The sequence below is a fragment of the Coptis chinensis genome, chromosome 4 (genome assembly GCF_015680905.1).
Source record: "Coptis chinensis isolate HL-2020 chromosome 4, ASM1568090v1, whole genome shotgun sequence".
Classification (NCBI taxonomy): Eukaryota; Viridiplantae; Streptophyta; class Magnoliopsida; order Ranunculales; family Ranunculaceae; genus Coptis; species Coptis chinensis.
In genome coordinates this window covers 62,086,866-62,158,735 of record NC_141459.1, presented here as the reverse complement: position 1 = coordinate 62,158,735, position 71,870 = coordinate 62,086,866, and the positions used below count along the sequence as shown (strand labels likewise).

Genomic DNA, 71,870 nt, shown 5'->3' with positions numbered 1-71,870 from the left:
TTCGCTTTTATGATATGTTTTGAACAAGATTGAACGAACTGGTTTCCTGGATTGTTCTGGGCAGTTCGTTGTGTGACGAATCTTTGCTAGCCGAGTTGGTTTTCTAGGACGTCCCAGAAATTTGGCTAACAGACGAACTGGTTTCCTGAGCCTGTTCAGGCAGTTTGTTTTTTTGTCTTTGTGAAATGCATGCTTTTTCTTATTCTTTTTCTTGACGTCTTGAATGCATTTTGCCTCATATGGTTGTACTTGTACTGCACTGTATGCTCCAATAGGTGAGAAGTTCTGAGGTTATGTAGCCTGTTAGTTCAAGTGAGTGTCCTGCTCTTAGAGAGCGTTCTGCGTTGAATCGCTTCTAGTGCTATAGGTCACAACTAGTGATAAATGCTGAGGCTACGTAGCCTATGAGCTCGAGTGAGCGTCCTGGTCGTAGAGAACGTTGTCCTTCTAGAGGTTGTCGGTTAGGGAGGACCCTAGCACGTGTGTGGCCCGTGTGAGGATGTGAACCATTTGCGAGCCAGAAAAGGTAACCTCACTGTTTTTTGGAATTTTCAAAAAAAATGGCGGTTCTTTCAGCACGTCGGATAGGGCTTCGGTATATTTATGGTATGTCTGGGGAAGTGGAACGGTTTGCCTTAAATACCTTTTGTGTGAGGTTTTAGGGGTACTGCTTCATCACTTTCTTCAAGGTTTTTGCTAAAGGTCTTATCAAGGTGCTGCTTAAGTTTTTGCCCAAGTATTCTCGAAGCTCTTTCTAAAGTTCTTTAGCGCTTAAGGTTCGTTTCCGACCTCTGTTCATTGTTATGCTTTTGTGATTTGCAGGCTTTGTATGGTTCTTTCACTGACACTTGTTTTTGTAGGATTTCTCGTGCAAATGGTGATGACTTGGAATATTTGGTCCCTCCCATGGGAGGGGTGAAGGAGACTTCTCCGCTCGTCTTGGAGGAGACTGAATTCTTGCCACGCCGTTCATGCGATATGGGTAAACAGAAAGCGGTTGCTTCTGACATGAGGGCCAAGAAGCGCTCTAAAAGTGTGGGTCGCTCTGACTCTGGTTCGCACAAGCGAACTGGAGCTGTGCTGATCTGGGGACCGAGCTCTAGGCGTGGGGTCGACCTGGGCACTCGTGTCCGTGCTGTGGCTGGGAAAGGAAAAACTGTTGTTGGGGAAAGCTCTGGGGCTGATTTACTGGCGACTTAGGAAGACCGTTCGTCTATGCTGGGAAGACGGGGAAGAGGCGAGCCGTCAAACGATCTGACTGCAGCCTTGGGTTGGCATCCATAGCTAATTGTTTTTTGGAAGGTATTGTCTTGGATGGTAACAAGGAGATTCTAGAAGACCAAGATTTGGATAAGACTGTGGAGACCATGGATATGGCTTGCTGTTTGGTAAGCTTTGACTATTCTCTAGTCCTTTTTTCTTTTATTGGTGAGAATAACTACTACACCATAATAGGATATTTGCAACACATACTTTTTTTGCTTTGCAATGGTTATTTACCATTAGCAAGTTGCCAACGCTATATAAGCGTTAGCAATGCTGTTAAGTGTTGCTTTAATTCGGGTGAATTTCATAAATTAATTTCCAACGCTTAAAAATTGTTTGAGAAGTGTTACAAATAAAAAATTTGAAAATTTCGTGAAAGAGGGAAACCAAAAAAAATCACACTCTATTATTTCGTTCGAAATATAAAAGATAACCTTAACTTTAGTCTCTCTCTCTCTCTCTCACTTAGGTTAATACTACTTCAATTTTGCTTGGCTTGATACTGCTCCAAATTTTCTTGCTTCAAAAGTACTATTTTTATTTTTGCTGATGTGCTGGAGCGAGATTTGCAATATTTTTAGTTAATTCGGATCTCGGAAAGGTTATTTTTTTTGAGTTTATTGTTTTAAATTAATTCTTTGCTATTTACGACACCTTAGAGGATGTACCGGAAGATGTAAAGTTCAACTGCTTAAATACAGTATCGTAAATGATAGAGAGATGCTTCAATCAAATCCCTTTTGACCACAAATATTTGATGATGTGCAGGTTAAAGTAAATAAACGCTATGCAGGGTCCTCGAAATGGACAGTTCATGTATTACACTTGCTCCTTTTTTTATCTTGACATTGGTGTTATATAGAAAAGTTGGTAATTACACTTGATCTACTGGGTTTTGGTGACTTTCTGAAGCCTTTAAAAGATTATATTTTACAATTTAAACATCTATACTCAAAAGTATTTTGCGTACGATAGTTTCATGATTTTCGTTCAGCATTGGCACACTGTAATGTAGGAACTTTATATTTTCGTGGCAACAAAACAAGTTTTAACGCCTAAAAGATTAATCAATTTGTTCCCAATTCTGAGGCGAGTAGTCCTTTATCATCAAGTGTTCCCACAAATTCTAATCATGCATTTTCACCTATGGATTCCCCAAGTCTTAGCAGTGGTCTTAGGCAAACTTCCCAAGCTTGACCACCATTGACTGACAACTTCTACTTCTCTGGCCAGGCTCTTTTTGAAGATCTCTCCTCTAAGAATTGATCTATACTCTACCACTATGGAAAACCCACTAGCTTCGGTCAATGATTTCCCCCCCTTACCAACAACATCTCTAACTGTTGCTTGTAATGTTACTCCTCAAAATGCTAACTTGGCCTCTCTTTCAGCTCAAGTTAGTACTACTGCTGCTAATTCTTCATGGAGCTCTCTCTTTAAAGTGAGTCGCTCTGACAACTCTGCTGCACTAAAGAAGGTGAATGTCAACATAGTTGACGGTGTTGCAACAATCCCATCTGAGCTTATCAACAAGGGTATAAATGAGTGGAGCAACTATGTGGTGGGGTTCTTCTTCGAAGGAGGGTCGCCTTTACCCACTAGTGCAAGATTTCGTGCAAAAAACTGGAAACTCAAAAATGGGTACTCCACTCCATCTCTACCGACAAAGATTTATTTTACTTCAAGTTTAGTTTAGTGGAAGACATGAGGCAAATCTTAGAAGCAGACCCAATCTATATCACTAGGAAGCTTTTGTCATTCGGCAGTGGACACCGGAGGTGGAAGCTCATAAATCTTCTATCAAAAAACACCGCCGGTTTGGGTAAAACCGATGAACCTACCCAAACAACTATGGACGGATGATGGACTCGACTATGTAGCAAGTCTAATAGGAAACCCTATGTGTATGGACAGGCCACTAAGCTAAGGCAAAGGCTTAACTTTGCAAAGTTTTGTGTTGAGGTTCCAATTGATCATGAGTACAAGAAATCAGTTAGGATCAAGATGAATGAAAAGGAGATGGACATAGACCTTGAATATCCATGGATTCCCATTGCCTGCTCAACTTGCAAAAAATTTGGGCACAAAGCAGTCAGTTGTACATCAAACACTAAAACTGTATGGGTAATGAAAGAGACCAGTGACAAACATAAAGAACAAACAGTGAATGTACCAACTGAAGTAGCTGAAGTCATTAATGTGGTGGAAAATAACACTACAGCTCAGGACTCCGATGTAATTTCTATATCTCCAACTACAGAGCAACCTAGTAAGCCAATTGTGTAGAATGTAAATCCCTTCCAAATGATTGAGCAAGAAGAACAGGAGGAATTAAGTACACCTGTACAAATCAACTGTCAACATCAACATCACAGTGATGTAAGAGGTGGCACTTCTGCAAGAGGAAGTTTTAGAGGTGGCTCTGCTACTAAAGGTGGAACATCATCTAGAGGTGGCCTAACTGTTAGTATGGGTGCTTCTAACAGAGGAGACTCAACTAGTAAGGTAGTATCATATGAGAAAGACCTATAAATGTCTTGGCAGTTGGGACTCAAGAGATGAACACTTTGGAGTTAGCTAATGCGAGCGAAGGAGAATTAGAAGATGACCTCCTTGAATCCAAACACGAATTATTTGTAGATCATGTTCCTAAGAGTACATCAGGGTATACAACCCAGTCTAAGGATCAAAACGAATGGAGTGTTGCGAATCCAAAAAGAATCAAAAGAATACAAAAGCGTTCTTCGGGAGAAGTAGAGCCCACTCTTGCAATGATGAAAAAGGTAAAGTCAATAGTTAAAAACAAAAAGATGAGGAATCTTGAGGACTACACCAAAGAATTTTGGGATGACACTCTAGGACTCACTTATGTGTGTTGTGCTTGTGAGGGTTTCTTCTGTGACTATGAGAAAGCGCAGACTCATCTTAGGAAGGATCATCCAAAGATAGTGAAGCAATTAATGGCCAAAAAGTAAGAGAATGAGATAGCATTGCTTGCTAGCACTTCATTCTTGATCGAGGACCCATTGTGATATGTCTAGCTAGTGAGTAATCTCATCTTTGTCAAGTTTGTTGCGTGTTGCATTTTGATTTTGTAAGGCTTTGTGTGCTTCCCTAATGATCTAACTCTTAGGGAGGCTTTGTAAGGTTCAACGTTTAATAAACACAGGTGGGGGTCTGCCTTAACCCCATAACCATTTCAAAAAAAATAAAAATAAAATAAGAGTTAGTATTGTTTACGTGTTTTTGTACATTTCAGGACTTGAAGCTGATTAGGTGACTAAAGGTAATACTTTTGTATGGAAAATGAGTCAAGATTATTGCTGAGGAAGTTCTACAATTAAAGCCCAAGATTCATGAAGAAAAGCCTTTTTCAAACCCAGTCAAAGTCAATTCGGGTAGAAAAAGAATATAAAAGTCAATAGAACTTCAATAGGCCATATTTTTGAACTCGGGCCTTAGAATTGAGCCTACTTTATGTCAAAACGACCAGTTCAGAACTAGCTTTCCAATGGATCTAGTTTTGCCCCAATCAAAGCTTTAAAACTATACGAAAATGGCACAAAAGTAATTTCCAGTAGCTGTGACCTCTTTAGACTTAACCTAATAGACTTTGGGCTCACATTAGAGGCCCAAAGTCCCCCTTTTTGGCCCATGCACAAAAATATAACCCTAACCCTCTCCTATATGGAGAGGGTTAAGGCTAAACACTTCTCACCTCTTCTTTTCTCTTAACCATTTAGTTTATAATTAGTTTTAGTGTAGTTTAGGGTTAAAATAGTTTATAATTGCAACCTCCATTAAACCTTCTTCAATAAAAGCTTTAGTTAATTTCAATAATTGTCTTTCATTTTATGTCTTATATTAATTGTTTAGTTAATATGATTCTAATGACACAAGGCTAAACCTCCATTAGATGAGGTTAATGAAGCCACGTGAGGATGATTGGTAGTTAGGATATTAATTTATTGTTTTGCATAAAGAACGTCAAGTTCTTCGTTGTAAGTGTCTAGAGATAGAGCTCATAATGAAGAACTAGAGTTTAGAGCCACCATCAAAGAGATTTGTGGTGGAGCTAAACTCTCATGCTAGTGAAGCCTTGATCCGAGACGACTTGGTGTTCACTAGGGATCAAAACAAGCGATTTGATAACTAACTAATAGTCAATCGAATCAGGTGGCGGATTAAACCCCTTCTAATACCTTCTCTCATCATATAAAACACTGTTTAGAACATTAAATTTACTGTTTTTACTCTCACTAGTAAAACATTCGTCTAATCTAGACTTGCACTCAAGTAATGTACGACTAGAGTGGTTCGAACACGACTACTCCTCATTATTTCTATGAATTTTGAGAGTATTTAATTACTATTTTTCCATCTCCAATCTACTATTTCTTCACTAGATATACACGGCTTTAGTAGTATAAATTTTGTATCTAATCAATGGCGCCGGTTGCCATCTAGTTCGTTTACATTACTCGTGTTTAGATTAGAAAACACTATTTTTACTATTCACAAAACCAACACTGAAAACACTGTTCGCAATTTCTTCAAATTTTTCTGCTACTGTTCGAGGGCATACGAATTGCGCAACCAACTCCCTACCCTCCCATGACCTGACCCTAAAATTTTCAACCCTAGTTATGTACTTGTGAGCGCGCACGTGCCTCATATTTGCCTTTACTGAGCGCGACCCACACTCTACTTTGACTCGCGCAACGCACCCAAATTACCTTAATTCTAAGCGCGAGCGCGCCCTAAGTTAATTAGCTTAAATTAATTTTTTCAATATTATTTGCAATATTATCTCATGAGTACAGTACAATACTCGTATGCTATCAACTACAATTTTTTTTTTTTTTTTTGTTTTTTTTCATTCTAAACGGTGTCTAGAAAACTCAAAGAATTGGGGTTATCTAATTAAGGAACGTACACGCATGAAAAACCTCCCTCAATTTTTAAGTGGCATGGCCGTTGGTTTGATACAAAAATACCAAAAAATAAATAATAATAATTAATATTAGTTACTAAGCCCACCCACTACCAAAGCCCGTTTCATAGGCCTAACATCAAGGCCCAAACATGAGGCCCATAGTAAAAAGCCTTAACCTAATTCTTAAAACTCTTGAACTAATAAGTTTAATCTTTTTATAGGACTTCACTATCCACATGTGAACCTGGACCAGTACTCGTATAATTGTTCAAGTAATACTAGACATGTTTCAAGGCTATTAAAGATGCTATTTATACGCGTAGCAAGGACGCTCCAGGTAACACCTCTGTATATTCTCGAATTTACTGTTAAAGGATTCTATTTCTAGTAATAATCAGGCTATTTTTGCATGCTCGTTAGGAATTGCCTATTAAGATCTGGTACGCATAAACCTTCTATATTAGTTTATTGTAGATGCAGAAATAATCGCCTATATATCTAGAAATTCACCAATCACCACACAAACACCACCTACACCCACCACCACTACATTTGTAGCAATGGGTGAAGAAATAGTAAAGAGACCCTCTCTGATTTCTATAAGGCTTTAAACGATGGACCTGAGTCCTGCATAATTCTTGCAGATACTACGGGAGATTTTAGAATCCCCCCCCCCCAATATATTTAATCTACTACCTGTTTTCCATGGATTAGACCTTGAGAAGCCTTATCAACACTTATGTAGGATACAACAAGTTCTTACTACATTTCATCATCCTAACGTAAGACTTGGACAAATTAAGCTTGGGGTGTTTTCTTTCACCCTAGCTAACAAAGAAAAGCCGAACTCTATCGACACATGGGAAAACTAGTATAATTATTTATGGAACAATTGTACCCACCACAGAAGACTGATGAAATGCTATCATATATTCATTTATTGCACCAAAAGCCTCAAGAATCCTTTTCTGAGGCTTGGAATCGTTTCACTGATCTTCTAGTAGAATGTCCCCATCATAATCTTGGTAAAGACACACTAGTTTGTGCCTTCTTTAAAGGCTTATCCCAACACCATAAAGAGACTTTAGATATCATGAATGGAGGTAATTTCCTAGGTAAAGGAGCCACATCAGATGCATATAACTTCTTAGATAATCAATCCAAGAAAAGTAATAACTGGGGAGGTAACGATTACTCCCGCTCCATTCCTTCTTCTTCTAAAGCTAAGGCAGCCAGTATGTTTGAGGTTAAACCAGATCCTGAACTTACAACTTTAATTGAATCCCTCACTCATAAGGTAGATGCTCTTTCTGTAAATAAATAAGAAGCGAAACCCACTCCTGTCATGAATATAAACTCTCCTCGTTGTAATTTATGTTTTAGTCTTGAGCATTTTGATCATTATTGTCATCTTGCCTATGAACAACCACCACCACAGCTAGAAGATGTCTACGCTTTTAATATACCTAACGCACCTTGGAGATAAAATCCTAATTTTAGTTGGCGTAATAATCACCAGCAAGCAACACCTCCAGGTTTTAATAATCAAAATATTAGGCCCACCAACAACTACAATTAATATCAACAAAGGCAAGGATAAGGGCAAGATAATTATAATAATAATAATAGAAGTTTAGTCTCGGTTAATAACAACTATCAAAATCTACCCGTTGATAATCAACGTGAGATACTTCCTGTTACACAACATGTGGCAACTCAACCTTCCCATCCTGATAGATTTGATGTATACATGCAAACTTAACAACAGATATTACTAGCCATCCAACAATCCATCCAACAATTATCCCAACAAAAAACCCAACAAAAAGGTGTGTTTCTAGGTTAACCCGTACCTAATCCAAAATCAACAAACAGAGCTTTTGAATTAATTAGTAATCCAAGTAATGAAAATTTAATGCAAAGAGAATTAAAGGCCGAAACTACTCTCCGTTCAGGGAAAGTGGTTGACAACAAAATAATAATGCTTGAAGATTCCCCACAAACTAATAAAGATAAAAGAACCTTACTAGATACCGTAGTTGAAACTGAAGATCCTACCACTGTAGAAGTACCAGCTAAACCTCAACCTAAGGGGAAACCGATAACAGTTAAAGAAAAGGGCAATACTCATATTGACCCTTATGCTAAATATAGGGAAAAACCCTCGTTTTCCTAGAGACTAGCCATGCTAAAGAAGGACGATAATTTTGACGAGATTAAGGAAGTTTTCAAAAATTTAACTATAAACTTACCTTTCCTCAATACTATAAAACGTATTCCAAAACACGCTATGTTTCTTAAAGATTTGTGCACCACTAAGAGAAAAACAAACATACCTAAAGAAGCTTTCTTAACATAATAGTTTCCCTCTTTATCTGAGCACAATGGAATCGTTAAGTATAAAGACCCTGGTCGTCCCACTATACAATGCACCTTAGGCGATACTTTCACCACAACTGCTCTTCTAGATCTAGGGGTGAGTGTTAACTTACTCCCATTTTACCTTTATAAACAACTAGGTATACACGATCTAAAACAAACTAAAATGACTTTGCAGTTAGCCGATCTTTCGATTAAGTATCCTAAGGGCCTAGTTGAAAATATTCTTGTTAAAGTTCAAGACTTCTATTATCCAGCCGATTTTGTCATTCTAGACACAGAAATCGCTCATGACTCTGTTCCTATCATCTTAGGGCGTCCTTTCTTGGCAACTACCAATGACCTCATTAATTGCCGTGATGGTTCGATGTATATTTCCTTTGGAAACCTTACTATTGAGGTAAATATTTTTAAGATGATGCAACAGACACCAGACATGACTATAGATGGCGAAGTTAGCATGATAGAGAGCCTTACCCAATATTACTTTAACAAAACTTTTCCCGATAATCAGATGCACCAATTTCTTTCCTTTGGCAGTACTAAGGATTCTTACATCCAAGATGTACATGCCCTCTTAGAATATACTCTGGACTCCTTAATAGATCTAGCTCCTGACTTTGAAGAACTCATTCCTGAACAAATCTGCATTGTAGAAGAGGAAGACCCTCCTGAATCCCTCATTCCCACTCCTCCCGCCCCTGAGCTTAAACTTCTTCCCACTGAGTTAAAGTATATTCATTTAGATTCGGATGGCACTCATCTGATTATCATATCATCTCAGTTATCTACTACTAAATAAGCAAATTTGATTAGGGTTATTCGTGAACATCGTTCTGCGATTGGTTGGTCTTTAGATGACATTAAGGGTATTGACCCTAGCATATGCAAACATTGCATACATTTGGACAATGTAAAAACCTCATGTGAGCCACAACATCGTTTGAACCCTGCCATGAAAGAGGTAGTTATAGCGGAAGTTTTGAGATTACTCGATGCTGGCATTATATACCCCATCTCAGATAGTGAATGGGTGAGCCCAGTTCATGTAGTCCCTAAGAAATCCAGTGCTACAGTCATTCATAATGCTGATGGAAAGTTAGTTTCCACCCGAATTCGTATAACATGGTGGATTTGTATTGATTATATGAAGCTTAATACTATGACACGTAAGGACCACTTTCCTTTACCCTTTGTCGACGAAATGCTTGAACGTCTAGCCGGCCATGCTTACTATTGTTTTTTAGATGGCTACTCTGGCTATTTCCAGATTATTATTGACCCTGATGACCAAGAGAAGACTACATTCACATGTCCCTTCGGTACGTATGCATTAAAAGAATGTCCTTTGGTCGGCCTTTGTAATACACATGGTACTTTCCAGCGTTGTATGCCGCATATTTTTAGTGACATGGTGGAGAAATTCATGGAAGTGTTTATGGATGATTTTTCCATAGATGCTCATTTCTTTGAAGATTGTCCTTCAAATCTTTCTAAAGTTTTGAAACGGTGTCAGGAAAAGAACTTAGTCTTAAACTGGGAAAAATGTCATTTTATGGTCACTAAAGGCATAGCTTTAGGTCATATTATTTCTAAAAATGGAATAGAAATAGATAAAGCTAAAATAGATAAGATAGCGTCTCTGCCTATACCACAGACTGTCCATGACATTAGGGCCTTTCTAGGCCATGCAAGTTTCTACAGACGTTTCATAAAAGATTTTTCAAAAATAGCTAATTAAGCCTTTAACAAAATTGCTTTTAAAAGATTTCATTTTTTATTCTAATCATGACTGTAAACAGGCTTTTGAAACTTTAAAAGCCGCTTTAACCTCTGCACCTATCATAAAACCACCGGACTGGTCTAAACCTTTTGAACTTATGTGTGATGCTAGTGATTATGTCGTTGGTGCTGTGCTAGGATAGAAGTTAGATAATAAATCCACAGTTATTTTCTATGCTAGTAAAACCTTAAATGATGCTTAACGTAATTACACTACTACTAAAAAGGAATTTCTAGCTGTTGTCTATGCCTTAGATAAGTTATGTCCCTACTTGGTTGGTTCCACAACCATTGTCTATACAAACCATGCTGCGCTTAGGTACCTTCTCGCGAAGAAGGATGTTAAACAGAGATTGATCCGTTGGATTCTTCTCCTAAGTGAATTTAGCTTAGAAATTAAGGATAAAAATAGAGCTGAAAATGTAGTTGCAGATCACTTATCTAGGTTAACTAATGAGGATGACAATGATTCCGAATCGATATCTGACTCTTTTCCGGATGAGCATCTTTATTCTATTTTTTCTGCACCTTGGTATGTCGACATTGTTAATTTTTTATTGTTCGAGATCATTCCTGAGATATGGTCCAGGAATGAACGCAAAAGATTTTTGGCCAAAGTTAAGTTTTACTACTAGGGTGAATCCAACCTTTTTAAGTATTGTGCGGATCAGATAATTCATCGTTGCATTCCCTAGTGGGATCACAATGAAGTCTTATCCTTCTGCCATGAATAATCTTGCAGGGGTCATTTAAGTGGATAGAAAACTGCCACCAAAGTTCTTCAATGCAGTTTTATTGGCCGACCCTATTTCAAGATGCCCATGCACACTGCAAAACGTGTATTCGATGTCAACAACTTGACCATATTACTGAACGTAATATGATGCCCTTAAATTCTATTCTCATAGTGGAGATTTTTTATGTCTGGGGTATTGATTTCATGGGCCCGTTTCCCATTTTGCATGGTTTCATTTATATTCTTGTAGCTGTAGACTATGTTTCTAAATGGATTGAAGCTATGGCTTGTCGTAGTAATGACCATAAAACTATAATATTGTTTATGAAGGAGTATATCTTCTCACGTTTCGGCGTACCTAAAGCCATCATTAGTGATGGAGGAAAACATTTTTGTAATAGAGTTATTGAAGCTTTAGTCAAGAAATATGGAGTTACCCATAAGGTGGCGACTCCGTATCACCCACAAACTAGTGGTCAAGTAGAGGTGTCCAATAGAGAAATTAAAAAGATTTTAGAAACGACAGTTAATCTCGATAGGAAAGACTGGTCTAGACGCCTAACAAATGTTCTATGGGCATATAGAACGGCTTTTAAAACACTTATTGGTATGTCACTTGGTCAATCCAATGACCCAAGCCACCTTCTTCATCTAGATGTCTTTTTCAATTGGATTACAAATCTTTATCCTTATCTATTGAGTCAGTTAGTAGCAAGGGAAAGTCAAAACAAGACTAGTGTTTTTTGCACTTAAAGTACGCATACAATTGGTTGGTGCCCAGCAACAAAACTGTGCCCCGTAACTGAAGCTCATTACTATCAGGTTGTTGGTTAGAAACGACGCAATGTTACTACATCTGTACTGACCTTGCAACTTCATGTAGAGTTGTATGAGCATATGTAAAAATAAAAATAATAATAATAATAATAATAATAAAATAATAGTAGTAGTAATAATAATATTAATAAATAATTAAATAATGAAGTGTGTGTGTGTGTGTGTTGAGGACTTAAGGACCTATGGACTTAAATCTTACGGACTTAAGATTTTAGACTTTTGCATAACAAACCAATGCCTTGCACGTATCCTTAAACGCCTACTCCCACGCTTGATTATGCCAAACGCATACGGACTGTGGACTCTGATTCCATCGTCTAAGCACCACACATTTAATTTTTAGTAAAAAAAATAAAAAATAAAAAATAACCTAATTAATTGTGTTGTATAATTTTAGTTTATTATATATTTTTGTAAATATATTCGTGTAATCAAGCCCTCGAAGGCAAACTCTATAACTTATTGGCCTTGTGCCATCATTTCGGCCTAGTTTGTGGGCTTCTATATGTTTGTAAATAATTTTCTAAAATAGGTGAGTGGTATTGACCCTGACCTGTCAACAGGTCAATGACCACTCAAGTTATCTTCGACCCAAGTGCGTGTAAGCACAACTTGGGAAGGTATATTTTCTTTTATCTCTCCTTTGAATCTCCTGTCAAAGGGTTATATGCAATCTCCAAATATTTTTAGGCTATTTAAACGAAAATCAATCTTAGCCTATTTTGGAAATTATATGACAGCCTTTACAATTAACGAGCGTGATTAGAATTCATTTTTTATGAATGCGTAATAATTTTGCAAAAATTATGAACTTTGAACACATGCTTTTATATCGGGTATCTAAAACATACTTTTAGGGAATCTACTACATGCAAAATATATATATATATAAACAAATTAAAAAAAAATGTAGACCACCCTAAGAGTAACGAACATTTGCCTTGCATACAAGAGATAAATCAATCATATCATTCCTGTAGTTTAGAGAAATCCTTCGACTAAGTTTCTAAAAAATGCTAGTTTGTCCTATTCTACATCATCTGAGCTTCATGAAGGACAACTTCTGATGCATTTTCATTTTCTATGTCAACACGGGTGTGTTACCATTTTTTTTGGGGGTACTCGCTAAACCCCCAAATCTTTCAACTATTCCCTTATAGTTGATCGAGAAACATGACACCCCAGTTTCATCCTATTTGGGGGTGTGTATAGTCTAGGAGAATCTGACGTAAAAAGACCCCAAAAGCCTAGTCTTGGGAATCTGACTTAAAGGGACCCAACATAAAGTCTTGAGTATCTGACTTTAAACGACTCATTTTTCATTGCGTTCAAGTAATGCCACAGTACAATAAGGTAACCGCCCCCTTCTATTTGGAGAGATAGTTGTAAGCATCAGTTCCTTTGTCCAAATAACTCGTGTATTCCAATTTAGTACTTGATGGGTGGTAGGGTAATGTTTATCAACGACGCGAGTTTATTTATTCAACATATTAACGAATAATTTGTATTCGCTAAATCATTCCACCATATAGGTGCGAATGCCAATGGTTTATACAAACCTTTATGCTTGATGAATCTCAATAATGAGATACATCCAAAACAGTCTCGAGTATCTTACTATATATAAAAGACTCTTTTCTCCAGTGCATTCCTGTACATTCTTTTCTCATGGAAATGCACCATTACAGTAACCGGGCCCTCAATTTGGAGTGTGTGGTTGTAAGCGCCGAACCTTTAGTCCACATACCTCGCGTATTTCAATTAAAAACCTTATTGGGTGGTTGGTAAGCTTCTGTTCATTAACTATGCGAGTTTCGTTCTTCTTCTTATAGCAAATAATTTGTATTCGCTACGTCATTCCACAATCTTAGTAAAAATGATAATGGTTTCTACAAACCCTTCTGCATGATAAAAGTCTTAGGCATCTTATTATAAAATACCTAAATTATTGTGTGTGTATATATATGTCTGTATTTTGGTTGTTTTTCTTGATTGGTATGCTATTTTCAATTTTCTTGTTGCATGCATTGTAATTTTTGTTATAGAGTTTCAGCCGAATTTTTGCTCACGTTTCTCAAGTAATTTCTTTCCCTATCTCTCTTGATACTTTGAGGACAAAGCATCCATCTGTTTGGGGGTGGGAGATAAACATTTTGCAAAAATTATGCACTTTTAGGTTATTTATTCTTTCTAAAAAAATCCAAAAAAAAAAAAAATAAAAAAATAGTTAGTCGTATTTAATAATAAAGGTCTTGTTTTTTTTTTTTTTTTTTTTTTTATATGATGAAAATTGTCTAGAAATCTCACATTAGTATTATAATTAGGATTTATTCTTAGAAACTTATGTTAATACGTACGCAATAGTTTTTACATCTTTTCATGAATATTCATGCAATGAGTGTCAATGACTGTACATAGCGGTAAGTTTTTGGTACCCACGGTTAGAATACTTAATTTCCAAATCTAATGAGAATCTAGCCAAAAAGCCTCAACATAAGTGTATCTGAGTAATAACCCAAGGATGAAGCAATTCTGAGTAGAAAGAAATCACACGTCCAGTTGCTTGATCACTATACCATATCCTAGGCGAGAATTTAGGCATTCTTTGGACCGATATAGCCAAATAAAAAAATAGACAAACCCAAAAAATGTATTTCCCCTAGTTTTCCCCATTGAGCCTTTATATTAGCCATTTCATATTTCAACCATTATTTCCTTACCCATATCCATATCTGATGAGTTTGAGAAATATGATGAAGAGCATAAAAGAGAAGAAAAAGACCTATACAAATACGAAAATTTGTTCTATCAGTTGTCCTTGATTGATGAATCAAGTTAGCTGTGTCAAAACCAAGAAAAAGTAAATTCTATGAAAGAAAAAAAAATCAAAGTTATAAACTTCAAAAATAAAATCAAATGGAGTAGAAAAGCCAAAAAGAGCGAAGTATGGAACAGTTTTGAAACAGAATAACACTAGGTTTTCTCCAGTAATTATTTGAAGACCCTATTTTCTCTAACTCATTATTTTGTTATCCCTTCCATTCTTTCTAAACCATTTCCTAAGCCCCATAATACCTAATAAAAGTCATCTAGCTCAATTAGGATAGGTTAGTGTGATAGTAAATGGTAGACGTGGACGTGATTGATCAACCTCGGCTTCCTTGGACATCATTGAGAATGTGAGGAAACGTGTGCCCACTACACACTGGAGTAAGCAAAACTTGAGTGAAAAATATGAGAGAATTTGTGTTTCGACACATACCTGTGATAACCTACTTAAGGACGTTCTCCAAAGGATCCAGAAACGGCCCTACTTATACATTCCATTGTAAAATTCACTGCATGCATATTCATATGTAGATGTTTTGATTATTGTACATTTATTAACGTAGGTTTCAAAGGAATTAATCTTCATTCCCCGCTAGTAAGATGTATAAATATATGATATCTAATTTAGGGAACAAGCCTTTGTTACTGAGTCGTTGTAGTATAGGTGAAATTTGTGGGTATCTTCTCTGGAAAACTCTCATGAGGCTAAAACTCGTCCACTAGGGAATTCCTATTGGTTTAAGGCCTTGTTGTATACGGTCAATGCAATCGCACTCTACGAAACGAGAATTAGCTTAAGACTACACATTTTTAGCCACTTATCTGTTTTAGTGTCTCTTCTTTGCTTAAGGACAAGCAAAGTGTTGTTCGTGGATGGTTGATAAGTATCCAAAACTGTATTTTAAACCCCGTAGAGACATTACATTTGGGTCAATTATGTGTTTAATAAATGTAAATTAATTGTATTTTCATGTTTTCACAGGTTTCGACAGTCAACGATAAAATACACACAAAACCTGCATTTTAGCACATAATACGATTGAATAAAGCTTGGTCTTGAAATCTTCCGTCTCAGACATTTAAAGCTCACAGATACCAACAAAAAGCTCAAGGACTCAACCGGCTAGAATAGGTCAATAGTGCCAAAAAGTCAACTTCCAGGTCTCACTAGTAAAAGTTATGGGTCCCACCATAAGAATGGGCCCCACTATGGAAAAAGGCATTAAACAAGTCAAAAGAATAAATCTAAGCCCCTGAGCCAGCCAAAGGAGTCATGTTCGGGTCAAGACTTGGTCAAACTGACCTGAAACAGTTCGAAAATTAGGAGAAAGTTCAAACGACGACATCTTCTGTCTCCTAACTCTGATTGAAACATATGACTTGTCAAAATGATCGGTGCAGAAAACTCTACGCAACGGTATATTGGTTCTACAAAATGGATGTATGGTTTGAAATTAGGGATAAAGCCAAGCACTTCACTATTTATCGAAGACGATGTAGATATTTTAGATTTTTTATTATTTAACTTTTTGTAAAGTCAAAAGATGAATAGTTTCGAATAATGTTGAATAGTATCAAATAGTGATTACTATTCCCTAAAGTCAAAAAGTTGAATAGTGATCAAATCTCAGTTGTTGGATCAGATTTATGAGATTCGATCACGACCGTCCATTCAACTATAAATAGAAGGGTCTAGTTTTAGTTTTTCTCATGGAATGGTTAGCATTCCATCAGTAGAAGTAGAGTTAGATTTACTGCTTTCTAGTGTAATTTTACTACTTTCTAGATTAATTTACTGCTTTCAGTTTTCAATTTCATTTTACTACTTTCTGATTTCAAATTCTGTTTTCAATCTCTAAATCAATTAGGAAATAGAAAAATCTCAAAATGCTTTCAAAATCAAATCAAACTTTCTCTCCTCCACTTTCTCAATAAATCACGTGATCAGATTTTTTTTTTTTTTTTTTTTTTTTTTTTTTTTTTTAAAGTAACTAGGGGTTAAGGATACCCCAACCTTTTATTATGCCAAAATATGCAAGTACATTTTTCCATCCTTATCCCCTTTAATCAACTCATAGAGTTTTTGATCCATGGGGGGTATAAAGAACACAGATGTAGGAACCGTTATTCAGAATGCAAATATTTCTACAAACCGCGAACACCACGCGCAGCAGAATTAATGGGTGTCCACGATTTGTGATTGGAAAACATACCTTTGAGAATCGGTTTAGATAACTCTGAGAATCCAAGCTTTATCAAATCCGAAATCAACCCCTTGATCTTCTATTGTATTCCTTTAGAACATATTAGACGTTGTGTGGACAACGATCTACCAATCCTCTTCTTTCTCTCAAGATCAGAAACGAATTCAGATCTACTTTTCTTGCCTCTTTTTCAGAACAATGAATAGTGTATTTTGGCCAGAGAGAAAGTATTCTATTTATAGGCTACAACAGGGACCATGAGGAGAAATTAGGGTTGGGCCTCCTGACGGGCTTGGGCTTCCCATGTTCGCCCTGAACACACGGCCCAAGTCCGTCAACAAATGGCTTATTCCACTAAAGGTCATTGTTGCACTACCACCCTAATCCCAAATTACATGTCAGTGTTTATGGGCTCCATATTATATGCTCGTTGATCTCCCCGTGTTTAAGATATCAAATGTCCGTTGATTAAGTCAAGTTACTGACAACTACATTAATCAACTTCTTCTGTCCTTGAGTAGTACCACTCAACCTCATTGTCATGTCGAAATAAATCCACCTGCAGGGTTTACATAACAATCTTTTTGAGCTCCTCAAGGGGACATCATCAGCCCGACTTCTTGAGGGATACAGATTCCTTCTATAATCAACAGCACACCTTACATACAATGTCATTACCCAATCCATCGAGTTTGTTGATTCACCAATAAATCTCACTCATTAATGATTTAAAGTAATGTACAATGCACATAAGTGCCCTTTATTATATCCAGATTAGGAGGACAAGCATCCATAATAAAAGAGGCGTTTGTTCTCTTATATAGTCAGTATAAGGAGAAACAACCTCACTTGGTCCTGTTCAATACACACAAAGTGTACTAGTGTAATCCTATAGTCAAGATAGACTAATACCAGATTATACTACAACCGTACTAATGGTTTGTCCGAAACCATCTAGGTTGTGAACGATTACTTATACTTTATAAGGTACTGATGATATGATCTTCTGTGTGTTCACACCATATCATCTACAACATAAAGTATTAGACTCATGCATATAACTAATAACATATATAATATGCATATCATTTGCCCATATGATTCTCATTCAAAAAATGAAGAATTAGAGTTAATACAAAAGTAATGCTTTTAGTATATAACCCTATCAACAGAAGCATTACATAAAGACCTTGTAGCTTTTGCTAGGTAATCTGCCACTTGATTACCCTCCCGAAACACATGCTTAAACTCAATACCTTCAAACTGCATTGCCAATCTTTTGATATGAGAGACTAGGTTCCTACAATACCACGGCGGTTGCTCTCTATTGCTCAAGACCTGTCCCACTTTTAGAGAATCTGACTGAACTTGTAACTTCCTTATACTCATAGCTATGCCACCTTCTAGCCCTTTATCTATCCCTAGCAGTTCCTGTTGCAGCATCGATCGTCTTAAGGAAGTTCCGTTGTACGCTAGCATTACATCTCCTCTGTTGTCCCTTAGCACTCCTCCAAATCCAACACTGCCAGCTTGCATCGACCCATCAGCATTTAGGGTAACAATGTCAGAAGGAGCTGCCTGCCACCGAACCCATTGTTCCACCTTTTGTTTATACCTTACTCCTATTCCCAACTTCGACAATAGCAAACACAACACTGCATCTTCCTTTACAGTTTCCAACATTTTCCCCAAATAAAGTTTCATTCTATTGAGGGCTCGTTGGCTTACTACTTCAGCAGATGTATATCTTTTCTTATTTATCCTCCAGTTTCGTTCATTCTAGATGGCTTGAACTGCCACACTGATTAGGGCCCTCATTACTTCAGACGCCATTGTGTTTGCTCTACACATGTGCATGAGTCGATACCACTCAACATGGGATTCATGAATCTGTTCTGATAGGCCCATAGCCTTTTTTACACCTTGCCACACAATTTTTGAATAAGAACAGTCAAAAAATAAATGTGCCGAACTTTCCTCAGAGGAATCACATAGACAACATCGAGACTGACTGAGCACCTTTTTTGCCATTAATTGATTCTTCATAGGCCGAGCTCCAGAGAATAACTGCCACATAGTGAAGGAGTGCTTTAGAACTGAAAGCTTACCCCAAACAAGTTTGAACCATTTTGCCTTACTTCGTACATTCTTTATAGCAGCATAGGCAGATGAAATAGAGAACTCCCCTGTGCTTGTTAGGGTCCAAATAACTCTGTCTTCATCCAAATAAGAGTTTATTTCAGTACCCATAATCCACTTCTTAACATCAGACTCAGGTTATTCAAAGATGGTTCTCGACCAGCAGCCATTAGTTTTCACTTCGGCCACTTTTGCTTCCTAAGGTACAAGGTGGGCTAGCAGACTCTTGGCTTGATTATTTAAGGAGAGAGGTCCCGAGCACCAGGGATCATGCCAAAAGCTCGTTTCATTCCCAGTTGCTATACTATGCCTCACAAACTTCCATGACAGCTCCCGATGTTTCAATATCCCTCGCCAAACCTATGAACAGTCCTGTGGAATCTTCATAGTCCAAAACTTGTTATGCTTTATATTATGTTCTTATTACCACTTTGCCCACAAGCTGTCAGATCTCTATGCCAATTTGAACACTAAGCCACAGTACGCTGCTTGATTCCAACACTTTGGATCGATCAGACCAAGACCTCCTTGTTAATAAATAATGTTTTGCAATTTTATTGAAATGTGAACGAAATGACAAACCCGACCGCTGTTTTACGGACAGATCACCTAGATCATTAAATAGCATTCTTCATGCTGATCATTTTAATAACACATTCGCAAAAATCGGAAATCTTAGTTTTAAGTTTTACGACGTAGCAGGACATGATGGGTATTTCATAAAAGATTTGGGCTTGGGCCAAAATTCATTTTTCCACGCAACCCACAATATTTATACCCCACCGACCATCCCATTTAACCTCGCACCCCGGCCCATTTACTTCATCTTCCCAAAGGAAATTAGATCTGACCTAAATCGATCCTAGCGTGGCACGCGCCTATCAAAACCTAAATCCAAGCGCGCCACGCACCTTCATCGAAGTAGACCTTTTCAAGGTTTTTACAGCACCTTCCCACCATCATCCCCTACTTATACTCCTACCCGTATTCAACTTTCAACCTACCAATGGCCAAACTAGCAAAAATCATGCCAGAATTCGCATTCAACGCGGACCAATTCCAGTCATTTTTTAGTACGGAGATGCGTGCTAGAGGGTAGGATAGAATGTGGTACTCTACTGATGAGTACTACCATGAGGATTTCGTGTTGTGATTTTATCGTAATAAGAGGATAACTCCTTCAGAAAGGTTGTTTGTGAATTTGGATGGAATTCAAATGGATGTGACGCACAATTTGCTAGTATCCATCACTTGGATACCCACGGAACAAATCACTTTGACCTTACAGAGATCCCAGTTCGACAGTGTGCATCAGTTGATGCTAGAGGCACTGCTCAAGGGTCGATACAATAGTCGTTCTCACTGTGTCAGGCAACAGTTGCTGAGGATTAACCAGCTGGCTGTGATGCAGTGGCTAGGCAAGAACCTCTATAACACTTCAAAGCCGAGTGACATCAGCTTGTCATTCCTGCACGTCCTTTAGGTTTTTCAGAATAGGAGGTATGGTTTTTGCCTCATTAATTTTCTGCGTCAAGAGCTTATGGATGTAGGCCTGACCACTGCACCCCTACCTATTTTAGTTACTAAGATTATGTTATCTTGGGGTTGTGTGCCTGAGTCACCTAGGATTCATATTAAGCTTCACTCGAATGCAAAGGCGTATAGTGACTGTGTTCAAAGGCATTCACTACACCATAATAGCTTTTTTGTGACAGGGGCTTTTCCCAATTTGTGACACCAAATAGGCGTCAGAAAATTTGTGACGTCAAAGTGCCGTCAGTATTGTTGTTTGGCGTCACAATAAATCTAAAAATTCGTTTTACTTTATTTATGAAATTTGTTGAAAACTTAGTGACGGCAAGGAGGCATCACTGTAATAAAAATACAGATCACGTGTTTGGCAGGTACGAAGGAAGAGGCGTCAAAATCCAATCTTTGCGATTTCTTCTCAACACAGCGAAGAGAAACCCCATCCCACTTTTCTCAATCTTCTTCTCCACTTTTCTCAATGAATTCGAATTCCACTCCGTTTTCCGTTCATCTTCTCCAAGTTTTGATGAAAATGAACTAAAAGAGGTAGTTTGTTCATCTCAAAATCTTCATCTTATGACAAAGGTACCATCTTTCCGATCTTTTAAGGTCAGTTTCTATAAAGATTAGTTTTTTTTTCGCGATTTGGGTTTTTGGGTTTGCAATTCTTGATTTCGTTTTCTAGGGTTTATAATTTTCTTGGTGAATGAGTTAACATGCCGCTATTTTACACGATTTCCCTTCCAGCAAGGTTTGACATGATCTAATAATGGAATTCCTTGCACACACATTCTTGTTTATGCATCAAAACAGTAGTTCTACTATAGTTGGATTCCAGCACACAATTGGAGGATCTTCCACTAGAAGAGACAAGTGAGTGAGCTAAGGGGAAACAACAACAACAACAAAAGGTAATTCTTAGGGCATTAGATTAGCAACAGATTTTTTTTTTAAATGATCGAGTCCTAGAGGCACCTTATTCATTATTTATGTTACCCCTAGTTGTAGGTGTTTAAGTTTACGTTGTTTTATTATCGATGACGAGATTGCCTTAACAAGTTAATTAGTAAAGCTATCCGAGTGAGTTCTCGAGTCGCGGATTTTTTTTTCTCTGTTTCCTCGCTCACGTATTTTTTTCATATGTTCTAATCACGCTTTTATATTTGATACCCAAGAACCTGAAATTAGTTTATGGGGGCTAATCACGAGCATGTCGAGAGTTATGCACGTGTCTAATCTATGTGTTGTTGGTAGTACTGAATTGTGGTCTACCTTTATAATGAAATTGTAAATTGTGCTTCAAAGTTGTGTCTAATCTTATGCCTTTGTAGATTGTACTTGAGATCGTGTTCACGGAAGTTTTACTGGTGCATCATAAGAATTTGTTCCTGTAACTTCTGAACTTTCTCATTTTTAATATACTTGAGGGTGTCTTCTTGCACATGATCCATAGTCGATGATATTCATTAGCTCATACTCATAAATTTGGAGTTTTGAGCCATCATGAACAAAGGTGTTGCTTGAGGGATCATACCATGTCTATGATTATTGTGCTTGAAAGCATTCTCAAGGAGATAAGTTTTCTGTATATTTTCACTACACCATAACTGCATTTTTGTGACAGAGGCTTTTGAGGTTTTGTGATCCCAAAATGGCGTCAGAAAATTTGTGATGGCAATTAGGCGTCAGTATTCGGTCGGTTTTTAGCGTCACAATAAATCAAAAGGTTATTTAATTTTTTTAAGAAAATTCTAGAAAAAATTAGTGATGGCATATAGGCGTGAAAGGTATAAATATTTTAGCTAATAAAAAATTGAAATCAGCGCACGTGTTCTGCACAGGCGTCAAACTCGAAAGACATCGGGTTTCTTCTCGATCTCAACTCTCTGAAAGAGTGAAACCCTCCACCCAATTCGTGATCGATTTAGAAACGAGAATTGAGAACCCCCTCTCTCTCTGCCATTCATAATTCATAATTTGTGCCTGAATTGTTTAATATTTATATCTATTTAGGACATTGGGGTTTTGTTTGGCTTTTGTTAATTGTTTTTTTTCTGGTGACGATAGTGGTGGTGGTGGTGGTTTGGTCCTATAATCTTGAGTACCCTATGTTTGAAACACTAAAATATGTGTTTGTTCTAAAAATGTTCAAGTATAATGAATCCCAAGCTTTAGTGTTCCAACATTTTTGTATCCATTTTCAGTCATGGTAGCTTGAATTCAAACATTCTGGCTTCCTAACTTAGGTTGGTCTAAGTTCTGATCTAAATGTTTTACGAAAGCAGGTCTTAAATTTTCTTACTGACAGTATAGTGTTATTTTACTTTGTGAATACTTTGACGTTTGACATAGTTTGATTATGAATGTGCTTTGAACTTTGAAGTCATTGTCTCCCTGATTTCTATTAGTAGAATAGTGATTTATGTTGGTAGAATAGTTGCTCGATCAAAAAATTGTCAAGTCTTTCTATTGAAAATCTTTCAAGACTGACAAGTAATTGAGCTTGGTAGTAATAGTGTTAAGTCATCTATGATTGTTTCAAATTAACTAACTAACTCGAGAGTTATCTTTCTTTTTTCTTTCTTATCTTTGTATCTACATAATGGTAGAATGTCACGGCCGATTCAGAAAGAGTGGATTCATGAACCAAACCGAGTGAGCACCGTCTATAGGGAAGGGGTAGCTAGTTTTATTGATTTGGCACAAAAAAATATGAAGGGTTGACAACATGTCCTTGTCCTTGTGTAACATGTCGGAATGGGAAAAGATTGGTGTTTGACGAAGTCCGAAGGCATATAATTCAAAATGGTTTTGATCTAACGTATACTATATGGTCCTTACATGGTGAAAAACAATCGAAGTATCCTGTGGTAGACATAGTTGAAGATGAAAACATTGAAGATAGAGGGCTTGGGTTAGAGAATCTTGTTGATGCTTGTTATGGCGTACATGAAGGTGTAAGGGGTGATGTGTATGGAGGGGCTACTGATCAAATTTCTGATTTTGAACAACCGTTTGTTCCCGAACCAGATTTGGGTAAAAAGTATGCTGAATACAAAAGTAAAGCCGAAGAAAAATTATACCCTTCATGTGAGGGTCCTGTGACAACTCTATCTGCAGTTGTAGAACTTCATGACTTGAAGAAACAGTATGGTTGGTCCGGAAATAGTGTGAGTGCACTCTTGTCTATGCTAAGAACTTGGTTGCCAAAAGAAAATACTTTACCTGAAAAGTGGCCAGTAATGAAGAAAATGTTGACAGACCTAGGGATGAAAGCAAAGCGCATCGATGCATGTGAGAATAATTGCATCTTGTATTATGGGACAAAGAAAGATTTGACGATATGTCCTCATTGCGAATCATCTAGATATAAAGTGGAGGGTAAAAAAGGGAAGGAATCCAAAGTGCCTAAAAAAGTATTGAGACATTTTCCTTTAGGTCCACGACTCCAACGATTGTATACGATACCATCATTAGCACGGGAAATGACATGGCATGCTCGAGCAACACCTTCATGGGATTATATGCGACATCCTGTTGATTCAGTCCAATGGACAAAATTTAAAGAGAAATGGCCAGAATTCGCCATCGAGGGCGTAATGTTTGTTTTGCGATTGCAACCGATGGCTTCAATCCTCGTGGCATTCAATCAATCGGCTACAGTTGTTGGCTGTCATATTAGTGCCATACAATCTCCCACCTTCATTGTGCATGAAATCCGACTTTCGGATGATGTCTTTGTTAATACGGACGGGCGGCCGACTACAAACATTGATGTTTTCCTTGAACCACTATTTGATGAGTTGGATCAGCTCTGGAGAGAAGGAGTCCCTGCGTTCGACATGCACAAGAGGGAACACTTTACTCTGAGAGCTATGTTGATGTGGGGGATACACGATTTTCCGGCTCTAGGAAACTTATCTGGTTGTGTGACACATGGTTATAAAGCATGTCCTATTTGTGGTGATAACACTCCCTCGGAGCGTTTACCTTGTAGTAAGAAGATTGTGTACACAAACTACCGTTTGTTTCTTGATCCAGATCACCCATTTAGGTATAGTAAACACTTCAAATATTGTTTTTTTTAGATAATCAAGTTAGGTATAATAAGCAGTTCTAACACTTTCTATCTTTAGGTATAGTAAGCACTTCAATGGGGAGCAAGAGCTTAACCTTCCTCCATCACGTCTTAAAGGAACAGATGTTGATAAATTGTTGAACCGCGTTAAATATGTACCTGGTAAGATCCAAAAAGGTTCCAAACGGTCAAGAGTTGATGGGAGTGTAAATGTTGTTGATAGAGATGATGATGATGATAGTGATGATGATGACGATGACGACGACGATGATAGTGTTGAAGTTACAAAGGCTTTTTATAGGAGATCCATTTTGTTTAAGCTATTATATTGGCCAAATCATAAAGTTCGACATTGTGTTGATGTGATGCACGATGAGAAGAATGTTTCTGAGCATATATTGTATCTGATCCTAGACCTGAAAAAAACAAAGGATCTGATGGCTGCTAGAGAGGATTTGAAGATGAAGGGCATCCGCAGATGGTTTGTGGATGCAAGAGGACTTAAATACCGGTAGGAGGAAAAAACCAAAGGCCTCCTATGTCTTAGATGCAGATGAGAAAAACATTTTTCCAAATTTTGAAAGACTTGAAACTTCCGGGCTTTTCATCTAACCCGAAAGCAACATTGTCGGTTCCAACCCACCTTCTTTGCTCATGATGAAGTCTCATGACCATCATGTTATAATGCAATATGTCTTTGCCTGTGTTGCTTCAACATGCTTTTCCAAAAAACCGCGACTTGCGAAGAGCCTTTCAACAGATCAGCTTATTCTTTAGAATCTTGTGTTCGAAGGTTTTATGTCGTAAGGATATGGAAGGTGCCAAAATCATGATTGTAGAAGCATTGTGTGTTCTGGAGAAGCATCTTCCACCATCTTTTTTTGATATTAGTATCCATCTTATGGTGCATCTAGCCGATGAAGCGTTGATTTGTGGACCTGTGTGGCCTAGGTGGATGTATCCTTTTGAGAAAAGAAGTCAACAATGTCATATATTTTAGTTCAATTTCTTTTATAAAGATAGGCATTAACAACACACTTATACTTATTGCATTTCTCAATACTAACAGGGCGATGAAAGAGTGTAAAAATATACCTAGCAATAAACGATATGTTGAAGGGTCAATTGTAGAGTCCTATATAGTTTCTGAATCCGTCCGATATGCCATGGAGTACATGCCACGTGGAGGAAATAAAAAATTGACTCGTAAGAGCTACCTTGACGAAAATGGTGAGATCATTGATGAAGGGCCTTTGCTCGACTTCAAAGTTGTGATGCTAGAAACGGCACAATGGATACAAATACGGAGATGGCTTATTTTTCGATTACAAGTTGAAAGACTTGATGAATTCTACAAGTGGGTTGTTCATTCTGGCTTTGAATTTGACTAGTTTTGGTAATTTATGAATAATCATGTATATATGGACTTCCATGAATGAATTGCAGTGAGTATCGTAACTTGCAACCCACTACTCGTGGTAGAGGAAGAGGAATAGCAAAGTCAGAAGTGGAGATTCAGACAGAATTCATTGTTTGGTTATACAATAAGGTATTTTTTTACGTTACATTTCTAGTAGCTAGGGTGAGCCTTTTAGTTTTGTTTGTATTTTGTTAATTTTCTTTTTCTTTGTTGTGTAGTTGTTGAAGGCTAAAGATACGCAAGGCGACTTGTGGCAGTTTGTTAAAGGGCCAATGCACAAGGCTAAATCATATAAGAAGTATCGCATTAATGGATTTGTCTTTTCTACCAAGTCTCATGATGATACTGTTGTCACTCAAAACAGTGGTGTTTGTATGAAGGCTATTACGTCATTTATGGCAAGTAGGAAAGACAAAAATCCGGTCGACTCAGAAACCATGTGGTATGGGGTTATCAAGCAAATTTTGGAGTTGGACTACACAACTTTCCATGAAGTGGTCTTTTATTGCGATTGGGTGAGGGTTGAGGACAAAACTAATGGTTGTAAACTTTGTCCCGATTCTAATTTGGTGATGGTCAACTTTAATAGGCTCAAGAGTGTCCATCATCAACATGATGAGCCGGTCATTCTTGCTTCCGAGGCTAGTCAAGTGTTCTATTCAAATGATTTGAAAAATCTTGATTGGTGGGTGGTCATACATCCTCCTCCTCGATTGAGTAGTAACGTAGATGATCTAGAAAGCCTAACGAAGTCAAATCTATTTTTGATGACCAGCCTAATTTGCTACCCACGATGGAGAAAGTTCGCAAATGATAGTAGTTGTAATATGCACTTTATTTTTTTTGTTGGTAATGTACACTTCACGACCTCTATTTTTTCTATTATTATTTTTTCGCGTTTTGGTTGATTAATTATATGTTGTGCCAATATCTCTTATTATGTAACAAGTTTGTGCTATATTAGTTTTTGATGAACTTACTTTATTTTCTTCAATTATTAGGTTGTTTTTAATATAATGGCTTCAAGTTCACAACGTCGTGGCGCCGTCCCGGTCGTCTCCTTCAGGTTCACAACACCCACAACACCGCATAATGCCCCAGTCGTCTCCTTCCGGGTTCACAACACCGCATAATGCCTCGGTCGTCTCCTTTCAGTTCACATCAACCTAATGTGTCCCAACCATCTGAATCAGCGGGAGACAATACTTTGCGATCTAGTAATGGTAAGCTGCCAATCATAGCGCACGCCGACGGTAGGATCACAGGAGTTTATAGTGCCAAATGGAGCAGTAGAGTCGGGCTATGGATACGAGCTATTGTCCCAATTTCTTATGCAAGTTGGGATAAAGTAGATGGTTCTTTCAAAGATGAAGTTTGGTTAAAGTTAATGGTAACTATTTATTTTATTTTATTATTATTTTTGTTTCCATCACCATATTAGTCATAGCATATATATAAATGTATATATGTGATTTGTAGGAGGAGTTCCAACTCAATGTGAACCCAACAATGGGGGCTCGGAAAAATATAGAGAAATGGTTTGCTCCTAAGTTTCGATATTGGAAATATGCTTTGCGAGGTAAAATATTGAAGAATTGTGAATCTGAGCAAGAAGCTATTTCATCATGTCCAACGGGGTTTGATCCAATTCATTGGGAAGCATTTGCAATCCATGAGAACAGACAAGAAGTAAGGGATATGTGCGCTAAGAATGCTGAGAATAGAAGTATGAACTTAATTGGCCATACTTGTGGCAGGAAACCTTATGGAAGAATATTGGAGGAACTTGTATGTATCATTATCACTACTGTATCTCTTCCTTTCATTTGCTATGTTACTACTTAATAACTTTCTATGTATACTTGTTTATGTAGGATGAAGCGAATCCAGAGAAGAAGCATAGACGTACGGATAGTTGGAAATATGGTCATAAACATCGAGATGGGACTGTTTTGGAGCGTGCCCAAGAATACTATGTGAGTTTGTAAAAAAATTTATCTTAATTAAGTCTTGCAGTCCATACTCAAGTATATGCCCCAAAAATTTCAGGATCGAGTTACAAGTGTTGAAGAACAGATGGCTGAAGAAGCAAGTGAACATGGGGGTGAAGTGGTTTACGACATCACATGTGATCCATTGGCTCAAGTTTTTGGGAAGGATAAAGGGAGTCGTACTCGTGGATTGAGCTCTTGCATGTCCAACAAACAATTGCAAAGCGTTTGCTATCGCAGAGGAGCTAGTTGAACAGAGAGCACAAGTAAATCGAAGCTCGAGGATGAATTATTGATTGAGGTGAAGTCTCAATTGGGAAACCTCTTGGCTAGCCAAACGAGAATGGAGACTATGATGGCGTAAGTTATGACTTGTGTGCTATTTCTTGTTTTCCCATAATTGTAACTTCTTTTTATTTATGTAATTGTTGTTGTTCACTTTGTGTATAGGGTATTCTTGAACATGTGAAACTTAATGGATCGCAAATGGCCAACCATCTACACCTACAACTGAAGTTGATTCTACTTACGTCCCTCGTCCCTCGTACTCTCTCAGCAAGTTCCAAATTTGATTAATCGAAATGGATCTTTGAACCCTCCTTCTAGGACTTCTTACCCGAATGTGAAGATATTGGGGAGGAAAGGTGAACACGTGGCTAATGGGTATGTTAAGACCGACGCCAAAAATGTCATTTTAGAGATATTATGGGAGATGAAAAGGTTGTCTATATTACCAATGTTTTGGTTGGTGATGCTCCCTGTATGATGGTCCCCGGGATGATATTTTGTATCTACGAGATATATAGGCTTTGGAGGCTTCTTGATTTGATTTGGAGGCAGGCTGCAATATGAAGATTAATTTCGTTTGTTTTTGTTCTGCTTTTAATTTGGAACTCAAGTACGAGGGACGCACAGTTTATCTATTGTTAGTTTCGGCCTTATATGGACCTTTTGTTCATGGATATGTTTAGTAGTGAATGGACTCTTTTGTTTATATATGTGTGTATGCTCCTTGCCATTGATTGTTCATATGTATTGTGGTTACTTTTGCAGGTTTAGAAGTTTACTAACCCTTTTTTAACTCGCCAATGCAACTCATAAAAATTTGCATTGCCGGTCTCAAGCCCGGATAAAGGAGGAGAGAGAAAGGTGACTACCGTGGTATTACTACCATGGATTGATTGATTGTTCGTCAACAATTTAACTGATCTAGGTGGAGTTACACTCATTTTATTATTTTTTTCTTGAATTATAATTGTGTTTAATTAATTTCATCTCGGTGTGTCGGGGACCTTGCCCTAAAATTCATGATCCCATGCTCAAAGAGAGGTAAAATTCACAATATTCCTTCTTATTGCGAAATGGGTTTTATGGATTGACTCATTTTGGTTTTCTTCTTAGTTTCGAGAAGTCCCTAGACACGATGCGCATGTGCCCAAGTTCGAAGTCGAGCTTCATACATTTTTTTTGAGAGATTGGTGGGTTTCATTCCATCTTGTTTAACGCTTCTCATTGTTACTTGGGTTATTAATGCTTATTACTCCTTTGCAGGTGATGGACTTAGACAGGAAAGTTAAGTGGGTGGTCGAATCGCCTAGCGAGGAAGTTGAAGTACCACCACCGCTCCGCTTTAGGTGAGAAATCGAGAAACTCTGAATCTCATTGATGCTTTCGACTAGAGTCCGGTCTCGGTGAAGGAAAATATTGTATATATCAGAAGTGGAAATTTCCACTTCTGATATTTTAAACATTTTAAACATTCAGCATGGTTAGGATGCGATGGTTTCAGTTTCTCAAGTGATTTCTAAGCTTGCCTTAGTGTTTTGGTTATTTAGCACTGGAGTTCTCTTTTAGATTTGACTAATTTTTTTTTGTCCTGAATATTTCGGGCTGCTTCTGTTCCCTTCTACTTCTAAGTTCTATCTAACACACTTTTCTTTTTTATGTCATCTCAGGGATATTAAATGTGCTACTATATTGGTGGATGCCAGTGGATCAGTGAAACTTGCAGATTTTGGATTGGCAAAGGTTTCTTTCTTTCTTAGCTTCCTGTAACTTGTTAAGCAATTGTAGTTCTTTGTCACCTTATATTGCTTTTTTGTTCACCTTCGCAGGCAACCAAATTCAATGATGTGAAGTCTAGCAAAGGGACTCCATTCTGGATGGCACCTGAGGTGAGCATTTTTTTTTTATGCCATTTTACACTCTGCATTAGGTGGGGAATTGTCAGTACTTCAATCTGATTGGGGAAGTCAGGTTTAATTGTTCAATACCAATCAATGCATGGATGATCTGCCTTTTGAATTCATGAATAATGTATGTAATGTTTTGTTAAGTCATAATACATTTTGTGAAATGTAGGTTGTCAACAGGAAGAGTCATGGCTATGGGCTTGCAGCTGATATATGGAGTCTTGGCTGCACTGTCTTGGAGATGTTAACTCGTCAAGTTCCTTACTCTCATTTGGAATCTGTAAGTATTCTCTCTGCCAAATTCCGTCTTAAATACTTTTTTTCTGATTGAATTAATTGAGAAGTTATTTGCTTGTCATTGATTGTAGCATTAATGTAAACCGATATTTAAGTAGTGGTAGATGATATCTTTTAGCATTTAAGTGACATTCAGTATGAGCTGTATTATTGGTTGGTGACTTCGATAGTATCGGTGGTTATATAATTTATTCAAAGTGAAAGAAGCTACCAAGGTAACATTTTTTTCCTCCCAATGTTCAAAATCTAGAGCTTCGATGGTTTCTCTTTGGTGTAGTTAGTCGGTCTTTGGACATGAAAATCATTCGCAGAAAACTCTTAATTGGTCCAATTTAAAGTGTCCACCTTTACTACCATTGAATTATCTCAAAGTATATGTTTTTTTTTCAGGCAAATCTTCAGTAACAATAAAATGCAGTGCTTCTTTGCAACAAATTTGGCCCCAGGAACCCCGGTTAGGCCAACAAGTATACTAGTGGTTGGTGCTACTTTGGAACACTGGGCCGACATTGTGAGGCGGATTTAGATGAAGGCTATGAGGTTAGGTGTCTTGTTAGGCCTCGCCCAGCTCCTGCTGATTTTCTTCGTGATTGGGGTGCCACTGTTGTCAATGTAAGTTCCACAATTAAGTTACTCTGCAAATTTCTTATGGGACAAGTTATCTTAGTTTGAAGTTGATGCTGAGATTTGGACCAAATTCTAATGATACTTAAACAGGCAGACTTAAGCAAACCAGAGAGCATTCCTGCAACTCGATTGGTGTCCATACAGTGATTGATTATTGCAACTGGACGTCCGGAAGAGCCTATAAAAAGGTAATCATTTTTGGAACTTGTATCTTATTCTATTGTAGAACATAAATTAGCTGAGAAGCGTTTGATAGAAGGGAGCAGTATTTCAATTTGGAGCTTCAGTTTCTCTCGTATTGCATGCGAGAAATGATTGAAATGGCTCGACACTGTTAAGTTGGAAAAAGGACATGTCTATTCTCAAAAGTATCGTTGTATATTTGACTTCGTCAGCTTGTCCCGCTCGGAGAGTATCTGCTCTCGCTATATACATCTCTGTTTGTCAAGCTTTGCTATTCTGACATCCCTGTGCATTTTAGTGTAGAGTTTCGTGATTTTATTTTGGTCACATGATGGAGAGACGGAGATTCTTATTTTCTTATGTCTATGTAGGTAGACTGGGAAGGAAAAGTTGCTCTAATACAATGTGCAAAGGCAATGGGAATTCAAAAGTATGTATTCTATTCTATCCACAACTGCGACAAGCATCCGAAGTACCACTAATGGAAATCAAGTATTGCACTGAGAAGTTTATACAGGATTCTGGTCTGAACTACATCATAATTCGACTATGCGGCTTTATGCAGGTACCATCTATGCAGTAAACTCTTGACATGCTCTTTTATGATCTTATTGCTTGAACTGGAATATATCATCTTCAAATGCTTCACTTGGGTTTTATTTCTGGATTGTCACCATCACCTTTAGTTACGGTCCTCAAAACAGATATTCTTTTCCAAAAAGTTAGTTGTAGATTGTTCTGCCGTGTGTGGGTGTTTACAGACAAAAGTGGACTTCCGTAGGCCTTACGTAGTTATTAAGCCTGTCTATTCACGACTTTTGAAAAGAGCTCTATAAAATCATGGATCTGTGTGTAGTCCTTCAAGTGATCTTTGAAATAGTAAACTGAAAATATATTTTCACAGAACATGATGCAACTACTAATGTGTGTTGTGGGTTCCTATAGGGACTGATTGGACAGTATGCGGTACCAATACTAGAAGAAAAATCTGTGTGGGGAACAGATGCACCAACACGAATTGCTTACATGGATACCCAGGTTAACGGATGTCCTCTTGGTTGCATTAAGTTTAGTTAGTTTTTTGAAGGAGATCATAATGTTCTCAATGTTATATAAATGTGCTTCTTGTCCATCTCGGGATATAGCTCGATTAACTTTGATTGCTTTTTACGCAATGAAAAGATTGCTAAGACTCTTTTAACATTTATGGGCCTCGGGTGGACCACCCAGGAGGTAAAATAAAGTATTGTGATAGTTTTTTTCATGTATGCTTTGAGATTTATGTTTTGCTCTGGATAGATTCTGCTCCTTAAAATGGCATCTGTTTCAAGCATTTGAGACATTTGATTGTAGCTTGTTAGGGAAGGTGGGAAGCTTCTCCGTATTAACATTTTTATTTCTTGGTGGTAGGTGATAACTTTATGTGAGAGGCTTTGCTGGGCAAGATGCAAATGTAACAACAGTCCCTGTTTCGGTCTTGAAATTCACCCGCCAGGTGACTCGATTATTTGAATGGACAAATGATGCTGCCGATAGGTTGGCATTTTCAGAGGTGAAAATTGTCCCACTTTCACCTAATATTTTATTTACTATGCAAGTACCGTCTTACAAAATTGCAGTTCCAAGGTTAGAACATCCCATAATTGGTGTTTAGGCTGCTATTATTTGTTTATGCTACATTTAATAAAATAAATCATATCAAGTTAGAACTTCCGTACGAGTTGTTTTTATATGAAGTTCCCATATATGCCAACATACCATACTATTTATGCATAATTTCGTTAACATTGATACAGGTTGTGATCAAGGTTTTTTTTTAGCACAAATTGAGATTCTTTTAATAGCTTTACCTTTGTCTATTATAATACCCTATTGAAACCCATTGATTGATCAAACCTATGTAGGCAATCAGTATAGATATCAATACTTTTTCCCGATCCATTTTGCAAATAGTCTTTATGTTGGGAGGTCCCTCACCATGTGAAGATATGAGTCTTGTTGGGACTATAGAGGCTTAACGCCCAATAATATGCCTTGTGAGAAGGTATGTAATAATTAATTTATTTCAGCTTATGTCATTCTTTTGTTCTGGAAATGAAAATGAAAAGGAATATGAAAAGGTAGAGTCCTCTATAGATGGTTTTAGATGGTAGCTAGAAGCTCTTCTGCCCTGTTTTGAATATGAAAATGAAAAGGAAGATCCAGAACACTAATCTGAGGGACTGCAATCTCTTCCACAAAAGGCACAAAGTGTTACTATTTTCTTTCTATCATGCAATTATTTTCTCTACCATCGAATCGGCGATATTTATGCGGGCAAAAGAGCAGCTACGTTAAAGGCCGTGAATCGAATATGGGAGGAGGGATTCGAGAAACTCCAACGCCGCAGCAGATCCAAATGTGAATCTTTGAGTTACAAATCTCATTACAAGTATGTCCATGTCTTCATCATCTTGTTATTAGAGTTGGCTTTTTTTTTATATTTGTTTATCAATTTGATTGAAGTCTTCATTTTATTTTACCTTTCCTTTACCTCTCTCTTGACTTCTATGGCATTTTTTTGCACATTTTTGATCAAACCCAAAAAGCGGTGATGAGATACAATCCACAAGAGGATCTTTGGATTTGGCTTTCCCATTGATCCTCGAGGAGGGCCGAAAGCGTATGGATCTTCATGGAACAAAAGGGGATGGAGAGTGGACATGTGGGTTTAAGGACTCAGAGATCATACATGCCCATGCCCAATGTGGCTTAATGTAAAAGTCAAGTTATGGGAAATTTGTAATGGTCGCTCCGGCTAATTGTGGCTTAATGTAAATGAAGAAATCTTTGCTGCGTACATATTGGTCTGTGTTTTAGATTATGATATTCCTCTCTTGTACAGTTAAATTGGAGGGGAAGGTGGGATAAGGTAAATATTAGGATGGAAACCAAAAACAAATATTATTTTTTTTCAAATATATAATAATTTGTGACGCTTTCGACAAAGCGTCGATAAAGCCTTAAAAAAAAAATGCAAATTTATAATTCTTGGCGATCTTGGCGTTAATTTGTTTTGGCGCCAAGTTATAGCGCCAGTTTTGGAGAGATTCGAAAGTTCAATAGTGACGGCGTATAGGCGTTAGTAATGCACGTTTAGTGACGGCGTACAGGCGTCAGTAATTCATATTTAGTGACGGCGTATAGGCGTTAGTAATGCATATTTAGTGACGGCGCATAAAAGGCGAAGAATTAGCAATTAATGACGGCACCTTGGCGTCACAAATAGTCGACACCAATAGAGACGCCTAAATTCCAACGCCTTGGAGGCGTCACAAAAAATAATTCTGACGCCTCCCAGCCGTCACAAAAGTGCTGTTCTGTTGTAGTGATTGCACACTGCTTGAGGAGAGGGCTAATGGTATAGATCAGGATGAGGATGAAGATGAATATCTTGTTTGTTTTGCTGAGAACGTTATGGATCATGCTTCTTCTGATTTTGCACATTTTTCACTACTCTATAGCAGGATGTGATAAGTGCTCAAAAGTAATGATTTATATCCCTAATTATGTGTATGTTAGTCTCCATTTTATATTTCAATATTTTAATATGATACAATTTGAGTTTTGCAGGTCAAATAACCTAAATGTGAAATATAAAGGGAAAAGAAGTCAAAGAAGTAAAAAAGGAGTCACTGGGAATTATAGCTAAAGGCCTAGGGAAAAACGACATATTTGTCTCCAAAAGTGTCAAGCCTAATGGGACTCTAAAAGAGGATAATAATTGAGTTAGAAGAGTCTTAAATCTTATCTCAACATGGAAAATAATTCAGAGTTTCACAAAAAGTAGAAAACTTAAAGCTGTCAGAAGCTGCAACTTGGGAAATAGCCTATAGAGCAAAGTGGACATGTCCAACTTTTGTTCATCTGAATCCAACTTTTTCAGGATTTCTTCTTAAAATATTCCAGAGAGTTTGACACCAAAGAAACATAAGATTCTAATTTCTATCCAAACAAACATGTAAGCCAATATATAAGGCACAAAAACCTCAGTTTACATCATCTAGGGAAAGTTAGTTTTTGCATCTTAGATCTAGAATTAAGAGAAAATAAAGTTCAAAACTTTTTTACCATTACCATCAATAAAGATTATTCTTTTTCATATTGTGTTCATAGCATAGTAGGAGGAGCTAATCTCCTTTCTTTTGGGAGGGGAGATGAAGCATTTTTCTTATGTTTTAGTTTAGTTCTTCTTCTATCATATTTTAAGTTAAATCCCCCATTGAGTTTTTTCTTATTCATTCATTTATCTAACGCTTCTTGTGGAGGTTAGGAGGTCTTAGGGTAATTCATGATTGTATAGAGACAAATACCACAAACCCTAGATTATTTTCTTCTAGTTTTTAGTGTTCTAGTGTGATGATTGGATTCTTTATGGCACCTCAATTAGTTGTATGGTTAATGCCACATGTGGATTTTCCATGGCACCTAGAGTTGTATATTGAATGTTACTTAAAACACAATTTGGTTATATAGAAGATATCATTGGAGATTGAAGAAGTACTTGGTGGTAAGGTAGAAAGCATGTTGAAAGCCAAATATTATCATCATGGTTATAAGTATAAGGCTTGTAGGTATGGTGATTTTCTATTAGTGATTTATATTAAACATGATTGTTTAATTATTAAACTAATTCTATGATTTTGGTGGATTTATCTCTCCCAAGATACTCTCTCTCTTGATTCATATTAATATATTTAATTTAGTTTAATTAGTTTACGCATAGTTAAATCTCAAATCAAATAAACCATATATTCACTATTAGTTAGCCACATCTTTTACTTGCATACATTAGAATAGTTTAGATTAGGATATTCTATTTTCATCAACTAATTATTTAGAGTAGGATTGATATCTTGCTAGCCACTATACTAATCAATATTTAATAGGCTAAGTAAGATTTGTAAAAGAAATGTAACACAAACAATGACATACAAAAATTATATGTTACGTACTTTTTCAATGGTGAATGGCGCTGCTGCCCACTCTAAATTGATTAGGTGATAGAATCTTTAATTTAGATTACTTTAATTTAGGAATTTATATAGTATAAATTACATATTTAGCATAATTAGATTAATTTAGCATAATTAAATTAGATTTGTATAGTAAAAAGTATTTTCATAAAGTTTGGTGTTGGCTTGACAGAAAAGAACGGTACAGAAAACATATTTATAAATTTCAAAAAATTCTGAAATTTTACAGAGTTGATCTGTACAGTATCGATAATTTATTGGAATGTTTTCAAATTTTTTGTACTTGTCTTACCTGGGTAACTAACATCGTCTTTGCAGTACCCCGTTTTCAGTTTTCAGGACGGAAGCATCTATAAAACTGTCGAGCAGAGTTATTTACACATTATCAAAAATTCTAAATGTTTTGCAGGTGGAACCTCGATTCATCAGGATCTTCCAGAAAAACTTTGGGTATTGTTTGACCTGTTTTGACTACTTAACTAATTGCTTGTTTTCAATGTGTTGCTACAATATTTCAAGACCAAGGTCTTTGGAAGAATAGTCGAGAAGAAGGATCTGTAAAACTCCAAATAATCTAAAAATGTTGCAAGATCATCCCTAACACGTCAGGAGTCTCCAGTAAACATTTCGTGATTTTTAGTTGTGTTTTACTTATTTAATCAATCGATTGTTTATAGTGTGTGCAGAAAACTTCTTCACTGGACTCCGTAGGATTAAATAGTACAGAAGAGGGACTTTAATAGCTCTGATTTCTCTGAAATTTTACAAAATACTTCTTGGACGTATCATGTAGCTTCTGTAAATATTTCAAAATTTTTGGACTTGTTTTGCTTGCTATAACAGTAAGTACTTCTCTTCCACCATGAATCTCTTGTTAGCGGTTTCATAATTAGCATTAATAGTCAGTCTAATATAGTTTGATAATATAATTTAGTTAATTAAGTGCGTATTAAATTAATTTATATAGCTTAATTGTCTAGTGCATGAAAACTTGGTTTCGTGATTCACCTCGTAAACATTTAATCAAAAAAGCTAATTCTTGTAACAATCTTCCAATTCTGGTTTTGGAGAAGACCACACCATCGAACTCAGGATCTGATTCTGAATCTGAGACACACACACCACTAGTAGACTTAGTTACATCATCTATACACCTAGAGGATACACTAGAGAGAGTACCATTAGCCGCCATGGCTGATCAAAGAACTCTTAGCACCTTGTTTCAACCTATCGCGGTTTAACCACCGAACTGCATAATGATGCCCGACAATAACAATAACAATAACTATGAGATTAAGCCCACCATTCTTAATATGTTGCCAAGATATTATGGTAAAACAAATGAAGAACCGTATAATCATCTAAGTAAATTCTTGAGCATATTAAGTACTTTTAAAGCACCTCATCTTTCCCCTGAAGAAACTAGATTAAGGTTGTTCCCCTTGACTTTTGAAGTGCCGCACTACATTGGTATAGATCCCTACCCTCAAATTCTATAACTACTTGGGAGCAACTATCACAAAAGTTTATGAAACAATATTACCCTTTATGTAAAACTGAAGTCATGCAATTGGCTATTTCAACCTTCAAAGGAAAACCTAATGAAGAGTTTCATACAACATGGGATAGATTTAATGATTTACTTGTCCGCTGCCCACATCATGGTTTTGACATACTTAATATAGTACATTACTTTATAAAAGGTCTTTCACCTATGAATTGTCAGTTAATGGAATCAATGAATGGAGGAAGATTTACTAGTCTTACTCCTGATGAAGCCTACACTTTTTTGCAAAACTTTTGTGAGAGTTCTAAGGATTGGGCCAATGGTAGTGACCATGAGGACATGGCACGGGTAGATGGGAGGATGAGTTTTAGTAAACCAGGTATGTATGAGGTTAAAAACGAACTCAATGAGAAACTTGAAGGTGCCATTGCTAGTTTATCCATAGGAATTGAAACTTTAAACAAAAAGTTTGATTCATTTACTTTAAATTCTCCAATGAATAATCAACCTAAACAAGCAATGAATGTCAACCATTATTGTGAAAATTGTCTTACTATAGATCACGACAGCTCAGTTTGCTTTATGTTTGTTTCTCAAGGTACTGATGATGTTTGCACTTTTAATACATTCAAAAGACAGGGTTATCAAAATAATTTTAGTAACAACAACAACTATAACCCAGATCTTAGAAATAACTCAAACAATTCATGGAGACAAAATATGTCTCCACAGCAAAACCAATATGGTTTTCAAGGTAATCAAGGGAACAATAGGCAACAATACGTTAATAGAGGCACCGTAGTACCTTCTCCACAGTATTATCCACAACAACAACAAAAACCAAACGTGAACAGATAATTAGTTATTGATCCTATGGCTAATTACCAAACCCAACCTAACACCACAGATGAAACCATGAAAGATTTAGCCACCAAAACTGAGAATGAATTCAAAAGAATTGACCAAAAATTCAATGTTATGGCTCAACAAATAACTCAACAGATGAGCCAACAATTCAATCAAATACTAGCTATTCTAGCAGACATACCCAAAGGAACCTTACCAAGCCAACCTGAACAAAACCCAAAAGGTAGAAATGTTTATCAAGTTGAAGCCACCCTTTCATCCGCACCCATAGAGGAAGTTAACTCAATATCTACCCTTAGGTCAGGAAAGAAAGTAGTTAACAAAGTTGACATACCTGATTGTTAGAGGTATCCATCACATGAGGATGAGGAAGAAGAGGAGAGAAAGTAGTATTGTTCGTGTGAAGAAGTCTTAGCGCGCGCGCTCAGATTGGCCTTGCCCAAGGCGCACCCGCGCCCTTGCCATGAAAAAGAAGATGGTTTTTTTTAGCCTCTCACGAAACAGGCACTTGAGGGTGCGAGCATTCGCAGTTGGCCTTGCCAAAAGTGCGCCCGCGCCCGCGCCCATGCCTATATTTGCAGTTTCCATCTACAAAACCACGAATCAATTTTTTGGGATATAAACCAAAAACAAGGTTTTGGAAAACCTAGACAACACAAAAAGTCATGAAAGCGAAACCCAATTTTGAGAGCAATCAAAATTGAGAGAAAACCTTTGCTGAGAGAAAAGCTTGTAAAGAGAGAGGAGTGATCTAGTAAAATGGAGAGACTTGAGAGGAGTGATTGTAATCTTCCTTCTCACGTTATAAAAGGATTAGCTCTTGTGAAAGTAGGCATCATTGGCCGAACCATGGTACATCTTTGTGTTGTGGTATCTTTTACTTTCTCTGTATTATTATTTGTTTGTGATAGTTGTTTAGAGAGTTGGGCATGCTAGTTTAGTTGTAGTGAAAGTTTAGATTTTTGTATGGAGATTATAGTTGGTCCAAGTGCAAGTTATCTTAGTAGTGGGGATCGATTGGTATCGTGATTCCCCAACAAGTGGTATCAGAGCCAGGTTAGATTAATATAGGTTGTTATCCAAATTTTGCTCGGAAGGTGTTTGACAAAATTCCTGAGAGAAAGTTTGAGTTAAAATAGCTTGTAGAGATGGACCATTCAGTAAACACTCGCATGACTAGTCTGAATAGAGCTAACTACACTATTTGGAAAGCCAAGATGGAAGACTTGCTATATTGCAAAGACTTGGCACAACCCATTAAGAATGGGGGAGTAAAACCGGAAGCGACTACTTTGGCTGAGTGGAGCAAGCTTGACAGAAAAGCAGGGTACATTCGACAGTGGATTGATGACAGTGTCTTCCACCATGTATCCTAAGAAACTACTGATTTTGGCTTGTGGAAGAAACTTGAAGACCTCTATGAGAGGAAGTCGGCCAGAAACAAAGTGATGCTCATTAAGAAGTTTGCTAACACGAAGTACAAAGAAGGTTCTTCAATGTCTAAGCATCTTAATGAAGTACAGAATACCATCAATTAGTTGGATTTGATAAAGATTGATATGGGTGACGAAGTTGAGGCTTTGTTACTATTAAACTCTCTACCCGACAGTTGGGAGACTTTAGCAGTTTCTCTTAACGGAGCCGCTAAGGATGGAGTTATTTCCATGGAGATGGCTGGCTACCGGGGCATTATTGAATGAGGAGACAAGAAAGGTTTCACGAAGCAGCTCCTTTCACTTAGAGATCCTTGTCACAGAGAAGCGGGGGAGAGGTAAGAGCAGAAAACCATATCATTCTAGAGGTGATGACAGAAGCAAATCTAGGGGTGAAGCTATAACTCCTAAGGCAGAGAGACAATGTTACTATTGTGCCACCAAGGGTCACTTCAGGTACGAGTGCAGAACACTGAAGAGGGATGAGAAGAATAATTGTGTACATGATGACATGGTAAAGAGGAACGAAACACACAGGCTGAGATACTACCGTACTAGTAGACGATGATCTAGTGGAAATTATGTCAGATTGTGGTGAGTGTTGTGTTAGTACCTCATGCCAGGATATAAAGTGGGTGATAGATACAGGAGCATCCTATCACGTCACACCGCATAGGGGATTCTTCACTACCTACAGCTGTGGTGAATTTGGTGAGGTAAAGATAGGTAACAGTGGCGTCTTAAAGATTATAGACATTAGTGATGTTCATGTAGAAACCAATGTCGGCTACACCTTGACACTCAAGGATGTAAGACATTTTCCTGACATATGGCTAAACCTAATTTCGGCTGGGAAATTAGATGATGATGGCTTTGTAAACTCATTTGGTAACGGGGTATGGAAACTGAGCAGCGGTTCCATTGTAGCAGCCAAAGGTAAGAAAACTTGCTCTCTTTACAAGATACAGGCTAGTTTGTGTAAAGCAGAAGTAAATGTGGCAGAAGAAGAAGCTTCCTCTGAGTTATGGCATAAGAGACTATGCCATATGGGAGAAAAATGCATGGAAGTTCTTGCCAAGCAAAAGGCCTTGCCAAATATAAAAGGTACGCATTTAAATAGATGTACTCACTATTTGGTAGGAAAGCAACACCGGGTGTCTTTCCAAAGATTCCCGTCTCACAGAAAGAACAATGTCCTTGAGCTAGTTCACACTGACTTATGTGGTCCTATGAAAGTAAAGTCCCATAGGGGAGCTTTGTACTTCTTGACTTTCATTAATGATGTGTCAAGAAAGATATTACCATATAGTCTGAAGACGAAGGATGAAGTATTTGGTGTGTTCAAAACTTTCCATAGCATGGTGGAAAGAGAGACAATGAAGCCTTTGAAGTGTATTTGCTCAGATAATGGGGGTGAGTACATAGAGCTGTTTGAAGAGTATTGCAAGAGATATGGGATTCGTCATGTGCAAATCATTCCCAAGACACCACAACAAAATGGTATAACTGAGAGGATGAACTGGACCATTGTAGAGAGGATGAGATGCATGTTACCTCACTCTAAGTTACTGAGAAGTTACTAGGTAGAAGCAATACGCACAGCTGTACATGTGATCAACCTATCGCCTTCAAAGCCTCTGAATATTGATTATCCAGAGAGAGTATGGTCAGGCAGAGATGTTGATTATGGATACTTGAGGGTATTTGGGTGTAGGGCATTTGTTCATATTCCAAAGGATGAGAGATCCAAGCTTGATGACAAAGCTAAGCAGTGCATTTTTCTGGGTTATGAGGATGAGAAGTTTGGTTACAAACTTTATGATCTGATCAACAAGAAAGTAATCTGAAGTCGAGATGTTGTATTCTTGGAAGACCAAACCATAAAAAACTTTAAGAATAGTGAGAAGCTAGAAGCTTTCATTGGTGATCTTGTTGACTTAGAACCAGAAGTTCCTACTATGGAATGTGTAGAAGGCATTGAGAATGCAGAGAACCATGAGTTTGAAGCTCATGAAGATGATCATATTGCTCATGATAGGATAGAACCTATTAATATAGAAGATGCAGATAAAGTGCATGAACCACCACCTGAGCAAGCAGAAGTGCATCCTCCTAAGCCACAAGAAGATGAGGTAAGGAGGTTCGACAAAGAGAGACAAGCTTCAACCAGGTATCCACCTCATACGTATGTTTTACTATCTGATGGTGGGGAACCTATGTACTATCAAGAGGCTCTTGAAGGTACAGACAAGGAGAAGTGGTTGAAGGCCATGCATGATGAGATGGATTCTTTGCATAAGAATCACACTTATGACTTAGTTGAGAAACCGAAAGGAAGAAAAGTTTTCAAGAATAAGTGAATCTACAAAGTCAAGCATGAAGAGAATAATCCACACCAAGGCACAAAGCTCGCCTCGTTGTGAAGGGATTCGGTCAAAGGAAAGGTATTGACTTTGATGAAATTTTCTCTCATGTAGTTAAGATGACTTCTATCAGGGTGGTATTAGGTCTGACCGCAAGTATGAACCTAGAGGTTGATCAACTAGATGTCAAGACAGCTTTTCTTCATGGAGACCTTGAAGAAGATGTCTACATGGACCAGCCAGAGGGATTTGAGGTCAAAGGCAAGGAGCACCTAATATGCAAGCTAATAAAGAGTTTGTATGGGTTGAAGCAGGCACCGAGACAGTGGTACATAAAGTTTGATTTTTTTATGGTGAAGCATGGCTACATAAAGTCCGCTTTCGATCATTGTGTGTTTGTTCAGAAATTTCCAGATGGGGATTTCATAGTGCTCTTGTTGTATGTGGATGATATGTTAATAGTTGGCCAGAACATCAACAAGATATCCAAGCTGAAGAAAGACTTGAGTAAGTCCTTTGAGATGAAGGATTTGGGTCAAGCAAAGCAGATACTTGGGATGCGGATCACTCGTGATAGAAAGAGTGGGAAGTTGTGGCTTTCTCAAGAAAGCTACATTGAGAAGGTGTTGAAGAGATTCAACATGGATCAAGCGAAGCCAGTCAGTTGTCCGCTTGGTGGCCAGTTCCGCATGACCAAAAATATGTATTCAAAGGGTGAGCATGAGCAAAGTCAAATGGAAAAGATTCCTTATGCATCCGTAATGGGCAGCTTGATGTATGCAATGGTGTGTACTAAACCGGATATTGCTTTCGCCGTTGGTGTTGTAAGCTATTTTCTGTCAAATCTAGGGAAAGAGCATTGGAAAGGTGTTAAGTGGATATTGAGATATCTCAAGGGCACTTACAAAGCATATTTGTGTTTTGGTGGAAGTAAGCATTTACTTGAAGGCTACACTGATGCAGACATGGTAGGTGATGTTGACTCTATAAAGTCCACCTCCGGTTTTCTATTTACTTTTGTAGAGGGAGAAGTTTCTTTGCAATCTAAGTTGCAAAAGTGTGTTGCCCTCTCCACTACAGAAGCCGAGTATATTGTAGCCACTGAGTGTTGCAAAGAGATGATATGGGTGAAGAGGTTCTTCGATAAACTAGGGCTAAAGCAGAAATAGTTTGTAGTTCTATACCACAATCAAAGCGCCATCCATTTGAGCAAGAATCAAAGTTTTCATTCTAGATCCAAGCACATACATGTGCATTATCATTGGATTAGAGAATTTCTCAAAGATAAGCATTTGAGCATTGAGAAGATCCATGCTGACAAGAACGGATCAGATATGATGACCAAAGTTTTACCGAAAGGTATGTTTGATGTTTGTTGTGCTACCGCCGGAATGGTAGCAAAATCCTCCTGAAGATTTGGGAATGCATGGAGGTATCCACCCTCGTTGTTCGGGAGGGGGAGATTGTTGGAGTTATACCTCACATGAGGATGAGGAAGAAGAGGAGAGAAAGCAGTACTGTTCATGTGAAGAAGTCTGAGTGCGCGCGTGCTTAGATTGGCCTTGCCCAAGGCGTGCCCGTGCCCTTGCCGTGAAAAAGAAGATAATTTTTTTAAGCCTCTCACGAAATAGGCACTTGAGGGAGCGCGCGCTCGCAATTGGCCTTGCCAAGAGCGCGCCCGCGCCCATGCCTATATTTGCAGTTTCCATCTACAGTAACCGCGAATCAGTATTTTGGGATATAAACCAAAAACAAGGTTTTGGAAATCTAGACAACACAAAAAGTCACGAAAGTGAAACCCAATTATGTGAGCAATCAAGATTGAGAGAAAACCTTTGCTGAGAGAAAAGCCTGTAAAGAGAGAGGAGTGATCTAGTAAGGTGGAGAGACTTGAGAGGAGTGATTGTAATATTTCTTCCCACATTATAAAAGGATTAGCTCTTGTGGAAGTAGGCATCATTGGCCGAACCATGGTACATCTTTGTGTTGTGGTATCTTTTACTTTCTCTGTATTATTATTTGTTTGTGATAGTTGTTTAGAGAGTTAGGCATGCTAGTTTAGTTGTAGTGAAAGTTTAGATTTTTGTCTGGAGATTGTAGTTGGTCCAAGTGCAATTTATCTTAGTAGTGGGGATCGATTGGTATCGTGATTCCCCAACACTGATTATGATGAACTTGTTATAACAAAAGATAAGGAAAAGCCAGTTGAAACTGAGAAACCCAAAAAGCAGGTAACTGAAAAAATTCCACCCGCACCATTCCCCTCTAGGTTAAAAGATAACAAAAATGAAGCACAATATAATGAGATCATGAATATTTTTAAAAATCTACATATCAATATTCCTTTTCTAAGTGCAATTAAACAAATACCTTCATATGCTAAATTTATAAAATACCAAGTAAAGAAGAAAACAAATATTTCTAAGGACGTTTTTATTGCACAAAGTTGTTCATCTTTTCTACAGAACAAAGTCGTAGTAAAACATATGGACCCGATAGTCCTACAGTTATGTGTATAATAGGAGAAGACTACACGGATCAAGCATTATTGGATTTAGGTGTTAGTCTGAATTTATTACCATACTCAGTTCATAAACAACTAGGGTTAAAAGACTTGAAACCAACAAATGTTATACTACAGTTAGTTGATAGATCTATTAAGATTCCACGAGAGGTAATAGAGGACGTGATTATCAAGGTCTCTGATTTTTATTACCCCGTTGATTTTATAGTTCTTGACACTTTACCTACAAATGGAAACCAAATTCCTATCATCTTGGGTAGATCATTCTTAGCTACAACAGAAGCTTTAATTAATTGTAGGAATGGGAACATGTCAACTTTCGGGAATATGAGAGTAGATGTAAACATCCTTACATTATTTAGAAACCCTGACGATAATACGGAAAAGATGGAAGATCTATGTGCAGTAGACACAATAGCTAATAAAAGTTTTAGGAACACTCACTACAAATATCCATTTTTATCATGTTTATCACAATTGCGCACAAATTATAACAATGATAGTGTTATACACCAAATTAATACATTGCTAAATGCAACCCATCCACTAGACACTGGTCAACCTCACGCAAAAATAGAAGACATTCGAGCATCTTTATGTTACGCTAGCTTTAATCATAAATTTGTAAAAAAATTAATAAAGATGGCTCGCCCTCTACTAAAATTTATAGGTCACACATGGAAAAGGAGGAAGATAAAAAGAAAAAAAAACGGATTACAAACAAGTTTTAAGTCTAGGGAATCTGACTATAAAAGACCCACAAATTTATAAAATTAATTACCTAAGCTAGTTAAACGTAGTGCTTATGGGAGGCAACCCAAGTAGCCTAAATAGATAGTTTAATCAATAGCTCATGACAACGAAATTGAACTAATAAAATGCGTACCTGCAACTATCCTGTAAACATGAAGTAAAGACCTCACTAAACTCACATTGCTTCAACTATATAAGAAAAGATTTTCCTACTTCCACTTCAACTCTCGTTAGCTTTATATTAATTCCATTTTAACTAGGATCAGAGGACTTAGGATAGTCCAACATAACCTAAAAGACTAAATAAATTCGTACAAAGAAAGAAGAGAGAGTCTGGTAGTCTATAGAATTCGAGTTCAGAAAGGAGTAGAAATCTGCCCAGCGTCAGGAAGTTGTACCTTTGCGATCATGACTAGGAGAGAAGTGGGGCACTTCAGAAAGTTTTCCTATAAAGCTCAATCTTGTCGAGTCTTCTGAGTTCACTACTTCAACACTTTCCACACCTCTGTATTCTCTATCTCATCATCACAACAGGTTTAAGGAGGAGCTCTAAACATCAAGAGATAATCCAGAACCTCACACATAGTTTACAAACAATCGGGTAATCCATCTCTCTTTCTCCTTCCTGAGACAAGAGACGACAACCCTTCCCAAACATAGTTTTTCTCTTTTAACGAAAGAAAACAATCCCAGCTACCCAGATTTCACAAAAATCATTTCACACGAAAGCTATCCATATATCTAGTTTATATCGAGGAAAGTACAATGCAAAACATGAATATCACATATACATGCATGATTGATACGCAAACTATCTCTTATCAATTTAAACAGTTCAAATCATGTATGAAAATAAGCAGGATATATATTGGTATGTAGGTTCCTACCTTAGTAAGCTCCGTTCCCCTCAAGCCCACTTAACCGAATCAAGCCCGCTTAACCGAATCCACTCTTATTTAACTCCTATAACAGCATATACACGTAGATTATTAGAATTTATCGAACGAACGAGAACTTCTTATCTAACGTAAGTCGAAAAGAATCTCGACGCTAAGAATTTGGTTTCAGGTATCTTTTCCTATAGCTACTGTCAACAGCGCTACAGGCCATTTCTGGCACTATTACTCTGACAGTCTCTACAGGCTATTTTGAGCCACGGCAGGCCCTCCTATCAACGCCAATCATATCACATCCCAATTCCAACTACAACAAATTCCACCCCCTTCAATTCATATTAATTCTATTAATAAAATCGGTGGGTGTTTCTTCTCCTCCACTCCATAATCAACATGACAGTAAACAAGGTATAGAACCAACATGAATTTCTCAAAATGAAGTGAATAAACAATAATTCTTACCAAGCCAGTAAAGATATCCCCTTTAGCTTTCTTCACCACCAATTCGCTAAGCTCTATCTTTTCCAAACAAGCTACTGCCGAATACATCACCACCCCATTCAATTAATTTCGTTAACACAACCCAATCATATCGAAATTGAATCTAAATACGAAATTAAACTCACCTCGCTGTGATACGACGCAAATTCGAATCAATTTTGAAGCTTCACACTTGACTCTAGTGTTTACAAGAGATGGGTTACGAAAATTTTTGGATTGAATCGATCGAAAAGGGGAGAATTTGGTTTTCTCCCCCTCCTAGGTTTTTAATAGTTGCGAAATTGAGAGAAATTGGTGCGATTTTGTTTTGTTTTTGGTTTGGTGCGATTTGTTCTATTTTTTGTCTTTACATGATAAGCTAATTAAGGCCCAAGCCCAATATCTAAACTAGGCCTAAAGCATAATTAAACTCCTAACCACTAACTAATTTGACTTAGCATCGTAATTATTTTCCGGCCCATCCAGCTTAATTTAATTTCCAACATTCTATCCCACCGCATGCTATAACGATAACCCACTCATGCATGTAAGCTGTTAACTCGTGCCAGCTTCGAACGCAGAAAAGCCGATAACCGACATTTTTGTCTAATTTTCGCATATAAGTTGCTTACCTAACGTAGCTTATGAGTCGGAGTTAAGTTTCATTAAGTTATGTAAGTTTGAAATGTAAACCCGACCGACCAAGTACATAATTGTCCCTAGGTTTGATATGTAATTTATGAAAATATCCTTAACGAGAATTTGAGTCTTTACAATATTTATTGGTTGGATTGGGCTTTGGACCTTTCTTAGAAATCTTCGGACTTGGGGCTTGCGGCCTTTTTACGTTGATGAGAATTTTACAACAAAATTAGGGTTTTAAACTCTGAAGAAGAAATTGAATGAGAGGAGCTAGTACAGCTGTATGCGAAAGGTAGTAGCTGTAAGGGAGAAGGAGATAGCTTCCATATGCATGGAGAAATAACAGTTCTTAATGGCTTGCAAAACTTTAATTGAAGAAATGAAAAGAAGATGGAGAGAGAGAGAGAGAGAGAGAGAGAGAGCTTGCGAAACTTTAACTTTTGGGTTTTCTAGTTTGATATTTTTTAGTTGGAGCCAACAATGAAAAGAGGTCCACCAGAAATTTTGGTTGCCAAAATGAAAAGTCTAGAGCGACACCGGCCAATGCCATCGCTACAAGGGTATAACAAGGCATCTATCATTCTGTTGTATGAATTGAAAAACGTGTTGCCTACAGACAAGGCGTTGCTACTAACTAGAATAACTGTGATGCAGTGGGGGCGTAAGCGGAGGGTGGAGAAGAAAGAGAGAGGGAGAGTTGGGGAAGAGAGAGAGAGAGTTGGGTTTGGTTGAGGAGGGTTGTGGGCGATGGAGAGTCATGGGAGAGGGAGCAAGTGAAGAGCTATGTGAATTAACAGGGGAGTAGGCGGGGAAGAGGTCGACTGGGGAGAGAGATAGAGTGAAGTTATGAAGAAGAAGAGAGAGGGAGAGAGGGGGGAGGGGGGTAGACAAACAACATTTTGCCTACCTTTCCAAACCCAAACCACTCACTTGATTACTTCTATTGTAGTGGCGGCAACAGCGTTGCATAAGGTTAATTTCCTCCAAAAATATATTTATTCTTCTTTTCAAAAAAAAATATAATGAGACCATTTGCCGAACCGGAAGCGCTCGCAATAGTAAATCCAATTAAGGCCATGCCAAAACATTTAGCGACACTGGAAGGCGCGGCAATTGATGTCCTTTACCAACGATTTTTGGGCGCTGCAAAAGGGTGCACTGCAACAGATCCCTTTTGTTGTAGTGTATACTAAGTTCTCTCAACAGGAAACCAAAATTTTCAGTATCAAATTCGTGGTTTTTTATTTCTAATTTTTGTTTAAGGCTAGTCGAGAAAACCAGTGGCTGTTTAATTTCTACTTAAACTAATTTTTTGATAGTCTTTCAATTCTAACTAGGGAAACCAAAATATATTCAGTAGAAAAAATAACAGTCTTTTATTTTTTATTTCTCGTTTAAGGGTGGCTAGTCTAGCAAACCAATCACGCGCCTGTTTCATTTCTATTTAATCTAATTTTTTTCGATGGATTTTTCTAACTAATTAACTTAATAATTAATAAGTATATTAATAATAACACTTGTGGAAGTCACATCACAAGTGATTTCGAAAACTTGGCAAAGTCACTTTTAAAGTGATGTTGAATACATAGATATTACATCACTTTATAAATGACACAGCGAGTGATGTAAAAAGGTGTTACTATATCACAATCATGACATCACTTATTAAAATGATGTTGTACAACTCTACTACATCAGCCTTTCAAATAAGTGATGTTAAAAAAAGATTATGATAATTATTATATCACATGCTGAGAAAAGTGATGTCATAGTTTTCATATGACATCACTTCGCTGAAAGTGATCTAAAATTAGTGATGTCATATGTCATATTTGTTGTAGTGAGTATGGAGAATTGATTAGTTTTTAGTCGTTATGGTATAATATTAGAAAGAGGGTAGAAGTATATTTAAGTTTATTTCTTACTGTCATGAGCGCTTAGTTGTTTTTAATTTCTTAGAATATCAATAGTTTATGGAGTGAGTGATTAATTAGTTTTTAGGAATAAAAATAAGATTGATAGAAGCTTAGAACTGTTATATGTGATGTGTTTGTTTTAAGTTGTGTTTTAGTAAGCTGAAATTCTTCTCTATTCCGGACAAGTAAGTTAGAATCCATTTTTGTTTCGAACCCAATCCTAATCGATAACCACTTGGGCCTAAAAACTAAAAAAGCCCAATTGACTAGGGTATTATTATAGAAAACAAAGAAGGCCTGATACTATTTCTTTCAGTCATCGCCTCCATCTTCTACCTCCAGCTGCACTAAACATCACCACTCCACCACTCAACTACCTCATCATCATCACCATTCAACTTCAACCAAAATCGGAAGCTACAGCTTCATCTCAAAGCCTACCCATGATGTGGAGCACTTGCAAATCAGCAAGGCTTACCACCGCCAGTCAGTTCACTCTGTTTTAAAATTTAAAAATTTGGAACTGTAGATGTCCAAACAATAGTTTTGACGTCCCCCTCTCCTAATTAGCTCCTCTAAGTTTCTCCAGTTTCGGTTCTAAGCGATCCTCCAATTTTCCACTTCTCTTTTTCTTTTATATTCTCTTAATGACGTGGAGAATTTGGTTTCTCATTCGATAAGAAAAAGAATAACAACAACAAAAATAGAAAGAGAATCAAGTTGTCGAAGTTCTTGATTGAATTCATAGATATTGGGTTTCTATTGTTGTTACTATTGTCAGGAGGGAAACATGAGAAAAGGAGGGGTGGTCGGGTGGTCTCGGTTATAAGTAGGAGGGAATAGTAAATTATGGTTATTTGTTCCGAACTTGACGAGTTGCTAGCCAATATAATTATGATTATGTTATGTCCTCTTTGCTTTAGTTTGGCCAATACATACACCTTGCGCCAGTTCAAGGACATGTTTGCAAACAGTTGCACATGGAAACTAAACAAAAATTTCATGTTGAACTCTGTTATGGAGAGTTGTTTGATAACAATGCTATGAACAGACATTTTAAACTTTTCAAATAAGAATGTGAAAATTGCGGTCAGGATTGTCTCTTTCATTCTAAGGGGGACAAATGTCATGAAGATATTGTTCACATTTTTATGATTGTAGAATCAATTATGTGGAGGCGAGTGGCCTGGGAAAATGGAGTTGAATGGGATAATGAATCTGAGCTTATTATCATAACTGATTTTCTGGTAGAGAAATTTGGACTCTCACAGTTCCGCATTTTCTTAATAACTATTTTTTATCACTCTTATTTTTAGGCAGAGACAAATCATGTATTCTGTTAAACAATGAAACTATTGATTCTAGTTATTGTTATTTTATTAATTGTTGTCTATTTCTTTTTTATTTATTAATTTATTTTCAGTCATGTCATTTGTACATGCAACTTATACATTCCACTCTAACACCTTTTATCCGCCATTTTGGAGACGTCTAACTCAACGGATTGAGCTGACAAATATTTAGTCGTTGTAGTAATTATTTATCCTTATGAATCATCACTCTTATTTGTTTTGTTAAGGATATAAATTCTACATATTTTAGCTTATGTAATTTTGCATGCATTTAAGGTAATATCCCTCCTTCTCTGATTATTTCAATTATGGTAAGCTTTCAGTTATCTTATTTAGTCATTGAGGATAATGCCTAATTTAGTTAGGGGTGTGAGAATTAAAATTTTGCAATATTTTAATTACAATATTTGGAAAGTTTATATGTGAATTATGGTGATTCTAGGTGAAAACTATATTTTTATCGTTTAAACTGGCTATTGAAATTGGAAATTATAAGTCATAGTCAGGATTAGTAAGCCTTTTAGACTAAGTTTCTATTACTAGAAATAGATCTCACTGATAAAAGTCTTAAGTCTAGAGTAAGTTTATATAATACACCACTTGAGGAATTTCAAATGAAAAAGCAACTTAAACTTCTACCAAACTAGCGAATTAGTACAGAGACTTGACTTGTGAGACTTGAGCCTTTCAATTTTAATTTCTTGGAGAGTCTTTACGTAAATCTGAGTCCAAGTTGACTCAACCATTTTTTTGTGCTTAAATTCGTTGTGTAGTCTCATTTATTCTTGATTTGGTCAATCACGAGGTGGCATCAACTGGGGAGATAGCCATTAGGTCATGTAGTTTATTCAAAGTGGAATATCATACTGATAAGTCAAGTAGTGAACCAATCAGCCTTTATCCCACCTAGTAGGATTATCATGTTAACCCCTTTTGAGCCTTATATATTATGCCTTTTATTCTTTAACCAATCATCATAAACCCAACTCTAGATAAGGAGTATATCCCATATTATTAGCCTTACCCATATTTCTGAGGATTTCTAAAAAACTAAAGAGAAAGCTAGAATGAAGAAGATTTTGAAGGAAATTTTACCAAAGTCAAATGAAGAAAATCATTCCTTTTGCTCAAAGAAAAAAAATATATAGAGAGAAAAGAGAAAAAGAAAGAAAATATATATAAATAATTGAGCAGAAGTAGTAATAGAGTTCAAATGTTGCAGTCTACAAGTGAAGAAACTTCCCAACAAGGTCAAGTGCAAAAAGTCTTTAGTATATTCTCAGAAATATTTGAATCATTTTTACCCTTTTCTTGTTAACCTGTCCTAATCCCCATCTTAATACCCAGACTTATCACTTAAGTATGATATGAAGTGTAGAATAGGTTAGAGGATGCTAAAGTGAAGGACCCGACACTTCAAATATGATTGACATTCTTTTCATGAGACTTTATTTATATATTTGCAAATTTTTGTCTGTCTGACTAAATATGTGGGATAATCTACTTTTTACTCATTTCCCTACATATAGAGGTAAAATAGAAAACTTATCTGATAGAGATTTTCTTGTGAATGTATGAAATGGTGAGATTTGAAGTCAAAATACTAATCCAAAGGTGAGGTAGAAATTCTGTTGCTTAGAAAAGGGAAAGAAATCAAAATGGTTAAAAATGAATAAGTTCTAGCTAGGATGAGTAGTCAATCTTTTCTATCTTTACGAATAGAACCTTAGCCTAATGTTTTATGATCATGGGTGTGATAAGTGGTAACCTATTGATTTAGACATTTTAACTAAAAAAATTTCTTTATCTAAATTTCACCATAGTTCATATGTAAACTTGATTTTGTGGGTATATCAATTGAAAACCCTCATGAGGCTATAACTCTTCCTTTAAGGGTAACTTAAAGGTTTAAGGTCTTGTTGCATATGGTAAATGCAACCGCGATGCCTGCAAAAGTGAGTTAGTTTATTATTTAATTAGTATTGTTAGCTTTGAACACTTCTTTAGTATAACTCATATTTGCTAAGTTGGGGGTTGTGATAAGTGCTCAAAAGTAATGATTTATATATCCAATTATGTGTATGTTAGTCTCCATTTTATATTTAAATATTCTAAAATGATGCAATTTGAGTTTTTCAGGTCAAAGAACCTAAATGTGAAATATGGAGGGGAAAGAAGTCAAATAAGTCAAAAAGGAGTCACTGGGAATTACAGCTAAAGGTCTAAGGCAAAAACGACATATTTGTCTCCATAAGTGCCAAGCTTAATGGGACTCTAAAAGAGGATAATAATTGAGTTAGAAGACTCTTAAATCTGATCTTAAAGTCTTAATTTTGACTTCATAGGAAGAGGAGATCAACATGGAAAAGAATTCAAAGTTTCACAAGAATTAGGAAACTGAAAGCTGTTAGAAGCTGCAACTTGGGAAATAGCCTACATGGCAAAGTGGGCCATGATCAACTTTTGTCCAACCGAATCCAACTTTTTCAGGATTTCTTCTATAAATATTCCAGAGAGTTTGACACCAAATAAACATAGGATTCTAATCTTTATCCAAACGAACATGTAAGCCATATATATATATATATATATATATATATATATATATATATATATATATATATATATATATATTATTGGTAAGACTATTTTAAATGAGATCAGTAACTCTTTGATACTGGCAGGGTTTGAGCCCTGGACCTCTGGTATCATCACCCAAAAGTTTTACCGACTTTGCTAGTATGAAGAGCTAATCTCCCTTCTCTTGGGAGGGGAGATTAAGCTTTTTTCTTATGTTTTAGTTTAGTTTTTCTTCTATCATGTTTTAAGTTAAATCCCCCATTGAGTTTCTTCTTATTCATTCATTGATTTATCGCTTCTTGTGGAGGTTAGGAGGTCTTAGGGTAATTCATGATTGTGAAGAGCCAAATACCACAAACCCTAGATTCTTTTCTTCTAGTTTTTGTGGTCTAGTGTGATGATTGGATTCTTTATGGCACCTCAATTAGTTGTATGGTTAATGCCACATGTGGATTTTTCATGGCACCTAGAGTTGTATATTGAATGTCACTTAAAGCACAATTTGGTTAGATAGAAGATATTATTGGAGATTGAAGAAGTACTTGGTGGTAAGGTAGAAAGCACGGTGAAAGCCAAATATTATCATCATGGTTATGAGCATAAGATTTGTAAGTATGGTGAGTTTCTATTGGTGATTTATATTAAGCATGATTGATTAATTATTAAACTAATTCTATGATTTTGGTGGATTCATCTCTCCCAAGATACTCTCTCTCTTGATTCATATTAATATATTTAATTTAGTTTAGTTTACGTATAGTTAAATCTCAAATCAAATAAACCATATATTCATTATTACTTAGCCACGTATTTTACTTGCATCCATTAGAATAGTTTAGATTAGGATATTCTATTTTCATCAACTAATTATTTAGAGTATGATTGATACCTTGCTAGCCACTATACTAATCAATATTTAATAGGCTAAGTAAGATTTGTAAAAGATACGTAACACAAACAACAACACAAATAAAATAATTACTTTTACGTGTTATTTTCAGGATGCGTACGCTTTATGATAACCAGCGAACCCTATCTACGCTCTGTGAATCGATACAGAAGAGTCAGGGGTTCTATTCAAAGTCATCACCAAAACTTAGAGCAGAACATTCGAAGTATAGATGCCAACCACGTTGACATGCTTAATACTCTAAAGAATATAGAATAGGCGCAGACAGCTTTTCAGGCCGAGGTCTTGAGACGTTTGCCCCAGCCAGGAGGTTCGTCTTCTTCTTCTGACTCTAGACATGTGCGTCATCGTCGTTTTGATGGTTCTAGACCATCTTCTTCCCAGGGATATATTATTTCTTTTTGATTTGTTGTGACGGATTTGATTTAGATTTATCTTTGTTTTGTAATAACTATTTAATTTTCGTACTTGTTTTAATTTCAGTACCTTAGTTTAATTATTTGCTAAATGCATTTTCTTTAGTTAAGTAGTTAGTATTTATTTGTTTATGTGATTGCTCTACTATGCACGTATCGTTAAATTTAATGCATGATTAATCACATATTCTTTACCGTATAGTTTCTGTTGTAATTCAACATGTTTAGGTATTTTACTGAATTATTGCATGAACCTCTCCCCCCTCCCCCTCTCAATTGTTTGGGGGTAGTATATTTTAATTTAGCACAATGTATGTGCACGTATGAAATTGCATGCCTTAATCACATTTTTATAAGTTTTGGGACAAAATATATGAACCCTTGGGCCTTGTTTAATTTAATTGAGATCCACAATGTAAATAGGTACATGTTATTTCGAGGAATTTCAAAGTTTTTCAGAATTTCATAAGCTAATCTAATAGAGAAAACCCATTTTATGCAACCCATGGGCCTTGTTTTATTCAATTGGGATCCATAATATAATTAGGAGCCTTAAATTTCGTGGAATATCAAAATTTCAGGGAATTTCATAATCTAATCATATATAGAAATTCCAAAAACTAAAATAGAATCCATGTGTTAGAAACTATTGTAAAAATATGTTTTTTCACATCTTTTTATTTTAGCAACCATCTGGCATTAGACTTAGAAACCAAACACTATAAAAACAAACTCTAAGCATGCTCTTTCATAACTAAAATCCCTAAACACATCGCTGCATCTTAGACCACACACGCGCCTTACACAAGCACAAATATAGCACGCACCGCACTAATATAAAATTGGTATCAACATTCTTAATTACACTCCGCGCCCTCCGAAGGATTATCTCAAGCGTGCGCACACCCTCACCGCAAGCTTCCAGGCTAAAATTTCCAGGTTTTTCTTCTCTAACTTCCAATACTTAAATTCATTACTTGTTTGCTATGTCTACTCCAAAAATTATACTGGAACAGTTTTTTGAGGATCTATTTCTCAATAACAAGTATGTTGCATACTTTGATGATATGGTAATGGAGCATGAATGGGAAACCCTACTAGTAAGACCTGATCAAATTTATTCTCCTACCCTTACTAAATACTTTTATGAGCATGTTCAATTATTTACATGCTCCCATGGAGAACAAGCTCTCATAGTGACGTTAGATGATAAACCTTGTTTACTGACTAAATACTTAATTGCATGTGCATTAGAAATTCCAATCCCTGCCTAACACACCCATATTAATTATATAGATGATAATGACATCCATTATGACTGGGTAAACTTCCACGAGACCTATGGTGCGGGTATATTCCAAGTAGAACACCAAGGCCAACATAATGTATCCTTAGGAAGCATGGCCCTTAATACAGGTCTTGCTATGCTTTTCCTTAAGCTTAATGTCCTAGGAGATTGGCACTTCAAATCTGCAGATTCCTTCACTTGCAACGCCTTCATTGCTTTAGCAGAGGGGCGTTGGTTCTATGATATATCCAAAACCATAGTGGCTGGTCTTGCCAGAGCCCAGACTATAAGGCATAAGTACCTTCTTATGCCAGTCACGGTCAGTCGTATCATGACCTTCTTTTTCCCAAAATTCTGTATATGTTCACCGATTGGGTCAAGGTTGATACAATGCGCCCAACTAATGCTATAGTCCGTTCTTTACATGTTATAGTTTGGCTTGGCTGGCGCATCCAACCTCACCTAATAGTCCCATATACCCCGTCTGACCAAGTCGCACTAAATCGGTTAGCTAGGGTATATGAAAATAGAATGAAGGCATGGAAAGTAGTCATAGATAGTCAAGACTTAAAGGAGCCTCATTTCACAAGTGAGAAGCAAAGCGAGGATAATGCCTGATTAGCGCAACTATATATGGTAATATTTATAATTTCCTGTTAGAGTTCGCTTATGTCCCAAGCAATTTTTTATTTTATGTTATCTCTATAATGGATGGAACTCATATAAGAGTTGCGTCTGCATTTTATTCTTTATATTTGTATTGTTTAACTTTCTTTTACAGGTGCTCCTATTTACAAGCATGTTTCTATGGTACTCTCTATCCTTTATTTTTATTCCATACTTTGGGGACAAAGCATGATTCTGTTTGGGGGTGGTATAGAAACACGTTGTAAACGTTTAAGCACATATTAGGTTGTATATTACGTATTATTTGTCGTAGAAAAATAGAAAAAACATAAAAATAGTTTATACTATGCACTTAGGATAATGGTATTATTTCTTTTTCCATGATGATATTAGTCTAGAAATCTCAAGAAGCAATAGAATTAAGCGTAGTTCTTAGAAACTTAGGTTAATATGTAGGTAATAGTCATTGCATCTTTTCATTAACATCTTGCATGAGCATGTATGAGTGTACTTGACAGTATTTTTCTGAGACCTAAGTTAGACTACTTAATTTTACATATCCTGTGAGATTCTAGCCTAAAAGCCTCATATGAGCTGAGTGATGATACAAATGAGAAGTATAATCTGAGTAGAGAAATCACACATCCACTTGCTTGATCACCATACCATATCCTAAGCGAAAATTTAGGCCCTCTTTGGATCGATATAGCTAAAAATTCATACCTATAATTAATTATCCGCTAGTCGCCCCACTGAGCCTTTTCATTTAGTCTTTTCACAACCACAAAGTCTTTACCCATCTTTAAAACCAATTAAATAAAAATAAGCCTACCCATCTTGAATGAGTCTGAGAAATAGGATGAGTAAAGAAAAGAAAGAGAACGACTTGTGGAAAACCAAAATTAGTTAGTTGCTTCAAAAAAGAAAAAGAAAAGAAGTTTCCATCCAAAGAAAAGAAAAAAAAAATAAAATAAAAACTCCAAAAAAAAAGAATAAAATGAGTCAAAAAGCCAAAACAAAAAGGTTAAGGATGGAAACTAAGTATAGAAGCAAAGTAAGAACAAGGTTTTCTCTAGTTATATGTAATTGAAGACCCTATTATCTCAGACTTGTTTATTTAAATATCCATTCAGTTTCTTCTTAAACCATCACCTCAGCCTTGTATCACCTAATAAAGACATCTAGCTCAATTAGGATTAATTTGGTGTAATAGTAAGTGGTAGATGTGATTGATCGACCTCGGCTCCTTTGGATGTCATTGAGATTGTGAGGAAAAGTGTGCCCACTGCACACTGGAGTGAGCGAAACTTGAGTGGAAAAATCAGAGTAACGTATATTTGTCTTGACAAATTGTGAGAACCTACTTAAGGACAATATTCCAAAAGTTTCAGAAGCAGACTTGCCATTGCATTTCATAACATAGTTCATAGCATGCATGAGTATCTTTAGATGATTTGATTATTATGCGTGTATTAGCTTAGGTTTCAAAAGCATTGTTCTTATTATATTGTTATTGAGATGTATAGATATCTGAGATTAATTAGGAAATTTTACTTTTATCTCTTAGTTGTTGTAGTATAAATGAAGCTTGTGAGTATCTTCTCTAGAAACTCTCACAAGACTATAACTCGTCCACTAGGGAATTCCAAGTAGTTTAAGGCCTTATTGCATATAGTCAATGCAATCGCACTCCGCGAAACGAGATTAGTTAGGACCACATTTTTTGCCACTTATCTATTTTTATTTCTCATCTTTGCTTGAGGACAAGCAAAATGTTGTTTGGGGGTGGTGTGATAAGCAACCAAAAGTGCATTTTAAACCTCTTAATAGTATTCTACTTAGGCCAATTATGTTTATAATAAATAAGAGTTAGTATTGTTTAAGTGTTTTTGTGCATTTCAGGATTTGAAGCTGATTAGGTGACTAAAGGCATCACTTTTGCATGGAAAACGAGTCAAGATGATTGTTGAGGAAGTTCTACAATTAAAGCCCAAGATTCATGAAGAAAAGCCTTTTTCAAGCCCAGTCAAAGTCAATTCGGGTAGAAAAAGAACATAAAAGTCAACAAAATTTCAATAGGCCGTAATCTTTGGACTCGAGCCTCGGAATTGCACCTACTTTATGTCAAAACGACCGGCTCGGAACCCGATTTCCAATGGACCCAGCCTTGTCCCAATCAGAGTTGTAAAAGTGGACAAAACAAGCACAGAAATAATTTATGACAGTTGTGGCCATTTTAGACTTAACCTAATGGACTTTGGGTTCACATTAGAGGCCCAAAGTCCCCTTTTTTTACCCATGCACTAAAATTTAACTCTAACCCTCTCCTATATAAAGAGGGTTAAGGCTAAACACTTCTCACTTCTACTTTTCTCTCAACCATTTAGTTTATAATTAGTTTTAGTATAGTTTAAGGTTAGAATAGTTTATAATTGTAGCCTCCATTAAATTAACCTTCTTCAATAAAAACTTTAGTTAATTTTAATAATTCTCTTTTACATTATGTCTTATATTAATTGTTTAATTAATATGATTCCAATGACACAAGGTTAAACCTCCATTAGAGGAGGTTTATGAAGCCACGTGAGGATGATTGGTAGTTAGGATATTTATTATTTTGCATTAAGAACGTCAAGTTCTTCATTGTGAGTGTCTAAAGATAGAGCTCATAACGAAGAACTAGAGTTTAGAGCCACTATCAAAGAGATTTGTGGTGGAGCTAAACTTTCATGCTAGTGAAGTCTTGATCCGAGACGACTTGATGTTTGTGTGAGCCTAAAATCTCCTCCTCACTCTCCTCCTTTTTTTTCTCCTCTCTTTTTCTCTTTCCCTTTCTCTTTATACCCCTTTAAACCTTCATCCAAGACGTCCACCTGTCACCCCATCCTTCGGTCCCCCTTCCTTCCATACGTATGCCACTTCTGCGGCTTAGGGTTCCGCGGCAAGGATCCCCTACTCCTCGAATTCCCTTCCCTGTTTTGCCACCCCTCTCTCTACCGCAAATATCCAACCCATCATTAATTAGGTCACTACAAATGCCCCCTCTTGAGTCCGCAAACCCCTTGATGTTGGCGGGGTCGAGAACCCACCTTCCCCTCTCTCTTCATCATGGGTTATGGTCTCCTCCTGACATACTCACTTTATGCGTGTCGCACGTGTGTTGGATCTTGGTCGCCTCGTTTGCTGCACCCCCATGTGTCTCTTTCTCTCTGGTCCGATTGGTGGCGCCTCGGTTTCTGCCCCTTCGTTTTTACCCTTCTGCCCTTCCTACCCCTCAAATCCCGCTCGATTCCTCTTCCTCTCTCATTTACCTTTCACTCCCTTTTCTTCCTTGCGATAAACTCCATTTTCAAATCCTTACCCCTTCATCACTTTCCTTGCACTTTATTTTCTACCCGCCCTTTGAGCTTTTCTTTGCCTTGCTCCTCTTTACTTTCCACTATTCTCAATTGTTCCGGCACTTGTCCACTTGGGTTCGTGCATTAGGTTGGTTTTTTCTTCTTTCTCCTTCTTTTGTTTATCATCTTCTTCCCTTTATCTGTGATTTCTATTGTTCTCTCTTTTGTGGTGACGATCCATCTCCCCCCAACTGTCTCAGATGTCGGACTCCCAACCAGAGGCTTCGTCCTCTTCACGGTCTGATAGGGTGGCGTCCCCTCCTCTGGTGGACTCCACCGCGGTCCCCTCCACTACCGGGTGGCCATTTAAACTCCCCCCTCCTCCCCCTCAATCCCGCCGCCCTAATCTAGAAGCAATCAGGGTTGGCTATGGGATCCCTGATGATATTCTTATTGAACACGTACCTGACGTGACCCATTTCCCCCATCTAGTGCCAAATAAGCTGGGATGTCTGGTGGCCATGGTCGGCCAAATTGTGTCCAACCTACGGTTTCCACTATCTTTATTAAATGTCAAGGTGTGCAACTACTTCAATATCCCCCCTTGCCAAGGCATAGGAAATTTCTGGCTTATAATGTATGTCGCGAACCACTACAACAAAAGCCACGAACCCCAGATCGTCCTCCACGACATCATTTCTCACTACTACATAAGAAAGAGTACCAAGGACGTCAGTGTGGGTTACCACTCCTTCTGTGTCCATCCAGGTAAATGGTCTTTTATTCTTCGAATTACCACTTCAGACAAGACCTGGCACCACTACCCTTTGTACATTTCTGGTAATTTTCTGTCCATGGCCATTCCTCCTAAAGTAACTCTGAACAATCTCACTTTTTTACTCGCAGTAAGCGTTTTTTCCTATTCCCTCTTCTGTGTGCATTACGTGCTGCTGACTGATCCTTTGCTCTGTATTTGCACAGGTTGGAGGACCGACTCCAAATCTTGCCTCTATGCGGGGATTACATCGGCGGTCTTCGAGAAACTCCGCAGTCTAGGCTCATAGCAAACTGTCGTCCTCGGCATTGATCCATCTCAAGGGACTCCTTTGCTATAAGACCCATCTTTACATACCTTAGGCAAATACTCTGCTCCCTTCTACCGCCCTCCCCATCCCAAAGAAAGAAGACCTAGGCCTTCACCACCTCCCCAAGCAGGTCCCCGGCCTTCTAAAAGCAAGCCCCCTAGCTGCGGCTTTACCTAAAAAACTACCAAATCCCAGGCTTAGGCCCAGGCCTTCGCCAAAATAGTTCAAAAATCCACCGCTAACCTTCCCTCTCAATCCTGTAGGTATACCCCCTCCTCCCTTCGCTCTATTTAAGATTGGGAAAATCAATGCACCTCTACAGACACCCCATCCGCAGATTCAACACCTCCCCCTATGGACGTCACCAAAATTCGGTTATATGACAGTGAATCCGATGACGACATGATAGAGGTGGCCGCCACTTAATCTGGCCCTACTCCGTCGGACGCCCCAGTGGCTGCGGATCCTCCCTCTGGCGAGCCTCCTCTCAAATGCAGCCATCTTTCCACCTCCACAGAACCCGCCGCGGCTGTTCCTCCTACTCTCTAGACTCAGTGTCCCGGCAAAGAAGTCGCTCTTGAAGCTTTCTACCCCACCTTCAAGGTGCGCGGCCGTTAGGTCAATATTGCGGATTCTGCTATGGAGAACCCCGCGGTAGCCTCTACCATTTTCTATGGTTCTCATCTTCCCCATGACCTAACTTATGCAGATAGCGGCACCTTTGAGCAACAGCGCACTTCCCTCTACACTGCCTGGGAAAAGCTAATTAACTCTTTTACCATGCATCCATCTCTCAGCTCTTGGACATTCTAACCTCCTTTCCCTTTCTAGGCGAGCTTGGACATGTCCTATATGATCCACGACCTCTTCTCATCTCTCAGTACTGTGGAGTCATTAGAAAAGGAGTTAGGCGGACCTAACGGGTTGAGGGCCACCTGCACCCGTCTCTAGACAGAGTTGGAAGTCGCGGCTATGGCTAAACTCCGCGCTGAGGACGAATTGAAAAATGCTGAAACTGCCCACCAACAATTCATGGATGGAGTAAACAACCGCTTGAGCAAGCAGCGTGAAGCCCTTCTCCTCCAGCACACTGAAAGCACCAATGCCTTCCTTCTGCAACACACCAAAGACATGGAGCAGCTTCGAATAAGCTTCAAGGCCCAATCCGAGAAGCGACTGGCTAAAAAACTTGGTGAAGAGCATGCCCGTCTAATCAAAGAAGGACGTCTCCTCCCAGAGAAACCCCCATCCCCACTACCAGAGACTAATGCTGCTATGAGCCCTGTTGCTAATGATCCTTCCACTCTGCTATCTGATGCCCCCATTGATGACATTACTCCCTCAGAACCTGCTGTGATATCCCTCGAAACAACACTCCCTACTGACGACCTGCCTCAGGACCGAGACTAGCCCCATTGTTGGCCATCCTTTCATCTTTGAAGATTGTATTTGATTTTGCTCCTCTCTATTTTGTAATTAACTTCGACATATGTAGTACTCAGTTGTTATTTTCCTGGTGTTTAATTTTGTCACATTTGTTTTGTCCCTCCTCTTGCTATAGTGTTGATTAGGTCGCGGTATCACCTAGTACTGTGCAATACTGGGGCATTGCCCGCCCTTGATCTTGTGAATTGCATGTCCAGAATGGTCTCACTCACCTCTATGCATTCTCCAACCCCTTCTAAATGTTTAGTTTGCAGCTCACTGGGACATTTCTCTTTGCCCCCATGTGGGACTTTTAACTTCCATCTGCTAGGCCATGCAGCCCGCCGGGGCAACTCATCTTGCCCCTTGTTTGATTCGGACCTCTTTTCCGCGAAAGGCTCATCCCCTCCGTTGTCCCCTCTTTATGCTTGATTTGCAACTCGCTGGGGCATCTCTCTTTGCCCCCAGGTGGGACTTGTAACTCTCATCCGCGAAGGGCTCATCCCACTCCGCGGACTCTATTAGGCCATGCAGCCCGCCAGGGCAACTCATCTTGCCCCTTGTTTAATTTGGACCTCTTGTCCGCGAAAGGCTCATCCCCTCCGCCCTCCCTAGTTGACTTTGAAAACATTTCATCACAAGATATACTCTTTTTGTTTTCTCAAAAGTGTCATTGTATTATATATTTACAAACATCTCCAGTCTCTTGCTCTGGATTTCCATTACAATCAAGTGTAAAATCTCTTTAACATTCTCACATTCCATGCTTTCTCTACTAACTTTCCCTCTGTTGTTTGTAACTTGTAAGTGCCTGCTCCTCCTACGTCCACTACTGTGTAGGGCCCCTCCCAATTGGACCCCAGCTTCCCATCATTCGGCCTCTTAGTGCTCGGAGTTACTCAGCAGAGCACTGAATCTCCTACTTTGAATTGTCGCGGCTTGACTCTCATGTTGTATTGTCTCTGGAGACATCGGTGATACTCTTCCAGCCTTACCCAGGCGGTGTCCCTTCTTTCTTCTGCCAAGTTCAAGTCTCTCTCCAGTATACCCCAGTTTGAACCTTCCTCCACCACCTTCATACGGGTAGTAGATGCCACCATCTCTGACGGGATCACGGCCTCCACGCTGTAGGCCAAAGAGAATCTTTAGTGATTGTCCGGGGTGCGGTTCTGTAAGCCCAAAGGACATGATTCAGTTCGTCAGCCCACGCTCCTTTCTTATCCTCCAACTTTCTCTTAAGATTGTTCATTATAGTTTTGTTAGAAGACTCTCCGCGTCCATTGCCTTCAGGGTTGTATGGTGCCGAGAATCCCTGTTTCACCTTGTACGCCTGCAAGAACTCTTGCACCTTGGTTCCCATGAATTGAGTCCCATTATCCGCAATGACGGCATATGGCAATCCAAATCTACATATGATATTCTCCGACAAAAACTTAATTACCTGGGTCTCCTTCACCTGCTGCAAGGGTACAACCTCTATCCATTTTGTGAAATAATCTGTGGCGGCCAGCATGAACCTCCTCTTGCCACTAGCCATGGGCAGCGGCCCTACTATGTCCATCGCCCACATTGCAAACGGCCACGGACTTGACACGTTATGGAGGGGTTCGGCCGGCGCGAAAATCAATTGAGTAAATCTCTGACACTTGTCGCATCTCTTGGCAAATTCCACTGCGTCTTTCTTCATGTGGGGCCAAAAGTAACCATGTGTTATCAATCGGTGTATCGTGGTTCTCCCCGCCGAATGGCTCTCGCAATCTCCCCCATGTAACTCTGTTAGTACTTCTTGCGCCAACCTTGGTCCGAGACATCTCAGCAATGGCCCACTGAAGTTTTTTCGATATAATTCTCCCTCTACCAGAATCTACCTCTGAGAAGCTTGTTCCCACCTCGTCCTCTCTTTTTAATCAGTAATCTGTTTCCCAGATAAAAAGTTCTTGATGGGCTCCATCCAACCATTGTCTTCCTCTGCGACCTGGCACACCTCATTCGCCTCCTCCGTGCTCGGTTTCTCCAATCTCCTTACTGTTATTGTTCTTTCCTCTGATCCAGGTATGGCTGCGGCCACGTAGTTCAAGGCGTCAGCATGCCTGTTCTCTCCGCAACCCAAATGTATGAACTTGATCTTCGTAAACTTAGCAGACCTTTTACACAATACTTCCAAATACCTCGCCATTCGTGGGCACCTGGCAGCGAACCCTTTATTCGCCTGACACACCAATGGATTTGAGTCCGAGTATACGGTCAGCTCACTCACCCCCAAGTCTTCAGCCATCCTCAAACCCGCTATCACCGCCTCATACTCTGATTCGTTATTAGATGCAGCAAATCCCAACTTCATGGTGAGTTCTATCCTGTGGTTATCTAGTGTAACAATCATTACCCTTATTCCGCTGCATGTGTCCGCTGCGGATCCATCTGCGAACACCCTCCACCCGTTTCTCTTGTCCCAGGGGCCTAAGAAGTCTTGCTCAATACACCTTTCTGGCTCCATGACCATCTCTTCCCCCCAAGTGGGATCCTCTGCCGGGAACTCTGTCAAGAACTCTGCCACTGCCTGTTCCTTCTCCGCGGTTCTAACCTGATATTGTATCTCTTAAGAACTCAGCATTACCACCCATTTTAACATTCTTCCTGATTTCTCCGCCCTTTAGTGCTTATTTCAGAGGCAGATTCGTTACCACCACCACTGAGTGTGCCTCGAAATACGGCTTCAATTCAGGGCCGAGAATATCATTGCCAGTGCATATTTCTCAACTCTACTATACCGGGTCTCGGCATCTAGTAAGGTTTTACTCTAGAAATATACTGGCTTCTCTATCTTGTCAACGACCCAGACCAAGATAGAGCTAATAGCATACTCCGAGACCCCCAGATACAAGTATAATTTTTCCCCATGTTCCGATCGAGACAGTAAAGGTGCCTTACCCAAATAACTCTTTAACTCCTGAAACGCCTTTTCGTATTCCGCAGTCCATATGAAATCTGACGTACCCCTTAGCAATTGATACAGCGGCCTACATTTGTTGGACGACTTTGAAATGAATCTGTTTAATGCCACGACTCTTCCCGCTAGGCGTTGTACCTCTTTGACGTTCTGCGGCGAGGGCATCTCCACCAAGGCTCTAATTTGCTCAGGGTTAGCCTCTATCCCTCGATGGGTAACAATGTAGCCCAAAAACTTTCCATTGGTCACTCCAAATGTGCATTTCTCTGGATTGAGCTTCAAGTTATGCATCCGCAGTATTCTGAACGTCTCCCTCAGCCCCTCTAAGTGCTTCTCTTCTCACATACTCTTTTCCACCATATCGTCTATGTATATCTCCATTCCCTTTCGAATCTTGCTCTCAAACATTTTCTCTCCCACTCACTGGAAAGTGGCCCCTGCATTCTTTAATCCAAATGGCATCCTAGTATAGCAATATGTACCCCCTTCTACCACGAACGCCATTTTCTCCTGATCCGGTCCATACATCGCGACTTGATTGTATCCCATTGATGCATTCAAAAATGAAAATATTTTGAATCCCGCTGTTCTGTCTACCAATTCATCTACTCGCGGCATTGGGTAGCTGTCTTTAGGACACTCTGAATTAACATCCGTAAAATCGACACACATACGAACCTTGCCATTTTTCTTCAGTACCGCAACTACATTAGACAACCAATCCGTGAACTCCACCTCTCGTATTATTCCAGCTCCTTTCAACCTTGCGACCTCCTCTCGAATTCCCTCGGCATACTTCAGCCTCACGCTTCGCATTTTCTGTCTTACTTTGGCCTCACACTTCGCATTCAGCCTCATGTGCAACCGATGACATGCGAAAGCTGGGTCTAATCTAATGACATCCTCAATTACCCAAGCAAACACGTCCTTGTTTTCGGATAAGAACCGTACCAGCTCATTCTTCCACTCTTCCGACAAACTGACCCCTATCGATGTGAATTTCTCTTCCTCTCCTGTCCCCAAATTCACTATTTCAATCTCATCCAGCAACTTCGATCCCATCAACACCTCAGCCTCCCTTTCGGTAGAGGCACACTGTAATTACTATGCATGTCTTTTCTTGGGGTTTGAGGTCTCTCCCTCTGCTCCCCGAACCCATCTCTTCACTGTTCCCTGATGACTATTCTTCGCTGTTACCTGATCGCCGCGAACCTCATACATCCCAGTCGGGGTGGGAAACCGGATCACCTGGTAATAAGTTGATGGTACCGCCTTCATTTCATGGATCCACCGCCTTCCTAAAATGGCGTTGTACTGTGAGTCCATGTCCACCACCTTGAATCGAGAGAATACTGTCACCGGCCCCGTTGTCATAGGGAGCAAGAGCTCCCCCAAAGGCTTCGTCACACTTCCATTGAACCCATACAGATTTGTCTGCGAAGGTCTTAACTGCTTCTTATCTATCTTCATCTCTTCCATTGCCCCTCTGAACAACAAATTCACAGCGCTATCGCAATCCACCAGCACCCTTTTTACCATATAATTACCCATCACCACTGTGATTACTAATGCATCCTCGTGAGGAGAGTCGACAGCCCTAAGGTCCGCGTCAGTAAACACTATGCTCCCCTTTCCACTTGCGGACCATGGAGAAGGCCACGACTGTCCTGGTGCCTCGTTGACTTGCTGGATACTCGTTGTTCGTCTAATCTTGTCTCGGTGGGCGTTGTGACTCAACACTTCTCCACTGTAAATGACGTTGATCGTTCCCAGTATCCTCCCCTGATTTGGTACCTGCTCCTCTTTCCCATTCTCCGTTATGAACTCCTTCAACAACCCCTACCCTATCATCCTCTGTACCAACCACTTCAATGCATAGCAGTCATTCGTCTCATGGTTCTGTATTTGATGATAAGCACAATAAGGCCTGCCTGGTATTTCCGTTGGTTTGTTTCGCAGCCCTTCGTAACCCTACAAATTCTGAATCAATGGTAATATCTCTCCCAACGACCTGTTCACCGCGACCTGTTCCGTCTCCCGGTAGGGTTTCCTCTCCCTATTCTCCCTGCTGATCTCCTCCCGGCCCCGTTCTGGCCGCGATGAGTTCCCTCGATACCTATCGCTTCCCTTGCCCGACGCATCATACCCTCGTCGGTCCTCGCTTCTCTCCAATGATAACACTGCCTTTCCTGGTCTCTTCATTTCTTTCTGCATAGTGTCCTCGTACCTTATATATTTCTCCACTCTCGGATATATATCATGCAATGTCGCAATCTCGTTCTTAGCCACGGATTCATGCACACTAGTTCCCGCCCGTAACCCTCATTCAAAATTTATCACTGCAGTTCTCTCGTCCAAGTTTTCCACCTTCAACGTCTCTGCCTTGAATCTGCACAAGAAATCTCTCACCGACTCTGCAGATCTCTGCCTTACATTAAACAACGCCGCGATATCTACTACCCGCTTCTTCTGATGTATGAAGTGGTCTATGAACGCTTGCTCTAAGTCCTGAAAGTTGTTTATACTCTTAGTTGGTAGCCGGTAATACTAGTTAGATGCTCCCCCTTTCAGACTCGCAGGAAACATCATGCATCGCAGCCCATCATATCGCGGCTCTTGTCACAGTGGCATCTACTGACGAAAGTGATGGATGTGATCCGCCAGGTCTCCCTTCCCTTCATACCTCTCAAACCTGGGCTAGTTGAACCTCTTCGGAACCTCGGACTTCCACACCGCATCAGCCAAAGGGTTGCAGTTTAGTCTCGCCACCACCTGACTCGCCGCTCCACCCAAACCTTTGATTGGCTTGCTCCAAGTTTGCCTTCAGATCGCTGGCAATCATTTCTCTAACTTGCTCCTTTGTGAGTCACGTCACCACATTATCCACCAGATTTGGCCTCTCCTCCTCCTCTTTCTCCGACTCCGACACCTCCCTCTCAGATTCCTCTATAGTCTCCTTTTCCCTTCGAAGCCCTTCATTTTCTTCCCTCAACCTTGCTATCTCTTCATGTAACAGCCTTGTTTCCTCTGAATCTGACACTATTGTCTCTTCCCCGCCTTGCTCCCTCTCATCACTCCTTACTGACTCCACCTCTTCCTCAACAACCACCACTTTTCTCGATCTTCCTACTCCTCGTTTCACCCTTGTCGCCATTTCTCTATGTGCTTTGATCTCTCCCCATAGACGGCGCCAAATGTGTGAGCCTAAAATCTCCTCCTCTCAGATCTCCTCCTCACTCTCCTCCTTTTTTTTCTCCTCTCTTTTTCTCTATCCCTTTCTCTTTATACCCATTTAAACCTTCATCCAAGACGTCCACCTGTCGCCCCATCCTTCGGTCCCCCTTCATTCCGTACACATGTCACGTTCCGCGGCAAGGATCCCCTACTCCTCGAATTCCCTTCCCTATTTTGCCACCCCTCCCTCTACCGCTGATATCCAGCCCATCATTAATTAGGTCACTACAATGTTCACTATGGATCAAAACAAGCGATTTGATAACTAACTAATAGTCAATCAAATCATGTGGCGGATTAAACCCCTTCTAATACCTTCTCTCATCATATAAAACACTGTTTATAACATTAAATTTACTATTTTTACTCTCACTAGTAAAGCATTCATCTAATCTAGACTTGCACTCAAGTAACGTACGGCTAGAGTGGTTCGAACACGACTACTCCTTATTATTTCTATGAATTTTGAGAGTATTTAATTACTATTTTTCCATCTCCAATCTATTGTTTCTTCACTAGAGATGCACAGCTTTGGTAGTATAAATTTGTATCTAATCATCTTCCCATCTACTTATTATCAACTCATGCGGTTTCCCACGACAAGTGGACGTATGAGGTCAGGGGAGACCAGCTTGCGGCACAGTCAAGTCATTTCGCCACAGTAAAGGATATGTTAAAAGGGAGCAGAGGACCGGAAGGTCTGAAACACCCAAAGAAAGCATAGCAATTACAGATAGGGTTGTCCGCGGACACACCTATACCGTGAAAAGAGTCCAAGACAATGGAGGAGGTAGAAATGGTTAACTTGGGAGAAATATAGGAGGAGAAACTTATGGGTGTAGGATCGTTGTTACCAGAGGCATGGAAAGAAGAGCTGATAGAATTTTTGAGTAGGAACAAGGATGTGTTTGCTTGGTTCGTAGAGGAGATACCCGGAATAGACCCAGAATTTGCATGTCATCAGTTGAACATGAATGAAGATGCAAGGCTAGTGAAGTAGAGGCCACGAAGTGTATGTCCATAGTATGAAGATAGTATCAAAGAAGAGATTGAGAAATTACAAAGGGCATGAATAATTAAAGACAATGCGTACCCCCCCTTGGCTCTCTAATATTGTTGCAATACCAAAAAAGAATGGCAAGGTGCACATGTAAGTGGACTTCACAGATGTCAGCAGAGAATTCCCAAAAGACAGTTACCTGATGCCCAAAGTGAACGAGTTGGTGGACATAATAGCAGGGTTCAAAATATTCTCCTTTCTTGACGCTTCCATGGGGTACAACCAAGTAGAGATGTATGAACCAGATCAAATTAAGACCGGGTTTGTTGTTAATGGAGGGACTTATTGCTATACTCGGATGCCCTTTGGTCTTAAAAATGCAGGTGCAACATTTCAAAGGTTAAGGGAAAAAAATGTTTGCATACAAGATAAGAAAAAGGATGGAAGTCTACATCGACGATATAGTGGAGAAAAGCATGACGGAAGAAGAACACATGAAAGGTTTGGAGGAAACCTTTGGGATATTGAGGAAGCATAGAATGAAGTTGAATCCGGAGAAATGCACATTCGGGGTGTCATCTAGGAAATTTATGGGCTATATAGTTACTCAGAGGGGAATCGAAGCCAATCCAGAGCAAATAAGATCTTTGGACAATATGTCGTCACCACGGACTAAGGAAGATGTGCAGGTATTGGCGGGAAGGATAACAACGTTGAACAGATTCATTTCGAAATCATCTAACAAATGCAATCCTCTGTATCAATTACTTAAGAAGATGACGGACTTCGAATGGATGGAGGAATGTGAATGAGCTTTCCATGAACTCAAGATGTACATGGGACAAGCTAGCACCAATACTTTTGAGGCCATGCCTAGGCAAAAAGCTATATTTGTACCTCGCGGTATCAGAATTTGCAATCAGTTCTGTGTTGGTCCGTCTAGAGAATGGAATAGAGTATCCGGTGTACTTCCAAAGTAAAACATTGTTGGATGTGTAGACATGATACAACTGAATAGAGAGATTTGCTCTTGCGATAATGTTCTCCGCACTGGAATTAAAACCTTATTTTGAATCTCATTCGGTTATTGTCGTGACTAATTTGCCTTTGGAGCAGGTTCTAAAAGCAGAAAAGTCAGGGAGAATGCTCAAGTGCGTTGTGTTGTTGGGTCCATATGAGATAGAATACCAAGCAAGGACCGCAGAGAAGGCTCAAGCAGTGGCAGAGTTTTTGGCAGAATTCCCCGCGGAAGACCCAACATGGGGTGCAGACATGGAAATCGAAGCTGAAGCCAAGGAGGCCATGGACGAAAACGACCCTTGGAACAAAAATAATGGCTGGAAGGTGTTCACGGACGGTTCATCTGCAGATACTGGGAGCGGAGTTGGTGTTGTCTGGTTACTCCAGAGAACACAAGGTTAGAGTTTTCTATGAAACTTGGATTCAATGCATCTAACAATGAAACAAAAGTACGAAGCAGTATTAGCAGGACTGGAGTTGGCGGAGAAGGCAGGAGTCACAAAGTTGACATTTTACACAAATTCAAATTTGGTAGTTTGCCAATTCAATAGAGGGTTCACAGCAAGATGTCCGCAGATGGTGAAATATTTATATGAGTTGCACATGGCAGAGGCAAGATTCCAGTCAATCAGGTTTGTGCATTTGAATAGAGGAGATAACAGACACACGGATGTGTTGGCTTATGTTGCATCAATGCTAAAAGGGACAGAAGGCAAAACTATAAATGTTCAATACAAGGAACATCCAAGAACCTGGCACGAAGCGGCAGCGGTGATGTAGAACGATGTAGAGCCTAAGGACTGGTCAGATGAAGTGAAAGGCTTCT

The 71,870-nt window shown here is 38.5% G+C and overlaps 5 protein-coding genes, 1 long non-coding RNA gene, 1 other non-coding gene and 1 pseudogene across 7 annotated transcripts; 4 read left to right on the top strand and 4 right to left on the bottom strand.

Annotated features, from left to right (window-relative positions):
- Positions 1-18,118: 18,118 nt before the first annotated feature.
- LOC147504300 (uncharacterized) lies at positions 18,119-18,673 on the bottom strand. The gene has a single exon (XM_086605136.1). The coding sequence runs from the start codon at positions 18,671-18,673 to the stop codon at positions 18,119-18,121; it is 555 nt and encodes a 184-aa protein (XP_086461262.1).
- A 3,732-nt stretch (positions 18,674-22,405) lies between these two features.
- LOC147504299 (uncharacterized) lies at positions 22,406-26,752 on the top strand. The gene is made up of 8 exons (XM_086605135.1): positions 22,406-22,425; positions 23,406-24,692; positions 24,775-24,956; positions 25,062-25,197; positions 25,786-26,073; positions 26,163-26,265; positions 26,355-26,651; positions 26,726-26,752. The coding sequence occupies exons 1-8, from the start codon at positions 22,406-22,408 to the stop codon at positions 26,750-26,752; spliced, it is 2,340 nt and encodes a 779-aa protein (XP_086461261.1).
- Positions 26,753-27,268: 516 nt separating this feature from the next.
- LOC147504298 (uncharacterized) lies at positions 27,269-28,380 on the top strand. The gene is made up of 4 exons (XM_086605134.1): positions 27,269-27,526; positions 27,616-27,924; positions 28,011-28,112; positions 28,186-28,380. Exons 1-4 carry the CDS (start codon positions 27,269-27,271, stop codon positions 28,378-28,380), a joined length of 864 nt encoding a protein of 287 aa, XP_086461260.1.
- A 1,630-nt stretch (positions 28,381-30,010) lies between these two features.
- On the top strand, positions 30,011-30,793 carry LOC147504297 (uncharacterized). The gene is made up of 3 exons (XR_015220378.1): positions 30,011-30,155; positions 30,242-30,301; positions 30,489-30,793. It is a non-coding gene; the product is annotated as an uncharacterized LOC147504297 (long non-coding RNA).
- Positions 30,794-31,028: 235 nt separating this feature from the next.
- Positions 31,029-34,939, top strand: LOC147504296 (protein HIGH CHLOROPHYLL FLUORESCENCE PHENOTYPE 244, chloroplastic-like; annotated as a pseudogene).
- A 3,060-nt stretch (positions 34,940-37,999) lies between these two features.
- On the bottom strand, positions 38,000-38,109 carry LOC147504295 (small nucleolar RNA R71). Its single transcript, XR_015194069.1, has one exon. It is a non-coding gene; the product is annotated as a small nucleolar RNA R71 (small nucleolar RNA).
- Positions 38,110-64,746: 26,637 nt separating this feature from the next.
- LOC147504294 (uncharacterized) lies at positions 64,747-66,081 on the bottom strand. Its single transcript, XM_086605133.1, has 2 exons — positions 65,929-66,081; positions 64,747-65,424 (listed from the first exon to the last, which is right to left on the bottom strand). The coding sequence occupies exons 1-2, from the start codon at positions 66,079-66,081 to the stop codon at positions 64,747-64,749; spliced, it is 831 nt and encodes a 276-aa protein (XP_086461259.1).
- Positions 66,082-66,894: 813 nt separating this feature from the next.
- LOC147504293 (uncharacterized) lies at positions 66,895-67,329 on the bottom strand. Its single transcript, XM_086605132.1, has one exon. It carries the CDS (start codon positions 67,327-67,329, stop codon positions 66,895-66,897), a length of 435 nt encoding a protein of 144 aa, XP_086461258.1.
- Positions 67,330-71,870: the final 4,541 nt, after the last annotated feature.

What these genes read in the sequence shown, in the direction of transcription:
- LOC147504300 (XM_086605136.1), bottom strand. Translation starts at nt 18,673, where the DNA reads ATGAAACTTTATTTGGGGAAAATGTTGGAAACTGTAAAGGAAGATGCA.
- LOC147504299 (XM_086605135.1), top strand. Translation starts at nt 22,406, where the DNA reads ATGGCATATAGGCGTGAAAG. An exon ending in GATCCAGATCACCCATTTAG is followed by an intron (nt 24,693 to 24,774) that starts GTATAGTAAACA and finishes TTCTATCTTTAG; the next exon opens with GTATAGTAAGCACTTCAATG. An exon ending in AGACTTGATGAATTCTACAA is followed by an intron (nt 26,074 to 26,162) that starts GTGGGTTGTTCA and finishes AATGAATTGCAG; the next exon opens with TGAGTATCGTAACTTGCAAC.
- LOC147504298 (XM_086605134.1), top strand. Translation starts at nt 27,269, where the DNA reads ATGCCTCGGTCGTCTCCTTTCAGTTCACATCAACCTAATGTGTCCCAA. An exon ending in AAGTTTGGTTAAAGTTAATG is followed by an intron (nt 27,527 to 27,615) that starts GTAACTATTTAT and finishes TGTGATTTGTAG; the next exon opens with GAGGAGTTCCAACTCAATGT. An exon ending in GAAGAATATTGGAGGAACTT is followed by an intron (nt 27,925 to 28,010) that starts GTATGTATCATT and finishes TTGTTTATGTAG; the next exon opens with GATGAAGCGAATCCAGAGAA.
- LOC147504294 (XM_086605133.1), bottom strand. Translation starts at nt 66,081, where the DNA reads ATGCATAACTTGAAGCTCAATCCAGAGAAATGCACATTTGGAGTGACC. An exon ending in CGCCGCAGAACGTCAAAGAG is followed by an intron (nt 65,425 to 65,928) that starts GTACAACGCCTA and finishes ATACAATATCAG; the next exon opens with GTTAGAACCGCGGAGAAGGA.
- LOC147504293 (XM_086605132.1), bottom strand. Translation starts at nt 67,329, where the DNA reads ATGGTAAAAAGGGTGCTGGTGGATTGCGATAGCGCTGTGAATTTGTTG.